The sequence below is a fragment of the Caloenas nicobarica genome, chromosome 29, assembly GCF_036013445.1.
Source record: "Caloenas nicobarica isolate bCalNic1 chromosome 29, bCalNic1.hap1, whole genome shotgun sequence".
Lineage (NCBI taxonomy): Eukaryota > Metazoa > Chordata > Aves > Columbiformes > Columbidae > Caloenas > Caloenas nicobarica.
The window spans coordinates 2,862,397-2,932,729 of NC_088273.1; the positions used below are offsets into that span (position 1 = coordinate 2,862,397).

General features: G+C 52.8%; 3 protein-coding genes across 3 annotated transcripts; all 3 read right to left on the reverse strand.

Moving 5' to 3' along the window:
- Positions 1-49: 49 nt before the first annotated feature.
- Positions 50-1,012, reverse strand: LOC135999593 (olfactory receptor 14A16-like). Its single transcript, XM_065653156.1, has one exon. The coding sequence runs from the start codon at positions 1,010-1,012 to the stop codon at positions 50-52; it is 963 nt and encodes a 320-aa protein (XP_065509228.1).
- Positions 1,013-15,882: 14,870 nt separating this feature from the next.
- LOC135999718 (olfactory receptor 14J1-like) lies at positions 15,883-21,004 on the reverse strand. Its single transcript, XM_065653275.1, has 2 exons — positions 20,933-21,004; positions 15,883-16,428 (listed from the first exon to the last, which is right to left on the reverse strand). The coding sequence occupies exons 1-2, from the start codon at positions 21,002-21,004 to the stop codon at positions 15,883-15,885; spliced, it is 618 nt and encodes a 205-aa protein (XP_065509347.1).
- A 16,174-nt stretch (positions 21,005-37,178) lies between these two features.
- LOC135999576 (scavenger receptor cysteine-rich type 1 protein M130-like) lies at positions 37,179-50,690 on the reverse strand. The gene is made up of 14 exons (XM_065653140.1): positions 50,624-50,690; positions 44,873-45,187; positions 43,590-43,898; positions 43,057-43,371; positions 42,211-42,537; positions 41,811-42,125; positions 41,149-41,463; positions 40,705-40,755; positions 40,306-40,620; positions 39,855-39,890; positions 39,432-39,569; positions 38,488-38,583; positions 37,662-37,814; positions 37,179-37,432 (listed from the first exon to the last, which is right to left on the reverse strand). Exons 1-14 carry the CDS (start codon positions 50,688-50,690, stop codon positions 37,179-37,181), a joined length of 3,006 nt encoding a protein of 1,001 aa, XP_065509212.1.
- Positions 50,691-70,333: the final 19,643 nt, after the last annotated feature.

Below are 70,333 nucleotides of genomic sequence, written 5' to 3' on the forward strand. Positions count from 1 at the left end.
CACAAATACAAAATACATGAAAGACAGGCTAGACCTGTCATGAGATATGTCATGAGTGATGCGCAGAAGATGGGAAATTTAATGCCTTTGACAAGAATCCAGCCATGAGTTTCCTCAGGGCATCCTTGAGCTCCTGGTTCCTCATGCTGTAGAACAGCGGGTTCATTGCTGGAGGCACCACTGAGTACAGAACAGACACCAGCAGGTCTATGGATGGGGAAGAGATGGAGCGGGGTTTCAGGTAGGCAAACATGGCAGTGCTGACAAACAGGGAGACCACGGCCAGGTGAGGGAGGCATGTGGAAAAGGCTTTGTGCTGTCCCTGCTCAGAGGGGATCCTCAGCACAGCCCTGAAGATCTGCACATAGGAGAAAAGAATGAAAATAAAACACCCAAATGATAAGCAGGCACTGACCACAAGAAGCCCAGCTTCCCTGAGGTAGGAGTTTGAGCAGGAGAGCTTGAGGATCTGGGGGATTTCACAGAAGAACTGACCCACAGCATTGCCCTCGCACAGTGGTAGTGAAAACGTATTGGCCGTGTGCAGCAGAGCATAGAGAAACCCAGTGGCCCAGGCAGCTGCTGCCATGTGGACACAAGCTCTGCTGCCCAGGAGGGTCCCGTAGTGCAGGGGTTTGCAGATGGCAACGTAGCGGTCGTAGGACATGATGGTGAGGAGATAATACTCTGCTGAAATGAAAAAGAGAAACACGAAGACTTGTGCAGCACATCCCAAAAAGGAGATGGCCCTGGTGTCCCACAGGGAGTTGGCCATGGATTTGGGGAGAGTGGTGGAGATGGTGCCCAGGTCGAGGAGGGAGAGGTTGAGCAGGAAGAAGTACATGGGGGTGTGGAGGTGCTGGTCACAGGCTATGGTGGTGATGATGAGGCCGTTGCCCAGGAGGGCAGCCAGGTAGATGCCCAGGAAGAGCCAGAAGTGCAAGAGCTGCAGCTCCCGTGTGTCTGTGAATGGCAGGAGGAGGAACTGGGTGATGGAGCTGCTGTTGGACATTTGCTGTTTCTCAGCCTGGGGCTCTGTTCAAAGAAAGGAAACAAGAACTTCACATGAGATATAGACTCCTGTGAGTAAAGCCACTCCATTTTTCACAGAAGTCACCATACTGAAATGCATTTCATTTCTCTGTTGTGTGCTGGCTGAGTGTGCTGTGAGGAGCAGAACCTCTGCCCATGTGCTACCAAATAACCAGCTTTGCTCTGCTGCAGTGGGAAAATGGGACCTCCTTCATGACAGCTCCAATGTTCACAAGGAATGTCAGATGTAATCCAGCTTATTGGAAATGTTCGATATCTGCACTCATGATTCTGTAAAGAGTGGGCTGCAGAGGAGAGACATAGCATGACTTTATAAATGTTTTCTCTGTGTCCTTTATTTGTCACCACCATATCTGTTGAGGGGGAAAAATCCTCATTTTCATGAGGGAAAATGTGAAGAGTCTTGAGAGAGGACAGGCGAAAAGCCTCAGTTTTCTGTGGCTCAATGCAGAGTCAGGAGAGCAGCAGTGTCCATCAGTCTTTTACTCATCTGCCCTGTGCTTTTTCTTGTTCAACCCAAAAAATGAGTACAGACTCATACTGGAGCAGGGGAGCTCGGTCTGAAAGGGCAGATCTGCAAACTGTTCCCTGCCCCAGCCCAGAGGGGGAGATGTGATGGAGAGAGCAGGACACGACCCCTCACCCAGAGAAGCAAAGGACTCTGGCAGGAGAGTGCGGACCCCAAGGAAAGGCTCAGCACTCCTGGCATCCTACAGCAGAGCTGGGCCTTTCTGGGGGCAGCTGGTGAGCCCAGCAGGACAGGCAGAGCAGAGTCAGGGCTCCTGGAGATGGGATGTGCTAAAGGGACAGTCCGATCATTGCCCAGCAGACAACCCCCAGCAGCCACCTGCAGAGCAGGAGCAAAAGAGCTCCTGACCAGCCCCTGCTCTGCTGCCTGGAGCTGTCCCTGCCTGCAGCTGTGTCTCTGTGCCCAGGTCTCCTCCTGTCAGTGTCACAGACCCCATCCCGGCCACTGTGTGCTCAGCTCTGCCCTGCAGACCCCTCCCAGCAGCCGGGCACTGCCCAGGGGCAGCTCTGTGTGGGCCGGCTCTGATGGGAACATCAGACCAACAACAATGAGCCTGGAAAAGTCATCCTGATGCTGTCTGCAAGTGATTGTGTGTTGATTTCTGATACTCCCAGGTTTATTCACTTCTAAGCAAAATGAATCTAGAATTTCAGTGCCTTCTCCTGAACTGAGACATTAATTTCTGTTTCCCATTGGCCACACAGACACAGTATGAGACTGTTAGAATAAGATACTTCTCTTTCACAGAGCCCCTGTCTTGCTGTGCTTCTTTAAAAGCCTCCTGGGAATGTCCTTTAGTGAACTGGAGCTGTGAACAGCCCTGACCCATGCAGCACCCACTCCATAGCAGGGCCCTGCCCAGCCAGAGGTTGCTCCTTCCCCCCACAGCTTCTCCCCACAGCACCGTGGGGATCTCCCCGGACAGGCTGAGCGCTGACCCTGGCAGGCGGCAGAGTCCCTGCCCCGAAACAGCCCTGGGGTGCAGGGACCCTGCTCTGCAGGACAGCCCTGGGCACCCCTGGGTGCTCCCCAAGCTTCACGGCTGTCCAACATTACATGACAAGAGCCCCCTCCAGACAGATCCCACAAGCTGTGGCTGTTCTAGTTTTAGGAGATGCCTCCAGGAGCTACAGCTGCATTGCAGCACCCAGAGACTTACCATGTCAAGGGCTGCAAACAGTTCTCCTCCAGTGAGCTCTCAGTCATCCTCCCCATCCTGACCACCTTTAATCTGTCTCTGCCTTGCTCATCTCCCTGAGATCCCCAGGCAGAGCCCTCAGCCCTGCTGCGCTTTGCAGAGGAGCTGCTCCTGGGCAGAGCTGTCTCTCTGCAGCGCTGCCGCTTGCCATGAGCTCCCTCTGTCCCAGGAGCCCAGCCCAGCTCAGCAGCACAGGAGCAGCCCCAGGCACTTTAATGACCCCTCTGGTGGCTTTGGTGCTGAGTCCATGAGCCTCACAGCCTGAGAGGAATTGAAGAAACTTCTCAAGAAGTCCAAGTCAGATTCAAACTCCAAGGTTTCTTGTAATGTTAATGGGTCCCACTGAGGGACACTACTGAGAAACCATCCCCAAGGTCTGTGTAGAGCAGAAAACTGGAGGCAGAAATGAGAGTTCACTTAAAGCAAAGTACAGGTGGCTCTAATTCTGAGTACGCCTGGATGTGTTTCATTAACCAAAGGCCCATCCCTGACCCCCAGACCCTGGGAAATCAGATCCTGTCCCTCCCACGTTGCCCAGGGCTCTTCCTGGGACAGTGTGATGTGGGGCTGTGCAAGGCCAAGGGCAGGACTATGGTCCCACACCTCCCAGGTTCCTGGCTGGGGACAAGGAGGCCATGAGGCCCCTGTGCTGTAAGGACAAAGTGTCTCCTCACAGGCCTCAGAGGTGGAGACAACAGCCATCGCTAAGGGGAGAAGGAGCTCATGTCTGATGGCGGCTTTCAGCCTTTTTACATCCCTTGACCATCTCCACGACAGCCTGTCCTATGCTGTGGCATCACCTGCACCTCTTTCCCTGCAGGCTGGAGACATCCCCCCTGCTACCCCACCTTGCTCTTGTCTGAGCATCTTCCTTCCTTTGCTGATCTCTCTCCATCCTCCCCAGCTGTTCCTTGAAGCACAAAGCCTTGGGCTGATGCAGACTCCTCTGGGTGACCTGCTCCACCACAGCACTGCCCTTCCACTCACATTCCTTGCTGCTTATGTCCGGCCTGGACCTCCCCAGCTGCACTGTGTGCCATTATTTCTTTCTCGTGCTGTTTCCCACTATGAAGAAAACCTCCACCATCTCTGAAACCACCCTTCAAGCACTCTCAGGCTTCTCTCCCATTACTGCAGCCTCCCCAGCACTGCTCACTTCTCCTTGTTCAATTTCAGAACTTTCTGATGGGCGAATGCCAGATTTTCTCAAGGTCTGGACTCTCCCTGGACTGAAGGTCCATTTGCTCAGCTGTTAATGTTTGCATGCGGATGGCTTATCCTGATGAGGGTGTCTCTCCTAAGACAAGAGCATGAAGAGTTACAGGACACAGAGAGTGGAATTTTGCCTTCATGTGGGAGAGCATTTGGAATGCATGGAGACAATGTCAGCTGAATGTTGAGGCCTCAGCATGAGAGGGCAGAACAAAATGGGCTATGTTGTGGTGACCGGACATCAGCTACAGGCTCCCTGATCAGGAAGAGGAATTAGATGAGGCCTCCTTCAGATAAATGAAAGAAGCGTCATGTTTCCAGGCCTCAGGTTTCCTTGTTGTAGACCTAAGATATCTCAATATCTGCAAGGTACCAGGCATCCAGGAGGGTTTTGGAGCTCATTGACAACATCTTCCTGACACGGGTGACTGAGGGGTCAGTGAGGTGAGGTGCCCTGTGGGACTTGACACCTACAAACCAGAAAGATTTGGTCAGGGATGTAACAGTCAGGGATGAGAAAGTGGAGCTGAGGCCCCTGGAAGATGATAACTGGACGATGGTGGGTGAGATGGTGACATCGAAATAGGTGTGAAGGGTGAAGGACCTCAGGAAATCTGATCTGCCTTATAGGACAGCCTGCTCCAAGCACAAGAATGATCTCTCCAAGTACCCATGAAAAGAAGCATTTATCTCGTGAGGCTGCTTCTCTGAACTGATGGAGCTCCAGGGCAAAAAGGCAGCACACAGGAGGTGGAAGCAGGGGAAGCTGCAAAGGGGGAATTTAGAAACCTTGTCTATAGATGTAGGGAGTGATGCCAAAGCTGACCTGGATTTCATACCTGCAGGGGAGGCTGAGGGCAGCAAGATGAGCTGACACAGCTTCCTTACAGTAAAAGAAGAGACAGGGTGATCATGGGCCTGCTGCTGAACTTCCTAAGAGTAGAATCAGACAGGACTGAGGTACTTCATGGCTTCTTTGTCTTCATCTTCACCAGCAAGGCCTCCCAGGACTTTGTTCCCGAACGCAGGAGTCTGGAGAACACCCAGGAGTGGATGGGGCTCAAGTCAGGGGTGACTTGAGTAAACTCAAACACGATTACAGAAAAGGAGATGGGTCATTTGACCAGCTCCCTGAACACAGGTATAGCTGTGCTGTGGCATCTGACATTCCCAGGAACACCCACCTTTTGGTCCAGAGGATGTGACTCCTCTTGAGGTGGCCTGGACTATCTCCTCACTCACGTGGTGATTTAGGCACCCACTTTTCTGACATATTCAGTCTTTATCAGGAGATGCTCCACATCCATATGAACTGGAGGCTGCTGATACCACCTGTTCTGGAAAGGGAGGGAAGGGCGAGCATGGAGGGAAGTAGAAGAAATGTGGCTTTATTGCTATTTATTATGGAAATGCTCTCTGTTTGGCTATTCCTGAAATCTCCCTAATCATCCACACCAGACTTGAAGCCTTCAGGAAAATGCTGCCCAGAGCCTTGGCTTGTAAGAGCATTTTGGATGTTAATGAGCCCTCTGCTGCCATGATCCTGAACTGCAGATGCTGAAAGAATGAACAAACCTCTAATGAAGTGAAAGGCAGAAACAAACTGAAGTGTGTGAGGGTGTTTGGGACCCCACGAAGGGCCATCACTGACCCAGCGCTGAAGGAAACAAGCAGTCGAGGTCCCTGTCCCTGGAGGCTGGTGAAGCAAAAGCCTTGAGACACTGGCTACAGGTGGTAAAGGTGATGTGCAGGTCGCTCTGATGCCAGGTGAGCCCTTCATGGCTGTTCATCATCAGAATGGTGTGGGGGACTACAGTGGGTCCGTGGATTCCCTGACGGAGGGCATGGGGACAAAGATCAGCCTTGAAGATATTAAGGCCTACCCATGAGAAAGATGGGAGTAAAGGAGTATCCGGACATATTAATGTGTACCCGTGAGAGAGAAGGGAGTAGAAGAGTAACATTTATGATAGCAAAATCAGCCAATGAGATCTTACTTCTGTAACTTGTAACCAGTAGTGAAGAGACACATAAATTGGTAAAACTGTATAAAAATGCACTTGTGGCAATAAATGGCACCTACTACTTTCATCCTGGAAGAACTTGGTCTATGATGTTTGTCTGTCTCAACCAGGACAGAATGGCTGAGCCCTGACCCCAGGACCAGCCAAAGGAGATCATTTCTCTCTGATATTTCTCAGGCTCTGCCTGTGGTCATTGTGAAGGTATTTGTGTTTTGGGTGTGGGTTTGGTGCCAGGTGCTGTTCCTTTAACCACAAGGCTTTGGTTTTCTGAGGATTTGGCAATGCCTGTGAGGTCCTCAAAACCCATTCAGCTTCTTTCATATCTGGCGATGGTTCTCAAGCACCTAAGCTGTCCCAGTCCCAATCTCACTTGAATCCTCAGTTTGGATCCATGCCCCAGCACTGAAATGCACATGTTCCTTCTTCTGCTGCCCTAAAATTAAAACCGAATTCAGTCTATTCCACAGTAGCATGACCAGCCCATGCTCTTCAGGTCTTCTTCTTGCCTCTTGCTACGCATAGACCACTCTCATCCTGCACTCCCATGTGTCTCACAAACCTTTCGCTCTTGTCATCCAGCAACAGGCCAACACTCCAGGAGGTTGGTGCTTCCTCCAGGCTCATGGATGATTCCTGAGGACCATCCAAGTGTGGGCAGTGCAAGAGAGGAGCAGAGCGAGGTCAGCTCATGGGCCATGACTGAGCACAGCCACCCCAGCAGCAGCCATTCCCATCTCCCAGGCACAGCCATGCCCACAGCATGCAAATGTCACTGCCTTATATGATTAGTCCAAGAGAAGCCTGCCTTCTTTCCATAACCCCCTAAAAACCTTCCTCCTATTCCCCCACCACCCACAATCATCAACCGCGTTCCACTTGCAGGCTCAGACATGGTTGTAAGGATCTACTAACATCGTCAGCCATCACCCTTTTCTACCTCACATCCCCTGACCCTCTCCCACACCACACATGGGCGGTCACTGCTGCTCAGGGCCTCTCGCTCTTCAGAAGATGACTTGAACTTCTTGGTTCCTCCTGGTGCTTGTTATAATCTTTCTTGCTCCCTGCAGACCTCATGGTGAGTTTCCTTGTTCATGTCAGGGCCTTCATAACCAGCTCTTATGGAATGCTTGTCTTTATGTGATCATCTGTGCAGGTGTTATCCCAGAAAAGTACCAAATATATCAAATCTGATGCTGAGTGAAATGCAATAAAACCTTGTTGAGCCACCTCCATAGCTGTGCATTTCCAGCAAGGAGTTTCTCCTGAGAAAGTGATCCAGCCTCTGCCACTCTCTGGAGAGGAACATGAGCAGTGTCCGTGCACCTGGGGACGCAAAGGGTGACTTTTGCAAGACCACCCTTTATCTGAAGCACAGAGATATGTACGTATGGATGGGGTATCAAGCCTCTTAGTGCAGCAGAGATTGGAGTTCTGATCTCCCTTCATCTGCCCTGTGTGACAGCGTTTAAAATCAACTACCCCGGTCAAAAAGTTGCTTTTGATTCTCTTCACAGTCTGAAGCACCACATGGGTCAGGAGATGAGCCGAGATACTCAGCGAGGACTCACGCTTCTGTGTTCTTAAACTTTAGGTGTTCCCGGGAATCTCAGGAGACAAGGCGTGTTGATTCCTGGGTTCAAGGAGCTGGTCGAGTTCCTCGTCTCCATTTCTGTAATGGTGCCTTTATGCCTGGCTGATGTGCAGAATCTGTACGTGGACGTTGACAGCTGTTGAACAACCTGTTCTGAAAGGATTAACAAGGTGGCCTGTTCTTTCTGGAAGGGTATTAGCACAGAAAAAAAGAAGCAGCTGGGTTGGGGCAAATGAAAAGGGATGCAAAAGTTGTGGTCAGGACTGTTTCTGGTTACTTGTAAAGCAGCCCTGTGCCTCATGTGAATGATTTCTGGGACCAGAGAGAAACTGAGAGTGTTCTCTTACTAGAAAACCTGAAGGGAAAGGAAGGACAGCGTCATCCCGACTGGATAGGTCCTCAGAAGGTGTCTTGTCCAACCTCCTGCTCAAAGCAGGATCAGACCAGATTACTCAGAGCTTTATCCAAACACATTTTGGTCACTTTCTGGGACAGAGTGAGTGTTAGTTCCAGTGACCCCTGACTTGACCCCCATCCACTGCTGGTTGTTCTGCTCCAGATTCCTGCCTCGAGTCACAGAGGCTTGGGAGACAGCAATTCCTCAGAAGAAAGACTCTTCCTTTGAGAATGCTGGTAGGAAATGTATTTTGCTGAGTAAGTGGCAACACTTATATATTTTACTATATATTTACCAACACATAAATATATATTTTTCCTTATGATCACATAGAAAGACAGATAACACAGGTCTGTTGAGATCACTGCCAACATGGCCATCTTAAAAAAGAACAGTTCAATTAACCTTTTTCTCCTTCTTTCCTGCATCAGGCAAGAGTGGCCAAGAGCTTTGAGCACGACTCACTCTGTGCCAAGGGTAAAAAGGGGCATTGACAGTCCAGGGCAGTGGAGTTTTTGGTGCCTTTCACTCTGTGCAAGATACAAGGATTATCTCTCTTAATGCTGTAGGCTTTGGTAGGATAGAAATCTAGAGAACATTTTTTAAAAATGGAGGGAAAAAGAAACCAAATGAAAGACTTAGAGTGAAGGAAATGTCTTCTTGCAACTTTTAAGCATCAAACATTGTTAGTGTTATAATTATTTTTCTTTGTTTTGAATACTTTAAATGTCACTGTTTTCCCATGACATCAAAATGAGACTTTTCGGGATGTGCATTAATAGCTAGAGGAGAATTTCTGATCTTCCACAAGATTTCCCTTCTCAGCACTCTCTGTCTTAGGCTGTGCATTTGATCTCCCTCATCTTTTATGTATTTTTTCCTGCCCTAACTAAACTGACCATGTCTGAAGTCCCATTTCCAGCAGCTGATCTGCACACAAGCACTTGCGATTGCTCTCTGGATTTCCCTTCCTCTTACTCTTTGGTCACTCGGACTCTTGTCAACAATCCAATTTCTGCTTTTAGCTTCAAGGAGTTAAAAGATTCCTTGTCTTTCGGTAGTCTGTCTAATTCTGTCTTTAGCCAACTCTTTTATTGTGTTTATTTTGTAATTCATTTCTGTCTAAAACATTTCTTGCATGGTTATGCCTTGGAGAAGGTGAACCTCATTGGTGGCAGTTTGTCCTTGGCATACAGTTGAGGAGTGGGTTTTCTTTTAATTATGAATCTTATCAGTTTTATTTTGTTTGCTCAGAAGTAAAGAAAAGTCCCTCTTTGCCCGTGTGCAGCCAGGTCTCCAAGGAGAGTAGATGGGAGCTGCTGCAAAGGAGCTGGAATATCCAGCTGCAGACTGCAGTGGAGAAGTCTGGGGTAAGGAAAAGGGATGCAAGTCCCAGGTGGCCAATGAGAGAAATGATGGGGTTGGGGAGGTGAGGAGCAAGGTTGTCCACACAGTGTCAGACTTCAAGGGACAGCTTCTCCAACCAGTCCAGACCTCCTTAGCAGAGACCCTGGATCAATATCAGATAATGCTGCAATCACCTCTTCTCCACACTAAAAAAAAAATTAAACTATACCCTGAAACCAAAAAAAAAAAGTCATTTTTATTAGAAGATTTTTGAAATCACTCTCCATAGCTACAGTAGGGACCTCTCCAATTTACTGTAAAAGACTGGAAGGAGAGACATGGTTTCTTAGACCTTGCTTCTCTGTAATGAGCCCCATGGTGCATTTGGTGCTGAGTCCTTGAAGCTCAGGTGCTGAGAGGAGATTGCAGAAACCTTTCCAGAAGTCAAAGTCAGAAGAAAAAAGTACTAAGTACCTTGAAGTATTAATCAGTTCCACTGAGGGCAAGTACCAGCAAAGCCTCCCCAGGGACTCGTTAGAGCAGAGAATTGGAGGCCATGATGGCAGATAAACAAAGGGTCCTGTGCAGGCAGCTGAGGTGCTGAGAAAAGCCTGGTTTTGTTGGATGAAGCAGAGAGGCCAAGGCCTGACCCCCAGCCCCTGGGAAGGCAGATCCTGTCCCTCACCCATTGCTCAGGGCTCTTCCTCGGGCAGGGGGATGTGGGCTGTGTGATGCTGAGTGAAGGACAATGGTGTGACAGTTCCCAGCCTTCCTGGGGGTGTGCAAGGATGCCATGAGGTGCCCCCAGTGCCTGAGGACAACATGTCTCCTCATAGGCCTTGGTGGCAGAGATGACTGCCATAGCCAAGGGGACAAAGACTTGGGTTCTCTTGGTGACTTCCAGCCTTGCCAGTGCCCTTTGCCATCTCCACCACAGGTTGTCCTACACTGTCCCACAGCTGCTTCTCTTTCCCTGCAGGCTGTAGACACCCATCTCGTTTCCTCCCCTTGCTCTCACCCTGGAGTTTCCATACATTGACTGATGTGTCTCCAATCTCATGCTCTGTTCCTTGAAACACAAGGAGGTGGACTGATCTCATGCTCCTTCTGGATGATTTCTTGTACCACAGCACTACCCTTTGAGTGATATTTCTTCCTCCTCATGTTCCAAACTGCACTGTGTGGCAGTGTTTCTCTCCTCTGCTGTAGAAAGGAGGACCCTGAAAACTACTGACCTGTCAGCCCCTTACCTGTGCCTGGGAAGATCATGGAACAGATCCTCCTAGAAGCTCTGCTAAGGCACAAGGAGGACAGGAAGGTGATTTGAGACAGCCAGCATGGCTTCACCAAGGGCAGGTCCTGCCTGACTAACTTGGTGGCCTTCTACGATGGAGTAACGACATCAGTGGACAAAGGAAGGGCTATGGATGTCATCTACCTGGACTTTGACATGGTCCCTCACCACATCCTTCTCTCTGAATTGGAGAGGATTTGATGGCTGGACTGTTTGGTGAGTGAGGAACTGGCTCAATGTTTACTCCCAGAGAGTGGTGGTCAATGGCACAATGTCTGGATGGACACTGGTGATAAGTGGTGTCCCTCAGGGGTCCATACTGGGATCACTACTGTTTAGTATCTTCATCAGTGACATAGTGGGATCAAGTGCACCCTCAGCAAGTTTACAGATGACACCAAACCGAGTGGAGTTCCTGATACATGTTAGGGACAGAAGGCCATCCAGAGGGACCTGGATAAGCTCGAGAAGTGGGTTCATGTGAGTGTCCTGAGGTTCAAGAAGGCCAAACACAAGGTCCTGCACCTGGGTTGGGGCAACCCCCCACTATCAATACAGGCTGGGGGATGAAGGGATGGAGAGCAGCCCTGACGAGAAGGACTTGGGGATACTGGTAGGTAAAAGACCGGACAGGAGCTGGCAAAGTGCGCTTGCAGCCCAGATGGCCAAACATATCTTGGGCTGCATCCAAAGGAGCATGAGCAGCACATCAAGGGAGGGGATTCTGCCCCACCGTGGTGAGAACCCACCTGTAGTCCTGCATCCAGCTCTGGGGTCCTTAGTACAGGAAAGACATGGACCTGTTGGAGAGGGGCCACAGCAAGGTCACCAAGATGATCAGAGGGATGAAACAGCTCTGCTGTGAGGACAGGCTGAGAGAGTTGGTGTAGTTCAGCCTGGAGAACAAAAGGCTCCAGGGAGACCTTATTGTCAGCTTTCTATACCTTAATGAGGCCGAGAAGAATGATAGGGACAGACTTTTTAGCAGGGCATGTTGTGATAGGACAAGGGGTGATGGTTTTGAACTAGAAGAGGAGAGATTCAGGTCAGACATGAGGAAGAAATTTTTTACAATGAGGGTGATGAAACAACTGCACTGATTGCCCAGAGAGGTGGTGGATGGAGACATCCGTGGAGACATTCAAGGCCAGGCTGGATGGCACTCTGAGCAACCTGATCTGGGTGAAGATGTCCCTGCTCATGACAGGGGGGTTGGACTAGACGACCTGTGAAGCTCCCTTCCAACACTCTCTATGATTCTATGATTCCTGCCTCAAAGGATAGCTCCACCGTATGGGAACCTCCGTTCAGGTAGTTCTAGACAGCAATAAGGTCTCCCCCCAGCCTCCTTGTCTCCCTTGAAGAGTAGAATCGTAGGATCATAGAATCATTTCTGTTGGAAGAGACCATTAATGTCATCGAGTCCAACCACAACCTAACTCTAGCACTAAACCATTTCCCAGAGAACCTCATCTATACATCTTTTAGACACCTTCAGGAATGGTGACTCAGCCATTTCCCTGGGAAGCCTGTTCCACTGCTTCACAAACTTTTCCATGAAGAAATGTTTCCTAATATCAATTCTGAACCTTCTCTGGCACAAGCTGAGGCCATTTCCTCTCATGCTATCACTTGCTACTCATGAGAACACCAACACCCTTCATTCTACAGCCTCTTTTCAGATACATGTTGAGAGCAAAAAGGTCTCCCCACAGCCTCCTTTTCTCCAGGCTAAACACTCCCGGGTCCCTCAGCTGCTCCTCAGAAGACTTGTGCTCCAGACCCTCAACAGCCTTGTACCCTTCTCTGCACTCACTCCAGCACCTCAAGGTCTTTCCTATAATGAGAGGCCCAAAACTGAACTGAGGATTCGAGTTGTGGCCTCACCAGCGCCAAGTACAAGGGGATGATCACTGCCCCGGTTCTGCCCACTACACTATTCTTGATGCACACCAGGAGGCCATTGGCCTTTTTGGCCACCTGGGCACATGCTGGCTCATGTTCAGCTGCTGTTGATCAACACTCCCAGGTCTTTTCTGACAAGCAGCCTTCCAGCCGCTCTTTCCTGAGCCTGTAGTGTTGCGTGGGGTTGTTATGACCCAAGTGCAGGCCATGGCACTTGGCCTTGTTAAAGTTCAGACAATTGGACTCAGCCTAATGAACCAGCAGCTCCACATCCCCCTGTTGACCCTTCCTGTCGTCTTGTCCAGCAGGTCAGCACTCCCACCCAACTTCGTGTCATCTGCAAACTTACTAACGGTGCACTCGATCCCCTCATCCAGATCATTGATAGAGAGATTGAACAGAACTGGCCCCAGTACTGAGCCCTGGGGAACACCACTCGTGATTGGCCACCAACTGGATTTGGCCCATTCACCACAACTCTTTGGACCCTCCTTGTGGTCCAGTGTCTGAGCAGATAAAACTAAGCTGGTTTCATCAAATTTATCTAATAGATTTCCATTCAAGGGTTTGAGTGAAGAAATGTTCCTCAGAGGAGCTGCTGTATTTACACTGGTGCATTTTATACCTCTGCTTATGACTTTTTTTTTTTTTTCTTCCTCTGTGTATTCTTCCTTGAAAGAGCTCCCCAAGGAAAAGATTCATGGAATCCTACAATAACGCGGGTTGGAAGAGACGCCTGAACACCATCTCTGTCCCACTGACCTTTATTGCACCTCAAGGAATAGCTGATAGCATTTGTGCTCACTTGGGTTCATCTCACCACATGCACACAATGGACATGCACATGATGTCTATGTTTACAACGCATCTGTACAACGAAAACATGGACTTTTGATCTAGTATTTCATAGAATCCTAGAATGTCCTGAGCTGGGAGGGACCCACAAGCATCATTGAGTCCAACTCCTGTCCTTGCACAGGACAACTCCACATTTCATACCCTGTGTCTGAAGGCATTGTCCAGTCTCTTCTTGAACACTGTCAGGCTTGGGGCCATACCCATCCATAACCTCCTCTTGGCCCAGGACCTGACCAGTTATAAATATCCTTGTTTTATGAATTTGATGACATCTATTTGCTACTAATGGAGAATGAGAGAAGGGAGAAACATTCTTCACAGGAAGTGCCATATTGATGTTCACACGTTTTAGATCTCCTCCTCTGCCTGTTTATTTTTTTTTCTTCTTCCTACATATGTTCAGTTTTCAAAAACCTCTCCAAGGTAAAGATACATCGAATCCTAGAATAACTCAGATTTGAAGAGAGCCCTGAACATCATCTTGTCTGACTCTCCTGCTCAAGGCAGGGTCAACCAGGTGAGGTTACTCAAGGCTTCTGCCCAGCTTTGCATGATCCTTAAAAGAGATGCAAGTGCACTCGTCCCATCATACAGGGGGAGAAAAAGACATTCAACAGTGTTTGCCCAATGCTGGTCACTGAGAGATGTCACCAGTAACTGGTTGCACAGAAATATTTGTACCTTTTACAACATCTGTGCTCGATCATTCAAGCCAAGTTCCCACCCAGTGTCCACTTCTTCAGCCCAGACAGCACCCATCTGGCTATAAGGACACCACGGGAGACCAAGTCTGAGGCCTTGCAAAACTCCATGTACACGACATACCTTCCTTTTCCCTGCACATTTTGCTTCAGCAATCCCTGTCTTGTCCTTCAAGTGCTGGGAAATGGCTGCAGGAGGACGTGTCCAATCCCCTTCCCAGGGACAGAGGCAGGCTGACCAACCTGCAGTTCTCCCAATTCTTGTTCCTGCCATTCTTGAAGATGGCTTTGATGTCTGTCTTTCCCAAGGACACCAGAATCTCTCTGGTGCTTTTGAGAGCATAATCCAGAATCACGGGCAAGTGTGACATAGCAGAAAGGAGCACTTGCAATGAGCCTGTCCAAGGCGGCTGAGATCAGTCTCACTGATACAGTGGAGTGTGTGCCTGGAGTCACACACAGAAATCTCAAGGTTCTGTCAGGTGTCCACATCTGAGCTGGCCTCATGGACTGCTTATGCACCCAGGCATGCTCAGAGACAGAGGTAGGAGTCACAGTGTCTCTCTGACTCCCGGTTGCCACTCCCAAAGGACGGGAGACACCTCAGCCCTGCGGTGTGTCACACTGTTCTGCACTCATCTGAGATGTCCCATGACATGAGGAATGGACAGTTCAAGCAATCACATCCCGGTGCAGCACTCAGGTGATTTCCCATGGGGTGTTCCTCTCAACATGAAGTGACATCAAGACCTCCTCTGTGCCACAGGCCTTCATGGAACCCCAAAGAATAGTTGCTGGTGTTTGTGCTTACTCGCATTCATGTCACCTCACGTATATGACGTGCGTGCTGACATCTCATCTGTACAATGCAAACATGGACGGCTGAACTACCCATTCAGTGTCCATCCATGGAGGGAAGAACAACCTCTGTGGGTGAGAGGCCAGTGCAGAAAATGGTGGTTGTGAGGGGCCAGTGCATGATGATTGACCTGAGGCTCCTTCCCAAGGGGTGTCCAGTGCACAGGGGCACAGCCCAGCCCCTGCTCTGCTGGTCCTGCAGGTCTCTGGCAGGAGGCCTGGCTGTGAGAGGACACTGCTGTGTGCCCAGCCCTGCACACACACACTGTGCAGCTGCACAATGGTGTTTCATCTGTGGGCCACTTTTGTAGGCATATGCTTGAGAGAAACTTTGCAAGAAGATATAAACCATCATGCACTGCCCTGAGGAGATGACCGTTCTTTCTGGAAAGGCTGTTCTGAGGCCAGCTCTGTCACAGCAGTGCCCATTGCCTGTCCCTGCCTGCGCTCACAGGACTGACACACAGCAGGACGGTGACCCAGCTGCCAGAGCACTCAGGCCTTGCACCAACACAAGGGATGAGAAGGAGAGTGTGGGATGGAACGAGAACAGCTCTGGAAGACCAAGGGCTGCTGCTCCCTGGCAGCGCTGCCAGGCTGGGACTCCGCTCCCCTCCACTACTGCAGACAGAAACTGTCCCTGCAGCTCCAAAAAGGCCTTAAAAGGAGATCTCAGGGGAAAAATAAAACAAAATGAAATACTGCAGGGCCTTTTATTCTTTTTTTAAAAAAATAGAGAAAAGGGCTCCTCATTTCCATAGACACTTGGTCAGAAAAAAAGGCAGACAGTGAATTAGGAAAGGAATGACAACATTTTCAAAAAACGCAACCACAACAAACAAAAGAAACCCTGAGAATGTAATGAGTTACACTATAACTGCTATGCAGAGGGTGAGAGTTTGTTGCTGTTCCTTATTGTAAAAGTGCAGTTATCAATTTCCACACTGAATCCTGGAGCTCCTGGTTCCTCATGCTGTAGATGAGGGGGTTCACTGCTGGAGGCACCACTGAGTAGAGAACAGACACCACCAGGTCCAGCCATGGGGAAAAGATGGAGGGGGGTTTCAGGTAGGCAAACATGGCAGTGCTGATGAAAAGAGAGACCACGGCCAGGTGAGGGAGGCAGGTGGAAAAGGCTTTGTGCCGTCCCTGCTCAGAGGGGATCCTCAGCACAGCCCTGATGATCTGCACATAGGAGAAAAGAATGAAAATAAAACAGATAAAAGCTAAAAAGACACCAACCACAAGTAGCCCAGCTTCCCTGAGGTAGGAGTTTGAGCAGGAAAGCTTGAGGATCTGGGGGATTTCACAGAAGAACTGGTCCACAGCATTGCCCTTGCACAGTGGTAGTGAAAACGTATTGGCCGTGTGCAGCAGAGCATAGAGAAACCCAGTGGCCCAGGCAGCTGCTGCCATGTGGACACAAGTTCTGCTGCCCAGGAGGGTCCCGTAGTGCAGGGGTTTGCAGATGGCAACGTAGCGGTCATAGGACATGATGGTGAGGAGATAATACTCTGCTGAAATGAAAAAGAGAAACACGAAGACTTGTGCAGCACATCCCAAAAAGGAGATGGCCTTGGTGTTCCAGAGGGAGTTGGCCATGGATTTGGAGAGAGTGGTGGAGATGTAGCCCAGGTCGAGGAGGGAGAGGTTGAGGAGGAAGAAGTACATGGGGGTGTGGAGGTGCTGGTCACAGGCTATGGTGGTGATGATGAGGCCGTTGCCCAGGAGGGCAGCCAGGTAGATGCCCAGGAAGAGCCCGAAGTGCAAGAGCTGCAGCTCCCGTGTGTCTGCAAATGGCAGGAGGAGGAACTGGGTGATGGAACTGCTGTTGGACATTTGCTGTTTCTCAGCCTGGGGCTCTGTTCAAAGAAAGGAAACAATAACTTAACATGAGATATAGACTCCTGTGAGTAAAGCCACTCCATTTTTCAGAGAAATCATCATACTGAAATGCATTTCCTTTCTCTGTTGTGTGCTGGCTGAGTGTGCTGTGAGGAGCAGAACCTCTGCCCATGTGCTACCAAATAACCAGCTTTGTTCTGCTGCAGTGGGAAAATGGGACCTCCTTCATGACAGCTCCAATGTTCACAAGGAATGTCAGATGTAATTCAGCTTATTGGAAATGTTCGATATCTGCACTCATGATTCTGTAAAGAGTGGGCTGCAGAGGAGAGACATAGCATGACTTTATAAATATTTTATCTGTGTCCTTTATTTGTCACCACCATATCTGGTGAGGGAGAAAAATCCTCATTTTCATGAGGGAAAATGTGAAGAGTCTTGAGAGAGGACAGGCGAAAAGCCTCAGTTTTCTGTGGCTCAATGCAGAGTCAGGAGAGCAGTAGTGTCCATCAGTCTTTTACTCATGTGCCCTGTGCTTTTTCTTGTGCAACCCAAAAAATGAGTACAGACTCACACTGGAGCAGGGGAGCTCAGTCTGAAAGGGCAGATCTGCAAACTGTTCTCTGCCCCAGCCCAGAGGTGGAGATGTGCTGGAGAGAGCAGGACACGACCCCTCACCCAGAGAAGCAAAGGACCCTGGCAGGAGAGTGCGGACCCCAAGGAAAGGCTCAGCACTCCTGGCATCCTACAGCAGAGCTGGGCCTTTCTGGGGGCCGCTGGTGAGCCCAGCAGGACAGGCAGAGCAGAGTCAGGGCTCCTGGAGATGGGATGTGCTAAAGGGACAGTCCGATCATTGCCCAGCAGACAACCCCCAGCAGCCACCTGCAGAGCAGGAGCAAAAGAGCTCCTGACCAGCCCCTGCTCTGCTGCCTGGAGCTGTCCCTGCCTGCAGCTGTGTCTCTGTTTCCAGGTCTCCTCCTGTCAGTGTCACAGACCCCATCCCAGCCGCTGTGTGCTCAGCTCTGCCCTGCAGACCCCTCCCAGCAGCCGGGCACTGCCCAGGGGCAGCTCTGTGTGGGCCGGCTCTGATGGGAACATCAGACCAACAACAATGAGCATGGAAAAGTCATCCTGATGCTGTCTGCAAGTGATTGTGTGTTGATTTCTGATACTCCCAGGTTTATTCACTTCTAAACAAAATGAATCTGGAATTTCAGTGCCTCCTCCTGAACTGAGACATTAATTTCTGTGTCCCCTTGGCCACATAGACAACCCAGAGTATGAGACTGTTAGAATAAGATACTTCTCTTTCACAAATCCCCTCTCTTGCTGTGCTTCTTTAAATCCTCCTGGGAATGTCCTTTAGTGAACTGGAGCTGTGAACAGCCCAGACCCATGCAGCAGCCACTCCATAGCAGGACCATGTCCAGCCCGAATTTGCTGCTTCCCCCCAAAGCTTCTCCCCACAGCACCGTGGGGATCTCCCCGGGCAGGCTGAGCGCTGACCCTGGCAGGCGGCAGAGTCCCTGCCCCGGCACAGCCCTGGGGTGCAGGGATCCTGCTCTGCAGGACAGCCCTGGGCACCCCTGGGTGCTCAGCCACCTTCACAACTGTTCAACATTGCTTGAACAAGAGCCCCCTCCATAAAAATCCCACAAGTTGTGCCTGTGCTAACTTTAGGAGACACCTCCAGGAGCTACAGCTGCATTGCCCTGCGCCCAGAGACTTACCATGTCAAGGGCTGCAAAGATTTCTCCTCCAGTGAGCTCTCAGTCATCCTCCCCATCCTGACCACCTTTAATCACTCTCTGCCTTGCTCGTCTCCCTGAGATCCCCAGGCAGAGCCCTCAGCCCTGCTGCGCTTTGCAGAGGAGCTGCTCCTGGGCAGAGCTGTCTCTCTGCAGCGCTGCCGCTTGCCATGAGCTCCCTCTGTCCCAGGAGCCCAGCCCAGCTCAGCAGCACAGGAGCAGCCCCAGGCACTTTAATGACCCCTCTGGTGGCTTTGGTGCTGAGTCCATGAATCTCAGACACTGAGAGGCAGTTGAAGAAACCTGTCAGGAAGCCGAAGTCAGATTCAAACTCCAAAGTTTCTTGTAATGTTAATGGGTCCCACTGAGAAACACTACTGAGGAACCATCCCCAGGGTCAGTTAAGACAGAAAACTGGAAGCACTGGTGACAAGTCAGGAAAAGCAAAGTAAAGGCGGCTCTGATTCTGAGTACACCTGGATGTGTTTCATTAACCAAAGGGCCAAGCCCTGACCCCCAGACCCTGGGAAATCAGATCCTGTCCCTCCCACGTTGCCCAGGGCTCTTCCTGGGACACTGTGCTGTGGGGCTGTGCAAGGCCAAGGGCAGGACTATGGTCCGACACCTCCCAGGTTCCTGGCTGGGGACAAGGAGGCCATGAGGCCCCTGTGCTGTAAGGACAGGGTGTCTCCTCACAGTCATCAGAGGTGGACACAACAGCCATTGCTAAGGGGAGAAGGAGCTCATGTCTCTTGGGGGTTTTCGGCCTTTTTATATCCCTTGACCATCTCCACAACAGCCAGTCCTATGCTGTGGCATCACCTGCACCTCTTTCCCTGCAGGCTGGAGACATCCCCCCTGCTGCCCCACCTTGCTTTTGTCTGAGCATCTTCCTTCCTTTGCTGGTATCTCTCCATCCTCCCCAGCTGTTCCTTGAAGCACAAAGCCTTGGGCTGATGCAGACTCCTCTGGGTGACCTGCTCCACCACAGCACTGCCCTTCCACTCACATTCCTTTCTCTGCATGTCCAGCCTGGACCTCCCTGGCTGCACTTTGTGCCTTGATTTCTTTCTCATGCTGCTTCCCACTATGAAGAAAACCTCCACCATCTCTGAAACCACCCTTCAAGCACTCTCAGGCTTCTCTCCTATTACTGCAGCCTCCCCAGCACTGCTCACTTCTCCTTGTTCAGTTTCAGAACTTTCTGATGGGCGAATGCCAGATTTTCTCAAGGTCTGGACTCTCCCTTGACTGAAGGTCCATTTGCTCAGCTGTTAATGTTTGCATGCGGATGGCTTATCCTGACGAGGGTGTCTCTCCTAAGACGACAGCATGAGGAGTTACAGGACACAGAGAGTGGAATTTTGCCTTCATGTGGGAGAGCATTTGGAATGCATGGAGACAGTGTCAGCTGAACGTTGAGGAGTCAGCGTGAGAGGGCAGAACAACATGGGCAATGTTGTGGTGACTGGACATCAGCTACAGGCTCCCTGATCGGGAAGAGGAATTAGATGAGGCCTCCTTCAGATAAATGGAAGAAGCGTCATGTTTCCAGGCCTCAGGTTTCCTTGTTGCAGACCTAAGATATCCCAATATCTGCAAGGTACCAGGCGTCCAGGAGGGTTTTGGAGCTCATTGACAACATCTTCCTGACACGGGTGACTGAGGGGTCAGTGAGGTGAGGTGCCCTGTGGGACTTCACACCTACAAACCAGAAAGAGTTGGTCAGGGATGTAACAGTCAGGGATGAGAAAGTGGAGTTGAGGCTCCTGGAAGATGATAACAAGGCAAAGAGCAGGATTTCAGGAGAGCAGGCTTTGGCCTGCTGAGGGACCTACTTGGGTCCTATGGGATACGACCTTGGTGTCTGCAGATTTTTCCTCTCACATTTCCTCCCTTCTCTCTCCCACCTGCGGTTGTGTAGCATTTTTTACCCTTTCTCAAATACAATATCACAGAGGTTCTATCAACATCCCTGAGTGGCTCAGATTCGGCAAGGAGTGGGTCCATCTTGGAACCAGCTGAAATCGGCTCTGTCTGACGTCGGTCAAACTCCTGTTGTCTTCTCAGATTGGTGACAACTGTAGCACACCCACCCTCACCCCCAGTTCCAAGACTTTGCCATGTAAACCAAATACGGGGTGACAATGTCTTAGGTGTTACAAACTACTTGATCATGGAGAAGAGATGGAAAAGGTCTTCTGTCAGCAACCTGAGGAAGTCTCCAGTCAATGAGCAGGTTCCTAGGGGGAGCTGTAATTGCCCTCACAGTCACTGGCCGGGCAAATCTGCAGGTGCCAGCAGTCCAGAGGATCTTGGGACAACCGCTTAACACGGCTGCCTGATGGGCCAACAAGGGTCATGCTCACCTGGATCTGGAACTGGGAAACAAAGAAGAGCTGGTGAGAGATGAGAGCATCAGTGTCCACCTTGGCTGTCATGGCCAGGAAACAGTGGGGTCCCAGGCACCAGAGGGGAGGGAGGAAGGCCAGCAGCAGAGCACAGGCTGGTGGGCTCCAGAGAAGACTTTGACATACTGGAGGATGGCGGGCGAGGTGGTGACATGGAAGTAGGTCTGAAGGGTGAAGGAGCTCAGGAAATCTGAGAAGCCTTACAGGACAGCCTGCTCCAAGCACAAGAATGATCTCTCCAAGTACGCATGAAAAGAAACATTTATCTCGTGAGGCTGCTTCTCTGAACTGATGGAGCTCCAGGGCTAAAAAGCAGCATGCAGGAGGTGGAAGCAGGCGAAGCTGCAAAGGAAGAATATAGAAGCCTTGTCCATGGATGTACAGATGATGCCAAAGCTGCCCTGGATTTCCTACCTGCAGGGGAGGCTGAGGGCAGCAAGATGAGCTGACACAGCTTCGTTACAGTAAAAGAAGACACAGGGCGATCATGGGCCTGCTGCTGAACTTCCTAAGAGTAGAATCAGACAGGACCGAGGTACTTCATGGCTTCTTTGTCTCCATCTTCACCAGCAAGGTCTCCCGGGACTTTGTTCCCGAACGCAGGAGTCTGGAGAACACCCAGGAGTGGATGGGGCACAAGTCAGGGGTGACTTGAGGAAACTCAGACACCATTACAGAAAAGGAGATGGGTCATTTGACCAGCTCCCCGAACACAAGTGTGGCTGTGCTGTGGCACCTGACATTCCCAGGAACACCCACCTTTTGGTCCAGAGGAGTGCAACTCCTCTTGAGTTGTCCTGGACTATCTCCTCACTCACGTGGTGATTTAGGCACCACTTTTCTGACATATTCAGTCTTTATCAGGAGACGCTCCACATCCATGTGAACTGGAGGCTGCTGATACCACCTGTTCTGGAAAGGGAGGGAAGGGTGAGCAGGGAAGGAAATAGAAGAAATTTGGCTTTATTCCTATTTATTATGGAAATGCTCTCTGTTTGGCTGTTCCTGAAATCTCCCTAATCATCCACACCAGGCTTGAAGTCTTTAAGAAAATGCTGCACAAAGCCTTCGCTTGAAAGAGCATTTTAAATGTTAATGAGCCCTCTGCTGCCATGATCCTGAACTGCAGCTACTGAAAGAATGAACAAACCTCTGATGAAGTGAAAGGCCAAAGCAAAACCCAAGTTTGTGAGGGTGTTTGCGACCCCACGAAGGTCCATCACTGACACGGCTGTGAAGGAAACAACCAGTTGAGGTCCGTGTTCCTGGAGGTTGGTGAAGGAAAGACTTAGAGACACCAGTTACAGGTGGTGAAGGTGATGCGGAGGTGGCTCTGGTGCCATGTCAGCCCTCGATGTTTGTTTTTTTATCATCAGAATGGCTGAGCCCTGACCCCTGGGGCTTGGTAAATTTTTCTCAAATGTTTTTCAAGGCTTTTCCTTTGGACAGTGTGAGTGCTTTGTGTTTTGGGGGTGGGTTTTGTGTCAAGTGCTGTTGCTTTAACTGCAAGGCTCTGGTTTGCTGTGGAGTTGGAAATGCCTGGGAGTTCCTCACGTCTCGTCCAGCTTCTTTCATACACCTGGCAATGATCACCAATCACCTCAATGTCCCAGTGTCAAACTTGCTTGGATCCTCTATTTGGATCCATACCCTATTACTCCAGGAGGTTCATGCATCCACCAGGTTCATGGATGTTTCCTGAGGTCCGTGCAAGTGTGTGCAGTGTAAGAGAGGAGCAGAGCAGGGTCAGCTCATGGGCCATGACTGAGCACAGCCACCCCAGCAGCAGCCATTCCCATCTCCCAGGCACAGCCATGCCCTCAAGATGGCAATGTCACTACCATATATGATTAGCCCAAGAGAGGCCTTTCTTCCTTCCATATTCCCGGGAAAATCTTCCTGCTATTCCTCCTCCACCTGCACACATCAACTGCTTTCCGTTTCTGGGCTCAGACATGGCTGTAAGGGTTCACTAAACCATCAGCCATCTCATTGCTTCTCCCTGACATGCCCTGACCCTCTCCCACACGTACACGTGGCCAATCTCTGCTGCTCAGGGGCTCCCACTCTCCAGAAGAGACCTTGAGCTTCTTGGTTCTTCCTGCTGCTTATTAGAAACTTCCTCGCTCTCTCCAGAGCTCATGGTGAGCTTTCTTGTCCTAACAGCCCCTTTATGACCATGGCTTAGTAAACGGTTGTCTTTTTATGATCATTGGTACGGAAAGGGTAGTCACAGGAAAGCACCCAATATGTCAAAACTGATGCTGAGTGAAATGCCGTAAAGACCTGATGAGTTACCCCCATTGCTGTGTCTCTCCTAGAAGGAGTCTGTCCCGAGAAGGGGATCCAGCTTCTGCCCCTCTCTGCAGAGGCACATGAGCAGTGTCCGTGCACCTGGGGACACAAAGGGTGACTTTTGCCAGACCAGCCTTCATCTGAACCACTTAGATGTGTACTTGTTGATGAGGTATGAAGCCTTATAGTGCAAATACCTATTGAATTGCCATTACCAGAGGGGCTAACACAGACGCAGAGTACTTTTTAACAGATATTTAAATATAAGGATGTTAAACTTTTTTTTTTCTTTAAAAACTGACATGCCTAGACAAATTACACAAACACTTGAAGGATTATTCACGCCTTTTAACATGATTATCCACAGAAGGCCCAACAGATTTGCATCTCAAGAAACTGGATGCCAGAGTCGAAGGGAAGGATGGCTTAGGCTCTGTCCTGGGATCTGGGAAACTGAAACGTGCTCCCATCTGCCCAACACCCTGCCCTCCTCACTGAGGGGTTCTGAAACATTCTGCCAACAAGGTCTGAACTCACAGGCATGACAAGTATCTTATGTCTAACTGCACTTAATGGTGTCCTGCCAGCTCAGGATTTTATCTTCCATCCCTGGAAGTATTTAAAAGATATGGAGATGTGTTGCTTAGGGATATGACTTAGTGGTGGCCTTGGCAGTGTTTGATTTACGGTTGCACTCCATGTTCTTAAGGGCCTTTTCCAGCCTAAATGATTCTATGATCCTATGATTCTATGATTCTATGATTTGGGTTGAAACCATTTCCATTCCCATCACCTCCAGCTTCCCTCAGAGGCTGCTGCTGTGTGGCACAACTGTCCTGGCTCTCCAGGCAGGTTGGGCACTGGTTTGGTGCCTGCATTGGAAGTTTTCCCCTTCCTGGGGTAAAAGACTCTTGATGGTGACTTTGATGTCTGGCTGATGTGCAGACTCCGTACATGGATGCTGACACCTCTTGAGCAACCTGCTCTAAAAGGATGAACGAGTTGGGCATGAGGAGAGCAAAAAAAAGGAGACCCTGGGTTGGGGCAAATGAAAAGGGATGCAAAAGTTGTGGTCCGGCATGCTTCGGGTACTTGTAAAGCAGCCCTGCACCTCATGTGAATTAGTTCTGTGGTCAGGGAGAACTTGAGAGCTCTCCCTAAATGGAAAATACAAAGGGGAAGGAAGGACAGCATCAGCCAGGCTCAAAGGGAGCTTGGGAGGTGTCTTGACCAACCTCCTGCGCAAAGGAGGGTCAGACCAGATTACTCAGGGCTTTATCCAAACACATCTTGGACACTTTCTGGGACAGAGTGAGTGCACATGCCTGGGAAACAGCTTCCAGTGCTTGACTGTCCTCATGACTGCAAAGCTTCTCCCTTCCTATAGCACCTTTCCAAGTCCAACCATCCAGATTGCTTTTTACTCATCGACTTACACACTGACACAGACCATAATATCCTAACTTGGACACTCTAATATTGCAGGGGATGATGATGAATGTCTTCCTGACTTCCAGGTAACAGACCATCAGTGTTCTCCCCGCAACCAACAATCCTGTCCTTTCCTCACAGAAAGCAAAGAGGGCGGACAGGCACAATGGACCCTGGGTAAACCCCATCACCTTCTCTTTCAGACACCCAGAAATGGGGTCCCAGTGGACATGCTCTGGGGCACAGTTTTGAGTTCCCCTGCTCATCTGTTGGCCATTTTTGAAAAGTGCACACACTGCGTGAGAGCTGCCAGTGGTCAGGGAGTCCCCCCAGTCTCCATGAGCTTTCAGAGATGGTGGAGAGTGGCCTCCCTGTGACATGGTCCTGCTGTCTCAGCTCCTGGGATGCTGCCCCTCCTGTCCCATGGACTGGTCAGGATTGTGTTAGTTCCAGTGACCCCTGACTTGATCCCCATCCACTGCTGGTTGTTTTCCTCCAGATTCCTGTCTCATGTCACAGTGGCCTGAGAGAACATGCTGTGGCTCTTGAATATCCTTACAGGTCTAGACTGAGTTTTCATCTGGACTGTTGCTATGCTTGGAGGCTGCTGTCCTTGAAGACCAGATGAACTGACTTCTGCCACCCTGCCTTGGCAGTTTATTCCATCCGTGTCACAGCTCTGTCTGCAACACTGACAGCTCCAGCTCCCCCAGTCAGGTCCCTGGCTGAGGACATTGCCTCACATCTGGGCTGAACCACCCCAGCTGTGGCACCAGGAAACCTCTGACCTGCCACAAGGAAACCTGGTACCAAGTGTGCACGACTCCATGTGTGCAAAGGCTTTGCTTCAGAACAGAGACATGACATGGCCAGAAGATTGCTGAATGTCTTTCTAACCCAAGGACTACAAACACAGAATAAAATACTGAAACTCATTCAACTGGAGATATTCTTCTCTCTAGCTTGGAGAGTTTAGATCTTTACTGTAACCTTCCTGGTGTCCTGTCTAATGATGGGACAAGAGGAGATGATTCTCATGCCCAAATTCTAATATGAAAAATACTACTGCGGGAAGGAATTGTCTCTGTAGAGGTGAGAGAAGAAACAGCACTGATTACTTCACACTGTTTCATGGGACGTTCCCCTGGAGCCCCAGGAATACCAGAAGGGAGCCCAGAGGGGACAGAGAAAGTGCCACCTTGGGCTGCTCCTGTGCTGCTGAGCTGGGCTGGGCTCCTGGGACAGAGGGAGCTCATGGCAAGCGGCAGCGCTGCAGAGAGACAGCTCTGCCCAGGAGCAGCTCCTCTGCAAAGCGCAGCAGGGCTGAGGGCTCGGCCTGCAGCACCGAGGGGATGGAGCCAGGCAGAGAAAGTTTATAGACAGTCTGGGGTGGGAGGACAAAGCTCTCGCTCACTTGGAGAAAAATCTTCACAGCCCTTAGCATGGTAAGTCTCTGGCTCCAGGGCAATGCAGCTGCAGTTCCTGGAAAGATCTCCTAAGCTGGTACCTCTAACAGTTTATGAGACTTTTCAGGAGGAGTCTCTCAGTGTCTCTAATATTGAGGAGGACGTGCTTCAGAGCTTCCCTGCTGCACCATCAGGGGGACAGGACATGACGGCTGCCTTCTCCCAGGGATGGTTGTAGAGATGGTGAGCACCCAGGGGTGCCCAGGGCTGTCCTGCAGAGCAGGGTCCCTGCACCCCAGGGCTGTGCCGGGGCAGGGACTCTGCCACCTGCCAGGGTCAGCACTCAGCCTGCCCAGGGAGATCCCCACAGTGCTGTAGGGAGAAGCTGTTGGGGGAATGAGCAATATCTGATAGGGCAGGGTCCTGCTGTGGAGAGGGTGCTGTGTGGGTCAGGGCTGCTCACAGCTCTAGATCACCCCCAGCATTTTGGCAAGCAGATGCCTCAAGGACAAGATCAATGCAAGGATTACCAGAAAGATGAGGAGCTTTCCTGCACCTGTCTTTTTAGTTTCCTATCCTAAGGGGTGGGGGGGTGCAGGAAAGGATAAAATGAAAATGAGCCCTCATGCTTAAAAAAGTCACTGAGATTCCTGAACTGCAGTTTCGAGTGATCAGTACATCTGCCAGAAGCCTCATAACATCCCTTCACCACCCCTCTGCCTCTGGACAGCATCTGCATCACCTTTGCTGGACCCATGCTTAATCTGACCTGTCCTGTTTTCCAACCTGCAAACAGGAAGATGCCCGCAGGCAATGCCCTGCAAACAGGCAGGTTTCTGTAGGGCCAGGGTGAGTGCACAGAGGGTGGAATGGGGTCTGTGAGTGCTGACAGGGCGAAGACATCAATAGGAAAACACCTCCCAGTGGGAGAATCTCCAAGCAGCAGGGAAATGATCAGAAATGTGAGGAAACAAAACCCAGACTTGTTATGGGAGGGAGAACACAGAAAAATCTGTATGATCCCCTGCAGTGCAGATCCCTCCTGTGAGCAGCCCCCTTGCCTCCTCTCCCACCCAGCAAAGCCTCTGCCCTCAGGGCCGGGGGCTCCAAGGCATGAAGCAGCTCCTGTGCAGCCAGAGCTCCAGTTCCCTCTGCAGAGCACAGGGGCTGAGAGCAGCTGCCCGGCAATGCTGGTGTGTGGGAGGTGGCTGCACAGCTGGGGAAGGGTGACGCTGTCTGAGTGCCCGGCTGCCTCTGCCCTGGCCTCTCTCACACTCACCCTCACCGCATTTTCCTTCTTGCTCCACTGCTCTGGGTCACTGTTGTTGTGATCTGGTTCTTGCTGTCAGGCTCTCTGGGGATGGGAGTTTCAGCTGCAGAGTCACAGCCTGATCTTGTGGGTCCTTTCCTGCAGCTGTGTCCATGGGAACACCTGTCCCAGCTTTCCTCTGACCTGTGGGGTGTGGACAATGCAGTCTGTGGGTCTGGGAAATGAGCTGAGTCTCCCTTAATCAAATGCCATCATTAGGACACTTCACTACATCCTTGAGGTTTCCATCCAAGCTGTGAGCTCCCCACCAGGGTGCAAACCTGTGCTATAGCACCTTAGTGTTATCTTAATCCCGATGGAGAAGCACAGAGATGCTACAACAGAGAAACTGCTGTTGGATTTGTGAAATGAGCCATGTGTGTCCTGGGCTAAACGTGGGGTGCTGAGACCTTAGGAAAGGATGAGACATGTCATGGTCTGAGGTGGGTTCATCTGCTCTCAGCAGGGCCTGGTGGCTTTTCAGGGTAACATGGCAGTGTGATCAGCCTCCATCTCAGGAAGGTGCCAGCCCAGGGCAGCTGGAGCAAGACAGAGGGACAGACCAGGTCCCCTTAATCTGCACTGACCCACAGACATGGAGCAGAAATGCTGAGGGTTTCTGAGACAGAAGAACATTCTCCAGGGCAATTGCAGGAAGCTGTAAAAACCCCAAAATCTCAAACTGCCTTGTGTAATTCTGGTTCCTTATCACTGGGAGAGCACACCCTGGCAGGCCCTTCTGCAGCAGGAACGGGTCCATCTGACACAGCTGAACCCCAGGTCTGGCCCCTGCCCCCGTTCCCATGACCCCCTGCTGCAGAGCAGGGCTGACTCCTGGGCAGCCAGCGGGCACAAGTCCTGCTCCTCACGGCACCTCCAGCCAGCACCACCCAGGGCTCAGCCACGGAGCTGAAGGAAGGTCTGGAAAAGGACAAGGGGGTGTGGAGCAGGAGGAGGGTGCATAAGCAATGGCTTTGATTTTGCTCAGAGAAGTCTCCCCTAACTTGTCATTGTCTTTTACTCCTGCGACAGTACTCCATACCCATCAGAAGGAAATGTCCAACAGCAGCTCCATCACCCAGTTCCTCCTCCTGCCATTCGCAGACACACGGGAGCTGCAGCTCTTACACTTCTGGCTCTTCCTGGGCATCTACCTGGCTGCCCTCCTGGGCAACGGCCTCATCATCACCACCATAGCCTGTGACCAGCACCTCCACACCCCCATGTACTTCTTCCTGCTCAACCTCTCCCTCCTCGACCTGGGCTACATCTCCACCACTCTCCCCAAATCCATGGCCAACTCCCTCTGGAACACCAGGGCCATCTCCTTTTTGGGATGTGCTGCACAGCTCTTTATGTTTCTCTTTTTCATTTCAGCAGAGTATTATCTCCTCACCATCATGTCCTATGACCGCTACGTTGCCATCTGCAAACCCCTGCACTACGGGACCCTCCTGGGCAGCAGAGCTTGTGTCCACATGGCAGCAGCTGCCTGGGCAACTGGGTTTCTCAATGCTCTGCTGCACACGGCCAATACATTTTCACTGCCACTGTGCAACGGCAATGCTGTGGACCAGTTCTTCTGTGAAATCCCCCAGATCCTCAAGCTTTCCTACTCAAACTCCTACCTCAGGGAAGCTGGGCTTCTTGTGGTCAGTGCCTGCTTAGCATTTGGCTGTTTTGTTTTCATTTTTTTCTCCTATGTGCAGATCTTGAGGGCTGTGCTGAGGATCCCCTCTGAGCAGGGACAGCAGAAAGCCTTTTCCACGTGTCTCCCTCACCTGGCTGTGGTCTGTCTGTTTATCAGCACTGCCATGTTTGCCTACCTGAAACCCCCCTCCATGTCCTACTCATCCCTGGACCTGGTGGTGTCTGTTCTGTACTCGGTGGTTCCTCCAGCAGTGAACCCCCTCATCTACAGCATGAGGAACCAGGAGCTCCAGGATTCAGTGTGGAAATTGGTAACTGGACTTTTTCAATAAGAAACAGCAACAAACTCTTACCCTCTGCATAGCAGTTATAGTGTACCTCATTATAGAGTCAATGTTTCTTGTTGTTGTGGTTGTGTTTCGTGATAATGTTGTCATTCGTTTCCTAATTCACTGTCTGCCTTTTTTTCTGAAGAAGTGTCTCTGGAAATGAGGAGCCATTTTCTCTCTTTTTAAAAAGAATAAAGGGCCCTGCAGTGTTTCGTTTTGTTTTATTTTTCCCCTGAGATCTTCTTTTAAGGCCTTTTTGGAGCTGCAGGGACAGTTTCTGTCTGCATTAGTGGAGGAGAACAGAGTTCCAGCCTGGCAGCGCTGCCAGGGAGCAGCAGCCCTTGGTCTTCCAGAGCTGTTCTCGTTCCACTCCCACACTCTCCTTCTCATCCCTTGTGTTGGTGTACCTGGCCTCTCACCCCAGCTCACAGAGATTGTTCTTCCTTCCATGGATGGTCACTGAATGAGTAGTTCACCAGGCCATGTTTGCTTTGTACAGATGAGATATGAGCACGCACATCATGTATGTGAGGTGACATGAACCCGAGTCAGTACAAACACCATCAGCTATTCGTAGGGGTTCCATGAAGGCCTGTGAGACAGACAGTTTATTGAGGTCACATTATGTTAGGAGTAATATCCCATAGGAAACCACCAGAATGCAGCACTGGGATGTGCTTCCTTGAACCAACGTCCATTCCCAATGATGAGGGACATGAAAGAAGAATGCAGAACATGATCACACGCCATGGGGCTGAGGTGTCTCCCATCCTTTGGGAATAGGAACAGGAGGCCAGAGAGACACTGTGACTCCTGCCTCTGTGTAAAAGGGAAAGTGTCTGACCCTGAATATCTCAATGTGTTTTAAGAGTGCACGAGGCCAGCTCAGATGTGGACACGTGACAGAACCCTGCTATTTCTGTATGTGACCCCAGTGGGCTGGTGAGATTCATCTCAGCTGCCTTGGACAGGCTCATCACAGGTGTCCCTATTTGCTACATCACCTTTGCCATCTCCATCACATGCTGTTCTACACAGTCCTACACCTGCCCCTCTTTCCCTGTGGCAAATTCTGGATTGTGATCTCAAGATTGTCAGAGTAATCAGAGAGGTTCAGAGGTTCCTCAGAAAGGCTGACGTCAAACCCATCTTCAAGAATGGCAGGAAGGAGAACTGGGAGAATTACCAGCTGGTCAGCCTACGTCTGTCCCTGGGAAGGGGATGGGCCACATCCTCCTGCAGCCATTTCCAGGCAGGTCTAGGACAAGGAAGGGATTGCTGAACCTAAATGGCCAGGGGAAAGAAAGGCATGTTGTGTACATGGAGTTTTGCAAGGCCCCAGACATGGTCTCCTGTGGTGGCCTTAGAGCAGATTGGTGAGGTCTGGGATGAAGATGTGGATGTTTTGATGGGTGGGAAGTTGGCTGGATGACCAAGCCCAAATATCATCAGTGGTACAAAGTCCTCTGTTTAGCCAGTTTCTAGTGGCATCCCTCAGTGATGAGTACTTGGGGCAACACTGGTGAATGTGTTTATTCTCCCCCTGCATCGTGTCACGGAGCACATTTTCAGCTCCTATGTGGATGATGGAAAGCTGGGCAGAGGCCTAGAACAACCTCACCTGGTGGACCCTGCCCTGAGCAGGAGAGTGAGACAAGATGATGTTCAGGGCCTTCATCAAACCTGAGGTATTATATGATTCAATGAATTTTTACCTTGGAGAAGTGTTTGAAGACAGAATATGTAGTCCCTACCAGTTACAAGAATGAATCCTGCCTGCAATTGCTAACCTAAAATATGTAAATCCTCTCAGTTTTGGTCACTCTGCTCCTCTAACAAAGATTAAAGTGACTTTTAAAACACCTGATCAGAACGTGCAAAGAATACTGTCCTTGCAGTGCAGACACTCTGGAGCCCGCACAAGTAGTTGAGTCTTGTTTTAACATCTATCTCAAGACTGTTACATAAAGTGTCCTTTAGCAGAACTTTTCTCCTTATACGCTCATTATAATACTAAAATATGCATCCCTAGGATGGGAGACCCAGGCTCAGCCCGGGACCCTTCCTCAACAAGCATGCATGGTGATAAAATAACTATTTCTCACCATCAGAGCTGAAGAAAAGACTAAAAGGAGTTGTCCTGTGCAGGGACAGGAGTTGGATGCGATGATCCTTATGGGTCCCTTCCAACTCTGGACATTCTAGGATTCTATGAAACACTAGGTCAAAAGTCCATGTTTTCATTGTACAGATGAGTTGTAACCATACACATCACGAGCATGTCCATTGTGTGCATGTGGTGAAATGAACCCAAGTGAGCACAAATGCTATCAGCTATTCCTTGGGGTGCCATAAATATCAGTGGAACAGAGATGGTGTTCAGGGGTCTCTTGCAAGATGTGTTTTTGTAGGATTCCATGAATCTTTTCCTTGGAGAGCTCTTTCAAGAGAGAATTGACAGAGGAAGAAGAAAAAGAAAACAACAACAAAAAAAGACAGAAGCAGAGATATAAAATACACCAGTGTAAATACAGCAGCTCCTCTGGGGAACGTTTCTCCACTCAAACCCTTGATCTGAAATCTATTAGATAAATTTGATGAAAGCAGCTTAGTTTTATCTGCTCACACACTGCACCACAAGGAGGGTGATGGCCGGGTACGATGCCATGTGCTCAGCTGTGTCTCAGGAACTCATAGTCCAGTAGGAAGCCAATGGCTGTGGAGGGGACTGTGAGGTCACTTGTGCCTCTGCAGGGGATAGATCAATAGCAGGAACATGGCTGGGAAAGGGACTGGGAGGTCACACATACGAGACAAGCAATCGGGCCCAATCAGCATGATTTATGAAAGGCAAGTCCCACTTGACCAACCTGATCTCCTTCTATGTCAAGGTGACCGGCTTAGCAGATGAGGGAAAGTCTGTCGTGGGGGAGTGAATCCGCCACACAGGCTGTGGATGTTGTGTACTTAGACTTCAGTAGAGCCCTTGACACCGAATCCCACAGCATTCTCCTGGAGAAGCTGCAGCTCATGGCCTGGATGGGTGTATCTGCGATGGATAAAGAACTGGCTGGAGGACCGGGCCAAAGAGTTGTGGTGAACGGAGCCAATCCAGTTGGTGGCCGGTCACGAGTGGTGTTCCCCAGGGCTCAGTATTGGGGCCAGTTCTGTTTAATCTCTTTATCAATGATCTAGATGAGGGGATCAAGTGCACCCTCAGTAAGTTTGGAGATGACACCAAATTGGGAGGGAGTGTTGACCTGCTGGAGGGTAGGAAGGCTCTACAGCGGGATCTGGAGCAGATAAAATGATGGGCTGAGTGTAGTTGTTTGAGGTTTAACAAGCCCAAGTGCCAGGTCCTGCACTTGGGTCTCAAGAACCCCAGGCAGCGCTACAGGCTGAAGGGAAGCGTGGCTGGAAAGCTGCCTGTCAGAGAGGGATCTGGGGGTGTTGATTCATAGCAGCTGAATATGAGCCAGCATGTGCCTGGGTGGACAAAATGCCACCAGCATCCTGGCATGCACCAAGAGTAGCGCAGCCAGCAGGACCAGGGTAGTTATCATCCACTTGTAGCTGGCGCTTGTGAGGCCCCCACCTTGAATCCTGAGGTCAGATTTGGGTCCTTCACTATAGGAAAGACCTTGAGGTGCTGGAGCAAGTTCAGAGAAGGGCAATGGAGCTGGTGAAGGGGCTGGAGGAAAAGTCTGATGAGGAGCAGCTGAGGGAACTGGGACTGTTTAGTCTGAAGAAAAGAAAGCAGAGGGGAGGCCTTCTCACTCTCTACAACTGCCTGGAAGGAGATTGGAGTATGGAGAGTGTTGGTCTCTCCATGTCTGTCCTGTACTGAGGACCCCAGAGCTGGATGCAGGACTCCAAGTGGGGCCTCACCGGAGTGGGGCAGAATCCCCTCCCTTAACTTGCTCGTCATGCTCCTTTGGATGCAGCCCAAGATATGTTTGGCCATCTGGGCTGCAAGCGCACATTCCCAGCTCCTGTCCAGTCTTTCACCCACCAGGATCCCCAAGTCCTTCTCATCAGGGCTGCTCTCCATCCCTTCATCCTCCAGCCTGTAATCATAGCAAGGGGGTTGCCCCAACTCAGGTGCAGGACCTTGTGTACGGCCTTGTTGAACCTCAGGAGATTCAAATGGGTCCACTTCTCGAGCTTATCCAGGTCCCTCTGGGTGGCCTTCTGTCCCAGAGGCGTATCAGCAGCACCACTCAGTTTGGTGTCATCCGCAAACTTGCTGAGGGTGCACTTGATCCCACTATGTCATTGATGAAGATATTAAACAGTACTGATCCCGATATGGACCCCTGAGGGACGTCACTTGTCACCAGTGTCCATCGTGCCATTGATCACTGCTTTTTGGGTGTGAACATTGAGACAGTACCTCACCCACGGAACAGTCCAGCCATCAAATCCATATCTCTCCAATTCAGAGAGAAGGATGTTGTGAGGGACCATGTCAAAGTCCAGGTAGATGACATCCATAGCCCTTCCTTTGTCCGCTGATGTAGTTACTCCATCGTAGAAGTCCACTAGGTTAGTCAGGCAGGACTTGCCCTTGGTGAAGCCATTCTGGCTGTCTCAAATCACCTCCCTGTCCTCCTTGTGCCTTAGCACAGCTTCTGGGAGGATCTGTTCCATGATCTTCCCAGGCAAAGGTAACAGATTGACAGGTCAGTACTTTTCAGGGTCCTCCTTTCTACAGCAGAGGAGACAAACACTGCCACACAGCGCAACTTGGAATGTGGAAACTGGACATGAGAAGGAAGAAATGTCACTCAAAGGGTAGTGCTGTGGTAGAATAAATCATTCAGAAGGAGCATGAGTTCAGTCAACGACCTTGTGTTCCAAGGAACAGAGCATGGGAGTGGAGACACATCGGTCAATGTATGGAAATACCAGGGTGAGAGCAAGGGGAGGAAGCGAGATGGGTGTCTGCAGCCTGCAGGGAAAGAGAAGCAGCTGTGGGACAGTGTAGGACAACCTGTGGTGGAGATGGCAAAGGGCACTGGCAAGGCTGGATGTAACCAAGAGAACCCAAGTCTTTGTCCCCTTGGCTATGGCAATCATCATGTTGTCCTCAGGCACTGGGGCACCTCATGGCCTCCTTGCACACCCCCAGGAAGGCTGGGAACTGTCACACCATTGTCCTTCACTCAGCATCACACAGCCCACATCCCCCTGCCCCAGGAAGAGCCCTGAGCAAGGGGTGAGGGACAGGATCTGCCTTCCCAGGGGCTGGGGGTCAGGCCTTGGCCCCTCTGCTTCATCCAACAAAACCAGGCTTTTCTCAGCACCTCAACTGCCTGCACATGACCCTTTGTTTATCTGCCATCATGGCCTCCAATTCTCTGCTCTAACGAGTCCCTGGGGAGGCTTTACTGGTACTTGTCCTCGGTGGAACTCATTAATACTTCAAGGTACTTAGTACTTATTTCTTCTGACTTTGACTTCTGGAAAGGTTTCTGCAATCTTTTCTCAGCACCTGAGGTTCAAGGACTCAGCACCAAATGCACCATGGGGTTCATTACATTGAAGAAAGCTCTAGGAAACCATGTCTTTTATTGTAATTGTCTTCTAGTATTGTACAGTTAATTGGAGGGGTTGCCTATTGTAGTTTTGGAGAGTGATTTCAAAAACCTTCTAATAAAAATTACTATTTTTTTTTTGTCAAAGGGTATAGTTTATTTTTTTTCAGTGTGGAGAAGAGGTGATTGCAGCATTATCTGATATTGATCCAGGGTCTCTCCTAAGGAGGTCTGGACTGGTTGGAGAAGCTGTCCCTTGAGGTCTGACACTGTGTGGACAACCTTGCTCCTCACCTCCCCAACGCCATCATTTCTCTCATTGGCCACCTGGGACTTGCATCCCTTTTCCTTACACCAGACTTCTCCACTGCAGTCTGCAGCTGGATGTTCGGGGCAGAGCTGAAGTAGCTCAGCTGGGAGAGCATCAGACTGAAGATCTAAAGGCCCCTGGTTCATCCCTGGGCTTTGCAATGATTTTCTCCCTCTGACATTTGCGGAGCCCATCTGCCTTCTTCCATCCTGCCCTGGCCCTCCTTGCTCCTCCAGCTCTTGCCACAGCACTGCCCATGCCCTGTAGCTGCAGATCTGTGGGTCAGAAGGAGCCTTCTTCTTGCACCACGAGTTCCCGCCTCTCCCTGGGCAGGAATCTCTATTCAGTTCTTTTTTGGGGTGGTGTCAGCTGTCCCTCCTTCTAATCAGCAATCAGGATCTCTCTTCTGTGAGGCCTCTGCAAAGACCCTGTCTCTCTCCTCTTTGTCATTCTCAATGGTGCACAGACTGCTTCCCTCATACACCTCCTTCCCTGGACCTCAGTTCCCAAACCGGAGCATCCTGACCACCGTCCCACCCAGTCCCAGGGCCGGGCACTCTCCTGAGCTGAGGTGTGAGTGGCAGCATCCTCTGTCTGGAGGTTTGTCACAGCTGGGCCTCTGATGTGCCAAGGACAGCTGGCAAAGCCGTGCTGAGCTTCGTCCCCTGGGGAGCGTGGGCACCGGTGTTGTTCAGTCGCACGCTGTCCTGAGCAGAGTTTTGTGCCTCCCCGCTTTGCCCTCCTGCTGCAATGTTTGATGAATCACAGACACGCTCCTCTCTGGGCATCAGCAGAGAGATACAAGCACAGGGGAATCTGTCTGAGGCCCCACATGAACATCCCTCTGCATCAGTTCCTCCCTGCTGCCAGGGCACAGGTCAGGACAGAAATACCAGCAGTGGCTCCCCTGGGGTCTAGCTTGGAAGTCACCAGCCATCACACTGGGACTCCCAAACAGCCCCAGCTCTACCACTGAATGTCATTTTTACTTTTACTTGCATTTCCTGAGCATTGCACAAGCTGCTGTGCTCTCCATCCTCTCAGCCCAGAGCCAGGGCTCACAGCACAAGTGTCTCAACTGTCCCCCGTTTCCATACCCAAATATTCCAGGGAAGTTGGGTTTTGTTGTGACTGAGAACAACTGAGAGGAGAGGGACAGACTTTATGTCCAAGCAAAGTTACTGTCTTTTCAGCTTTGAGAATGAGCTTGAAAATGTTTGGCTGCAGGGGTAGTGCCTGCATGACTGTTACTGCTCCAAAAGAGTCCTTCTAGGTTGTTGCTGAGCAAGAACAGGAGAGTCATTGATGAAGACGGGCTTCGGGGACCCATGTGCCTCCTGACCATTGCGGGAGGAGATCTGTGGGCCATCATCACCTTTGCAGCCATCTGGAGTTTATAGGGCACCTTGACCACCTTAGGGTTCACTTCTGCGGGGTCACAGCCCACGACTTACCCTGATTGGCAGCTCTGTCATGGCCTCTGCGCTGTGGGACCAGCCTGGCCCAGGCAGAGCCTGGGGGAAAGAGCAGCTGGGAGATCTTGGGGTGAAGAAATGGGCACTGGGGTGCATCATGGCACCTATTAGAGAGCCATTTTGACTAGAAACTGCCTGTGACAAAGCGGGATGGGAACGTCTCTGTCAGCAGGATTATTCCACAGCGACCACGGGCTCTAGCAGCCCCACAGCCTGACCCCAAACCTGTTGTCCCTGAGACAAACCCCTTCCCCACCGCCATGTCTTTCTTCTCTGCTGCCCCTGATCAAACTCAGGAAGATTTCCTGATGCATGGGCAGACACAAACCAGATCCCGGCTAAAGTCCACTGAGACTTTTAATGAGAACAAATATGATGCACAGTGTAAAAACAGGGAAAAAATGGAGGAAACTCTGGGCTGTTTCTGCTGCCCATGGGCAAAGGGAGACAGTTCCCCGGTGCTCACGGCTCTCCCAGCTGCACAGACCTCTCCTCCCTCCCGGCTGCACCCACCTGCACAGCAGGGATGGGCTCTCCTGGCCGGGGGCTCAGGGATTGCTGTGCACCCAGCTCTGTCACCGCCTTTGTGTCCTCACAAGGATGTGCCAGAGAGATCTCTTTAGCATCATCATAGCCCATGCTCCCCAGGGACAGGGATGAGGTGTCTCCTTCAGCTCCAGGGACCCCGGCACTTCTCTGGGAGCACAGGCTGCCCCCTGCAAGCAGCAATGCAGGACATTGCAGTTCACCCCATGGGGTCTGTGCACCACCTTCCTCCCTGCTCCTCACCACATTCAGCTCCTTCTTCCACCCTCCAGTCCCTCCATGGGAAACTCCTGGGGCAGGATTCCCCTTCCCAAGAGGTTTAGGTCTCAGTACAGCAGCAACTAGGGTGTGAGCAGGGATGGCATCCCAGGAACCAGCAGCGCTGAATTTCCCTCTTACCTCTGGGTGCATCCCTGGGTCCTGCTCCCTCCTCTGGCACCCTGGGCATTTCCCAAGCTCCCTGTCCAGGGCCATCGTCCTCCTCAGGGTGAGAAACCTCCCTGGCATCATCATAGCCCTCTGCTGGGTCATCCCCATGCAGAACAAGAACATCTGAAAAGAGAGGGGAGCTGGTGACAGTGAGAAGATACATCCTGCAGAGCAGAGGATGGGAGGCACTGGTGTTGGCAGCAGCACAGGAGACCCTCATGTCCTCCCCATCTGACAGTGACACTCAGTGACACCTCTGTCCATCACTTGTCTGCAGGCAGATCAGCCCCTTCCTGCTTCATTACCTGGTGCTGATCCCAGACCATCCTCCTCCTCACGGTACCCAGGGTAGGGCTGCAGCTGGGTCAGGGACTGCTCTGAAGAGGAGCCTGGAGAGATGTGCAGCGGGTGTTATGGAGCGAGCCCACTGATGTGGCTCATGGCCAGTGCTGCTGGGGAAGGGGGACCCACAGAGCTGGGGCTGCATGGGGAGGAGGGCTGGGAATTCACCCTGTTCCCCTGGGACAAGCTCTGTCTCAGGAGTGCTCCCAGAGCTGCCCCAGGACAGCTCATCCCTCACTGGTCAAGTGGGGTGCAGGGGCAGGAAGAGAGGGGCTGCCCAGCTGCGATCAGCAAAGCTGGTTGGGAGGCAGCTCCTCTCCTGGGCCCAGGACCTGGGTGCTCTCCCCACAGACCACACAGCCCCAGCACTGCAGGGACCACGGGCTGGGGGCTTCAGAGGGTCAGCCCTGGGGTGGGCCAGGGGAAAGGGTCCTGCAGATGTGCCCACACCCACCTGAGCGACCAAACCTCGCCTGCTTCTCCTGCACTGGGCTGTAACCGATCTCCTCATACACAGCCTCGGGGAAGAGCTCCTGGGCTGTCCTGGAGCCTGGAGACAGAGGCAGGGCTGGCACAGGGATAGGCAGAGAGGCGATGGGACCCCACTGTGCCCCCCCAGACCTGTTCCTTGGCCCAGCCCAGGACTGCTCCAACAGCACAGCCCCACTGTGCTGTCCAGGAACAGCTGCCACATCCCCAGTGAGGGCCACATCACTGTGGAGATGATCTGGGGCAGCATCACACCCTTGGAGACAGCGCCCAAGCCCCTCTGGCCCCTGGGTCATCCCCCCTTGTCTGACCCCAGAGCAGCTCACATGTTTCCTCTCCACCTGGAGCTGACCCCTGTCTGCCCCATGAGTCCATAGTAGGGCCCCAGCCTTACCAAGGGCAGGCAGGGCTGGGCAGAGGGTCAGCCTGGGGCCTGACACCGTGGAGATGGGCCCTGCTGCTCTGTGTTCCTCCTGTCTTCTTGTTTGCCCCAGGGCACCCTCCAGCACTACCCAGAGCACTGCCAGCCTTGGCCACCTCCACCAGGATAACATCTCCTCCAGGATAACATCTCCCCAGGACAACATCTCCCACAGGATAACATCTCCTCCACGATAACATCTCCCACAGGATAACATCTCCCAAAGGATAGCATTTCCCCCAGGATAACATGTTCCCTGGTCCTGCTCTGCCATTTCTCTCCTTGCCCCATCTCTTGCTCCCACCACCTCTCGGCTCTCTCCACCCTTTGCTGCTGGTGCCCTATGGCCAGACAGTCAATGAGGTGCGTGGAACAGGTGGCAGCACACAGTCTCATCCCCTCAGCTCTGTTTGTGCCCCTTACTGACCCCCCGCAGCACCCACAGCCCTTCCAGGAGGCATCACTGGGACCTCTGTGGAAGGACCCACCTCTGCGCCCAGCCCTGGCTCTGAGCACTTGCCCGGCCAGCAGGGCCAGGAGCAGGCAGAGAAGGGCCCCCAGGATGATGCAGATGATGACGGGCACTGAGATCCTCCCACTGAGAGTCGGACGGCCCCGGGTGGGATCTGCATGGGCAAGAACATGGAAGAACAGCACCAGCCTTGGGAGAGGTGGAGGCAGCACCAGTCCTGACCCCCATCACACAAGGCAGCAGGCAGTGGAGGGCCCAGGGGGAGAGTGATGGAGAAGCTTCCACCCTGCTGAGTGCATTACAGCCCTCCTCAACCCCCACACAAACACCCCAGTGCCTCCTCCTGGGAGTTTCACACTCCAGCAAGGAGCCCCTTCCACCCAGCTGTGGGTCAGAGTCTGGCCCTGGGATACCCAGCCCTGGGGGGAGGACAAGTTACCTGCTTGGGGTGGGGATGCTGCTGTCCTGGGTGCAGCTGCAGAGGAGGAAAAGGAGAGCTGGGCTGAGAGGGTGGGAGTGCACGTACCAGGGAGCCTCCCCTCCACACACCCATGTGTGTCTGTAGGTGTTCCTGACACATCCTGCCCAAAATGCCCCTCCTGTAGTGCTAGAAAGGGACCCAGGACAGGGCCCGTGGCCTCTGCTCTGGGTGGCAGGCAGGGTGGCACAGGCAGCCCAGGGGATGGCCCTGGAGCTGCAGGGCCCCATGGGCAGTGGCCCAAGGACATCCAGTTCCACCGAGGCTGCTCCCTGCGTGGCACCAGCCTGCTGCACCCCACAGGAACATTCCTGCTCTCGGGAGCTCAGGGGCTGTGCCAGGACCAAGTGGGTGAAAGGCCTTCCCCAGTTCCCTGCCAATACCCGAGCAAGGGGTCCCAGCCCCAGCTCACCCGAGCAGCGCACGGCAGCATCTTCCTTATGCCGGCAAGCACGTCCGTCCCCAGGCCGGGCCCAGCAGTCCTGCAGAGACGACTCCGTCCCCCGGCACTCCACCCGCTCCAGCCAGATGGGGCCTTGCCCCACCCCAAAAGCAGCCTCACGCAGGGCAGACACCGCGGGGCCACAGCCCAGCTGCCTGCACGCCACCTGGGCATCCCGCATGTCCCAGGAGTCATCGCACACTGTCCCCCAGGAGCCGTGATGCCAGAGCTCCACTCTGCCCGAGCACCCGTCCTCGCCTCCCACGGCACGGATCTTCTCCCTGTCTGGAGAAGGCAAAGAGCTGCCATGGCACTCAGACAGCAGAGCCCTGCCAGGCAAGAGGAGCACACAGAGGAGCAGCTCCCTACCTGTGCAGCTGGTGGAGTTGGGGCACGGGGCCAAAGGCTCTGGGGGCATTTCTGGGCGTCTCCCTGAGGAAGGAAACACTGTGGTGAAGGGGCTGGCTCGGGGATTGTGCAGAAGATAGCGGGGCTTAGCTCTGGTCATGCCTGTGTGTGCCATCTTGGTCACAGAGCAGCAGGGGGTGTCCATGGAGGGGAGGCTCCTCTGAACCCCATCTGGTCTCTGCTGAGACCTCACTTGGAGATGTCACTGCCTCCTCCAGGCACTGCTGGGTGGCAACTGCTGCTGGACGTGGGGGGCTCTGAGAGCTGTGGTCACTTTTGTGCCACCAGCAGCAGAAGAGTCTGACATGGAAATGAAAACCCCTCCAAGCTCTTTCTCTGCATTTGGCTGTGCCCAGAGGGGAGCAGAAGCTGGGGTGACACCGGACCCGAGTGGCTCAGAATTACCATTGCAGGTGATGTAGGTCTCATCTCGCAGGTCATCGCATGACTGTGGGTCCCAGGGAGCAGAGGGACACTGCCAAAAAGAGTTGTTTTTCTCCCCACACTGCACGTAATCCAGCCAGGCAGGGCCAAACACCCTGCCATAGGACAGGTCTGTTTCCAGGGATCCTCCATCCCCACAGCCCAGCTCCTTGCATGCCAGCGACACCGTGTCAGGAGTCATCGCGTTGGAGCAAACACTCCCCCACGTCCCGTTGTAGAAGACCTGCAGGCGCCCGGAGCAGCCGTCACTGTTCTCCAGCCTCAGGGCCATGAACTCTGGGAGGAAAGGCAGCAAGAGGAACAGGCTGGTCTGGGGCTGTGGGAGCCAGGACGCCTCTGCACTCCCCAGGCCGCCAGGCAGGCAGGGCAGGGTCAGCAAGTCCCCCTTGCAGCCAGGGCAGAGAGAAGTCCCTGATGGACACACAGCCCTGCTCTCCCCACTCACCCTGGGGGACAGCTGAGCTCCCCGGGGACCCCAGTGGGACTGAGGGCACCCGTGCATGGGTGTCCATAGGCTGGGCTCAGGCAGGGGCTCAGCCAGGGACAGCCTTGGCCATGCCCGGCTTTCCCTGCATCCCAGCCTCTCCAAGAGCCAGGATCCCAGCACATCTCCCAGCACAGACCTGAGCAGATGACGCCCGCGTCCTCTTTGTGCCCGCAGTCGTGCTGCCCCCAGGGCCCGGCAGCGCAGTCCCAGAGAGCAGCTTCGGACCCAGAGCAGTTCACACCGTCCAGCCAGATGTGCCCGGAGCCTTCTCCGAACCGAGCAGAGTCGGCCACCTCCACCGGCCCTCCACAGCCCAGCTGGTGGCAAACGACGGTGGCATCAGACAAGTCCCAGCCATCGTCACAGACGGTCCCCCAGCTGCCCTGGTAGTAGATCTCCACTCTCCCTGCGCAGCGCCCGGACCCGTTCACCAGCCGGACCCGCCGGCTCCCTGCAGTGGGGAGAAACCCCAGGTGCTGTCAGGGGGTGGCTGCCCCCCCACTCCATCATCTGGGGGCTCGTGCAGCTCCGCTCACCCCAGCAAATGACTCCCACGTCCTCCACAACCCCTCCCAACAGGGCTCTCCCGGGCAGGGAGGTGTTGCAGAGGGTCAGGCTGGCCTCGTGCCCTGCGCATCGGACCCCTCGCAGCCCCACGGGGCCCGTCCCTCGCTCAGGCTTTGGGGGGTTGTAGGCTTTTTCTGCCTCTCCACACCGCAGCTGCCGGCACACCACGCTGGCCTCCTGCACGTCCCACTGGTCGTCCAGGACTCTGCCCCACGTCCCGCGCTGGAAGATCTCCACTCGCCCGTCGCACCGGCTCCCTCCGCCCACCAGCCGCAGGGATGCAGAGTCGGCTGGGCCTGGGGACAGCAGAGGAGCCACAGCCATCAGCGGCACCGGGCAGCACGGCAGCCTCCAGGGAGGAGGGCAAGGGGGGATTGTCCGACCAGACAGGACAAGATTGAGCCCTGTGCTGACGAGAAGCCAGGGCAAAGCCCAGGCCCTGTCTGCAGCTCACACCCAGGTCTGCTGCTGCTGGGTGGTGGGATGGGGCTCTGCAGGGCTCTCTGTGGGGATGGGATGTGGCTGTCTGCAGCCACAGGGATGGAGCAGAGCCCCACCGACCTGTCCTGGGCTCATCCTATGGAACACAGGCCTGGCCGTGGTGCTGGGGCCTGAGGCGCTGCCCTGGGGACAGGTGTCTGCCTCTGTTCAGACCTCAGCTCTCCCAGAGCAGAGCGGTCAGTCTGACCAGGGAAAGCCCCCCAGGGATCCTCCAGGGAGAAATTCAGCCTGGCGCTGTCATGGGACCCAGCTTTGGGTGGCCATGTCTCCCACAAAGGGAAGCGGAGCTAATGCACCATTTTCCCAGCACTCACCTGAGCAAATGACAGCAGCGTTGTTCCCGTGGGAGCATGGGGAGGCCCCCAGGGTGGTCACTGGGCACTGTCCCAGGTGGGCTTCAGTCCCGTCACAGTGGAACAAGTCTCTCCAGACAGGGCCGGTTTCTCTCCCAAAATACTCTCCTCCAGGAATGGACTCAGCAAACCCACAGTGGAGTTGATGACACAGAACGTGGGCATCTGAGAGATCCCAGCGGGAGGCACAGAGGGTCCCCCAGGTCCCCAGCACCTGGACCTCCACCCTCCCTGCACACGCTGTGCTGCCATTCACCAGCCTGAATGCTGTGTACTCTGGGGACAGAGGAGGAGAGAGGGTGGGTTGGTGCTTTTGTAGCCTCGGCAGCCAGTGGAGAGTCCAAAGGGACAGATGCCTTTCTCCTTGTGCATGGTTTTCATGCTGTAGACAGTACAATGATCCCTCCTGTCCTACACCCACCCAGCCTGGTTCTTCCTCTGTTCGCAAGCCCTGGCACAGCCCCAGTGTTCAACACCCCACCCTTTGTCCTTACGTGTGCAGCTGACAGCAGCGCTGTTCATCTGGGTGCAGGCCTGGTCCCAAGAGGGCCCCGTGGGGCAGGAGGACAGGAGGGACTCATTCCCCACACACTGCAGCTCTCCATCCCACATGGGACCAACCCCTTCTCCAAAGTGACCTCCTCCAGACACAGGCAGGGCCACGCCACACTGCAGCTCCCTGCAGACCACCTCGGCAGCTTTGGGGCCAAAGTGGGAATCACAAACAGTTTTCCACTGGTCCCCATCACGGATGTCCACACGTCCTGAGCAGCGGCTCTTCCCTTCCACCAGGTGGAAAAATCCTGGAAAAATACACCAAACAACCTGGGAGTTCCCAGAGCCCTCTGTCAGTTACATGCCCATGTCCCACATCACCTCCGAACAAGCTGTGGCCAAAGTGCCCATTGCACATCCCAGAGGAAGCTGTTGGGGAAGGGCTGGTGCCAGAAACACATCCAAGACTCCTCCCTCCCTTGTCTACACCACCAGAGCACCTGAGGTGTGTGTCTGCCACACACTCACAGCCACAGGTGCTGCTCACACAAAGGGCTCCCACACAAGCTCCTCTGTGCTGCCTGGCACGGTCCCCCCAGCACCGCAGCCATGTGAGCAGTTGGGGTCCAGGAGAACTGGCCCAGATGATGACAAAGATGCAGCTGCTCAGCCCCTGCAGAGCTTGGGCCAGGCAGGACCATCATCACCTGCGTACAAACAGAAGCTCCTTCTGATCCCAGGAGTGTTCCTGGGTGTTGGGAGGTTCCATTTTAGGTGGGAGATGTCCCAGAGCACAGAAATGGAGCAGCTGTTATCATGGCTGGTGCTTTCCAGAGCCCTCCCCTGCCTGCTCGAGGGGGATGTTCTCACCCAGGGACACCGTGCTCTGCCCAGGGGTGCACAGGTCCCAGGCCAATGGCCAGGCAGGGGGCAGGAGACCCGCATGTCCCCCTGGCCTCACGCTGCCTCAGAGGATGACAGCAGAAGAGACGAGAGTCAGTAAGTGCTGGCAAAGACCCTGTTTCATGGGTCAGGGTGGGGAGCTGTGGGCAGGCAGGAGGGGTTGGGCAGCTGGTCAGTGCTGCCTGCATGGGATCCTGTCCCCACAGGGATGTCACAGCTTTCCCCAGGGACCAGTTACACCAGCAATGACAGTCCCAGCTCAGCAGCATGACTGGCCACACTAGGCCCAGATCTACCATGTTTGTTTTTTGCTGAGAGCACCGACATGTCACTTCTTGCATCCCAGGCCCAAAGTTAGTTATTTAGGCTGACCCCTTACCTGAACACGTCACTCCAGCATCGAGATTGTGACCACAGTCATGTTCACCCCATCCTGCATGTGTGCAGTCAGACAGGGCAGATTCGGTGCCTTTACAGCCGACATCATCCATCCAAATGGGGCCAGATCCTGCCCCAAAGTGTCCATACTGAGGAGCTCCAACAGCAGACCCACAGCCCAGCTGCTTACAAACCACTGCTGCATCGTTCATGTCCCAGTAGTTACCACACACAGTCCCCCACTGTTCATGCTGTTTCACCTCCACTCTACCAGCACAGCGCCTGCCGCCATCCACCAGCCTCACCTCCGCAGCACCTTCAAACACTGACACAGGACCAGTCAGATCAGCGTCAAGCCGCAGCACTGTGGCTGTCAGAGTGGGAGTCCCCTCCCCTCCAGACTGTCCCCAATATGGTGCAGAGGTCCTTTGTATCCCCACGGGATGTGCAAGGCTGGGGTGAAGAGCTCCAGCCCTGCTGGGACATTTGTGACCCCAGAGCTTTCAGCACGTCCTTCTACCATAACAGACCCTTCAAGCTGCCCCTGGCTCAGAACCAGCTAGAGCACCCACTCCTCCCAGGCCAGCACCCTAGGAAGAGACCTGTACCCAGGGATTCCCAAGCACCCGCTGCTGTTTCTCCCAGGGTCCCCAGCTGCCGTGGACCACAGTCTGCCCCGGGCACCTCCCACATCATCATCTCAGGCCCTTGTGTAACCACTGTGGAGAAACATGTTGATCCCAGGGTGCCCTCCCAGCCCATGGCCCCTCTTTGTCCTTGGGCATCAGCCCAGCCCTGCCCTTCTCTATGATCCCCAGGAACATCACGCCTTTGTCAGCCTGTGGGAACAGATGCCCCAGTTCCCTTGTCTCCACAAGCACCAACTGTCCCCTCCTCAGGCCGGAGCTCACCCCAGTGTTCAACACCCCACCCCGAGTCCTTACGTGTGCAGCTGACAGCAGCGCTGTTCATCGGGGTGCAGGCCTGGTCCCGGGAGGACCCCGTGGGGCAGGAGGACAGGAGGGACTCATTCCCCACACACTGCAGCTCTCCATCCCACATGGGACCAACCCCTTCTCCAAAGTGACCTCCTCCAGACACAGGCAGGGCCACGCCACACTGCAGCTCCCTGCAGACCACCTCAGCAGCTTTGGGGCCAAAGTGGGAATCACAAACAGTTTTCCACTGGTCCCCATCACGGATCTCCACACGTCCTGAGCAGCGGCTCTTCCCTCCCACCAGACGGAAAAATCCTGGAAAAATACACCAAAGAAACTGGGAGTTCCCAGAGCCCTCTGGCACTTACATGCCCACGTCCCACATCACCTCCAAGCAAGCCCTGGCCAAAGTGCCCATTGCACATCCCAGAGGAAGCTGTTGGGGAAGGGCTGGTGCCAGAAACACATCCAAGACTCCTCCTCCCCTTGTCGACACCACCAGAGCACCTGAGGTGTGTGTCTGCCACACACTCACAGCCACAGGTGCTGCTCACACAAAGGGCTCCCACACAAGCTCCTCTGTGCTGCCCGGCACGGTCCCCCCAGCACCGCAGCCCTGTGAGCAGTTGGGGTCCAGGAGAACTGGCCCAGATGATGATGAAGCTGCAGCTGCTCAGCCCCTGCAGAGCTTGGGCCAGGCAGGACCATCATCACCTGGGTTCCACCAGAAATGCACTCTGCTCCCAGGAGTGTTCCTGGGGTGTTGGGAGGTTCCTTTTAGGTGGGAGATGTCCCAGAGCACACATATGGAACAACTGCTATCATGGCTGGTGCCTGTCCAGAGTCCTCCCCTGCCTGCTCGAGGGGGATGTTCTCATCCAGGGACACTGTGCTCTGCCCAGAGGTTCACAGGTCCCAGGCCAATGGCCAGGCATGGGACAGGAGACCCACATGTCCCCCTGGCCTCATGCTGCCTCAGAGGATGACAGCAGCACGGACGAGAGTCAGTAAGTGCTGGCAGAGACCCTGTTTCATGGGTCAGTGTGGGGAGCTGTGGGCAGGCAGGAGGGGTTGGGCAGCTGGTCAGTGCTGCCTGCATGGGGTCCTGTCCCCACAGGGCTGTCACAGCCCCAGTGATGTCCCAGGACCAGTCTGTGCACGCAGTGATGCAGAAGAAGCAGCCAGAGTCAAGCAGCTGCTAATCTCCTAAAGCCTCACAGAGCAGGACCACACAGCCAAGCCTGGGGTTGGGCAGCGAGGGGCCGTGTGCCGCCTGTTCCTCTGCCCAGGGCCCAGCGCTCGTGCTCTCTGAAAAGTCCCTCCAAGGCCATTGATGTACACGTGTCCCTGAGGGGGAACATCCCAGCGTGATCAGCCCTCTCATGCTCTTCTTACAAGGTGTGGGGTGCCGGCATGTTCCCTCTTGGTGTTTCCAGCTCAGGGATCCTCAGCCTTGTTGGCTGGGATCTCGCAGAATGAGTGAGGACTGACAAAGACCAGCAGACACTCCAGGGCAGGATGGAGGATTCATGTGCAGCCCAAGACACCAACTGAGGTGGGGCTGAGACACTGTGGCAGGGTTAGTTCACCCTGGGGTAGGTTCCCTCTGGGCTTTCCCAGGGACTGGGAACATGAGCAATGACAGTCCCAGCTCCGCAGTTGGACCAACATCACTGGCACGTTCTCTGGCTCATGCTTTTTGTTCCCTGAGGGCACAGCCAGGTGCCTTCCCCCATCCCAGCCCCAAAGGTGAAGAACAGGCTGACCCCTTACCTGAACACGTCACTCCAGCATCATGAATGTGCTCACAGTAATGTTCACCCCATCTGGCATGTGTGCAGTCAGACAGGGCAGATTCGGTGCCATTACAGTCGACATCACTCATCCAAATTGGGCCAGATCCTGCCCCAAAGTGTCCGTACTGAGGAGCTCCAACAGCAGACCCACAGCCCAGCTGCTTACAAACCACTGCTGCATCGTTCATGCTCCAGTAGGCACCACACACAGTCCCCCATTGTTCATGCTGTTTCACCTCCACTCTCCCAGCACAGCGCCTGCCGCCATCCACCAGCCTCACCTCTGCAGAACCTTCAAACACTGACACAGGACCAGTCAGATCAGCGTCAAGCCCCAGCACTGTGGGTGTCAGGGTGGGAGTCCCCTCCCCTCCAGACTGTCCCCAATATGTTGCCAGAGGTCCCTTGTATCCCCATGGGCTGTGCAAGGCTGGAGTGAAGAGCTCCAGCCCTGCTGGGTCATTTATGTCCCCAACGTTTTCGGCGCTTCCTTCCACCATAACAGACCCTTCAACCTGACCCTGGCCCAGACCCAACTAGTGCACCCACTCCTCCCCAGCCAGCACCGTGACAAGAGACCTATCCCTAGGGATTCCCAAGCACCCGCTGCTGTTTCTCCCAGGGTCCCCAGCTGCCATGGACCACAGTCCGCCCTGGGCACCTCCCAGATCATCATCTCAGGCCTTTGTGTATCCGCTGTGGAGCAACATGTTGATCCCAGGGAGCCCTCCCAGCCCTTGGCCCCTCTTTGTCCTTGGGCCTCGACCCAGATCTGCCGTTATCAATGATCCCCAGGAAGGTCACGTCTCTGCCAGCCTGTGGGAACAGATGCCCCAGTTCCCTTGTCTCCACAAGCACCAACTGTCCCCTCCTCAGGCTGGAACTCACCCCAGGGTTCAACACCCCACCCCGAGTCCTTACGTGTGCAGCTGACAGCAGCGCTGTTCATCTGGATGCAGAACTGGTCCCTGGAGGACCCCGTGGGGCAGGAGGACAGGAGGGACTCATTCCCCACACACTGCAGCTCTCCATCCCACATGGGACCAACCCCTTCTCCAAAGTGACCTCCTCCAGACACAGGCAGGGCCAGACCGCACTGCAGCTCCCTGCAGACCACCTCAGCAGCTTTGGGGCCAAAGTGGGAATCACAAACAGTTTTCCACTGGTCCCCATCATGGATCTCCACACGTCCTGAGCAGCGGCTCTTCCCTCCCACCAGACGGAAAAATCCTGGAAAAATACACGAAAGAAACTGGGAGTTCCCAGAGCCCTCTGTCAGTTACATGCCCACGTCCCACATCACCTCCAAGCAAGTTTTGGTCTAAGTGCCCATTGCACATCCCAGAGGAAGCTGTTGGGGAAGGGCTGGTGCCAGAAACACATCCAAGACTCCTCCCTCCCTTGTCTACACCACCAGAGCACCCAAGGTGTGTGTCTGCCACACACTCACAGCCACAGGTGCTGCTCACACAAAGGGCTCCCACACAAGCTCCTCTGTGCTGCCCGGCACGGTCCCCCCAGCACCGCTGCCCTGTGAGCAGTTGGGGCCCAGGAGAACTGGCCCAGATGATGATGAAACTGCAGCTGCTCAGCCCCTGCAGAGCCAGCACTGCCTGCATGGGGTCCTGTCCCCACAGGGCTGTCACAGCCTCAGGGATGTCCCAGGACCAGCCTGTGTATGCAGTGGTGCAGAAGCAACAGCCAGAGTCAAGCAGTTGCTAATCTCCTAAAGCCTGGCAATGCGGGACCACACAGCCGAGCCCTGGGGTTGGTCAGCGAGGGGTTGTTTGCCGCCTGCTCCTCTGCCCAGGGCCCAGCGCTCGTGCTCTCTGAAAAGTCCCTCCAAGGCCATCGATGTATACAGGCTGACTGCTTACCTGAACATGTCACTCCAGCATCGTGAATGTGCCCACAGTGATGTTCACCCCTCCCTGCATGTTTGCAGTCAGACAGGGCAAATTCGGTGCCATTACAGCCGACATCATCCATCCAAATGGGGCCAGATCCTGCCCTAAAGTGTCCGTACCGGTGAGCTCCAACAGCAGACCCACAGCCCAGCTGCTTACAAACCACTGCAGCGTCGTTCATACTCCAGTGGTAACCACACACAGTCCCCCACTGTCCCTGGTGTTTCACCTCCACTCTCCCAGCACAGCGCCTGCCGCCATCCGCCAGCCTCACCTCCGCAGCACCTTCAAACACCAACACGGGATGAGTCAGGAGAGCACCGAGCCCCAGTGCTGCAGGTCTGGGGGAACCTCCTGCCCGCACTGAATCAGAGGTACCAGGGTGGGAGCCCCCTCCCCTCCAGGCTGTCCCCAGAGCAATGTGAGGGTCCCTTCTGTCCCCACAGCTGCGCAAGGCTGGGGGTACCCACGTCCAGCACTGCTGGGTCATTCTCCATCCCACCACACAAGGCACCTCTTCCCTCCCCAACAGCCACGTGCCCCCCACCCATGCCCACCCACACACTGCCCAGCCCTGCACTGGGCAGCAGCTGTCTCCAGCCCAGCACACCCTGAACAGTCCCGTGTACCCAGGGCTGCAGCTTCCCCTGCAAACCACCTGCCCCAGCACCATCCAAACCCGGCCCAGCCCCAGGGCTTTCCCTGTTCCCACTGAGACCATCCACAGGATCACACATCCCCTCCTCTCCTGGTGTCAGCCCAGCCCCTGCACTGGGCCAGTCCCCCCAGGAAGGACGTCTCCCCACTGCAGAAGTCCCCATCGTCTTCTCTCTGCGGGGCACAAACTGCTCTCGTGGGGTGAGGGCTCCCCTGGAACAAGGGGCGCTGAGCAGCACACAAACCCTCTGGGGCACGCCAGAGGTTGGCAGTGGCCTGGGAATCTCTGGGTGCTGCCATCACCAGTGAGGCCACCACTGGCTCCAGAGGCAGAGTGCTGGGAACAAGGGGGTCCAAAATGGTACCCCAGGACAGGGTGTCTGTGAATCCAGCCATCCTCAGGCTGGCCTGTCCCACTGGCCCTGGGCGGTGGGACAAGGGAGTCAGCACTTACCCCTGCACAGCTGTACCCAGAGGAGCAGCCACAGCGTCTGAGGGGACAGGAGTCCCTCTGCGCCCATCCTGAGCCTCCTGCCCTGATGGCGCATCCCTCTGTGCCACACTCCCTGCCACAGCTCCAGAGACTCGTGGGAACAATGATGACGGGAGGGCAATATATGTCTGCAGATGCCCCCCCAGCTACAGGAGGAGCCAATCGAAGCAGCAGCACCTTTTTAGACATTATCGGGAGCTATCTCCCCTCCGACACAGCCCAGTCCTCCAATGAACTTCTCCAGCGCCATTCATGACCATATATGAGGGACGGCTCCACTGCAGGTGTCACATCACTGTGCTGGTGGAACGTCACAGGACAGGGCTGGTTGTAGTGGGGCAAACAATTTTTTACTCCTTGAGCCCTGTGGTGGGGACGAGGAGCACTGAGCATGTCCTGTGACAGACTATCCAAGAGCTCGAGGTAGAGAGCGTCCAAACACTCCTGTGCTATAAGACCCATGGGGCTGCGACTGCACCGGGGCTGTGTCAGGAAGGGAAGGAAACAGCCCCTGTGACAGACCCCACAGTGCTGGGAGCAGCAGCTGGGAAAGGGCCTTAGCCCAGGGCAGAGCCCCATCCCAGGAGCACTGGCTCACCCACCGCTCCCTGGAGAGCCCACGGAAGGTCCCTCGCAGGAGCTGGAGCTGGGACACGTCCCTGTCCTGGCAGCAGACGTGCAGCCCAGGGGCTCAGACGCGTCCCTGCCTGTCAGTGTGTCACCGAGGGGCCGTTATTCCCCACGGGTGGATCAGAGCTGCAGCCTGCAGGTGCACAAACCACAGCCCCCGCGCTCCCCCCGCGGCGCCCGGGCAGGAAGTCTGTGGTTTCCTCCGGGCGCCGTGCCCGGGCACATCCCTGCGGTGCCCCCGAGCCACCCCCACCCCGACGGCTGCAGCCAGGGCTGCAGGGGCTGCTCCTTCGGCCTCGCAGACACGGGGCCGGGCAGCTCCGGTACCTCGTGGGGACCCTGTGACAGCACATGGACGGTCTGCACCGAGCTCCATGGCCATGGGGTGTCACCGGTGACGTGAGCACTGCACCCTCCTACTGCCAGTGCTGGGTGTGCATGGGTTATACTGACAGTGACCTCACAGCTCCTGCTGCCACCGCTGTGTGCTCATTGGTTACAATGACAGTGACCTCACACCCTCGAGTGCCACAGCTGTGTGCTCATTGGTTACACTGACAGTGACCTCACAGCTCCTACTTCCACCGCTGTGTGCTCATTGGTTACACTGACAGTGACCTCACACCTCTACTGCCACCGCTGTGTGCTCATTGGTTACACTGACAGTGACCTCACACCCTTGAGTGCCACTGCTGTGTGCTCATTGGTTACACTGACAGTGACCTCACAGCTCCTCCGGCCACCGCTGTGTGCTCATTGCTTACACTGACAGTGACCTCACACCCTCGAGTGCCACCGCTGTGTGCTCATTGGTTATACTGACAGTGACCTCACACCTCTACTGCCACCGCTGTGTGCTCATTGGCTATACTGAGGGTGACCACAAAGGTACGACTGGCATCGCAGTGTGCTCATTGGTTATACTGAGAGTGACTTCACAGCTCCTACTGCCACCACTGTGTGCTCATTGGTTACACTGACAGTGACCTCACAGCTCCTACTGCCACTGCTGTGTGCTCATTGGTTATACTGACAGTGACCTCACACCTCTACCGCCACCGCTGTGTGCTCATTGGTTATACTGACAGTGACCTCACACCTCTACTGCCACCGCTGTGTGCTCATTGGTTACACTGTCACACGTGTGTGTGCACTCTATGGACTTCTGCTGACAATGGTTCCAAAAAGCTGAATTTGGGTGGGGTATAAATATGGTTTTGTGACATCAGGAGCACCCAGACGAGCCATGTGTCTGTTCCTGGCCCATCTACTACTCAGCCACTGGTGATGTCATAATATCTATGTCTGATATGGGCCTGCTCCTGGTCTATTGGCTATTCAGACACCAATGACCGCAAAACCACCTACACATGCCATGGGCCTACTCCAGGCCTGTGAGCTACTCAGGGGTGACTGACTCAGACACCTGGTGACCTCCCCAGCACCTGTAAGGACGTGCACCTGGTCCTGGCCCATCAGCCATTCAGCCAGGACTGACATCACAAGTACATCCCAAGCCACGTTTCTCCCTCTTGCCTTCAGCTCCTCAGGCACCAGTGACCTGACCACGTCACATCCACCCACTTGCTGTCTGCTCGCCTGCGAGACACAAAGGCACAAGTGACCTCACAAGCTGTGACACAAACTGTGTGCCTGCGCTGGGCCTGTCAGCTGCTCGGGTGTCAGTGACCTGCAACCACTTACACAATCGCTGAGTCAGCTCCTGGCCTGTGATCTACTGAGACACCAGGGACCTCACCCACACAACCTATTTGCTCTGTGCACATGTTGGGGGTGACCCCATCTGGCAGCGCCCACCCAATCACTTGCTCAATTTCCAACAGCGGGATGGGGGAGGGAACTGGAAGGGCAAAAGCAAGAAAGAATATCTCATGGGTCAAGATAAAGACAATTTAATAAGTGGAGAAGTAATCACTCACAGCAGGAGATATATATGCTCAGCCTGTCTCTGAGCAAAGGATGTTCTGAAGAACACACCTGCCTCCTCAGTTCTATTGCTGACCATGATGTCATATGGTGTGGAATATCCCTCTGGTCAGTTGGGGTCAGCTCTCCTGGCTTCGTCCCCTCCAGCCTCTTGCCACCTGCAGCCTCCACACTGTTAGGGCAGAGGGAGAAACAGCGAAGGCCTTGAGGCTGTGCCAGTGCTGCTCAGCAACCGCTACAACATGAGTGTTGTCAAAGCTGTTCTGGGCACCATCAGCAGAGGCTGTGAACAAGAAAATTAGCTCCATCCCAGGGAGTACAATTTCCACCCCTTATTCCACACCACATGCACCCTGCTCAGGTCCTACAGTGTTCAAGACATTTACATCCACCACCACCTCCTTCCCCACCCCTTGACATCACACACGCAGCACACTGGGTTTGGTTGGTGTGGCTCAGGTGGACCTGGGCAAGTCCCATCACACTCCTGACTTCTCCCCTCACTCAGTCAGAGCAGTTTGGAACATTCAATCATGTTATGAACCTAAGGACAAGGAAACCTACTTATCACCAGCCTGCACCCCACAGTGGCCTTACAAGCAGCTGGGAGACCCACACGACCAGGGGGGTGCCTCTTTTTGCACCTCAACATCCGATTTGTGGTTTATGTGTTTATTGGCGACTTCTTCTGCTTCACGTTGTCTATTTTGAGATCCCCTTCAGGTCTTTTCCGTATTGTCCCCATGCACATGTTCTTCTGAAATTGACATTTTGTCCTGGTTTTCCATGTTCACAGACAGTTTGCCTGTGTCTCGCAGCACCCAGAAGAGCTCAGAGTCTGTCCCAGTAATCCCGCACAGCCCATCCTGCTAGTCTGGGCTGGGATGCGGGGGCCATACAGTCCGGCCCACAGGACTGGGCTTTTCTTTGTATGTGAAAGGATCTGTGCTGAGGGCCCCTCAGTGGCCTCCTGGGGGAGGACATAGCCCTTGGGCATGATCCAGCTTGTCTGTGTCCTCCCCACCTGATTGAAGTTCCTCCCCAGACATCTGTGGGCTGCTTCTGCACCAGGTAAAGTGGGGGATGTCGACCCATCCTTATACTTTTCTTTCTACTCTCATTTCAAATCTACTTCTTCATTCCATTAGATCTTATTAAAGAAGGCATTATCCATTTTATATGTACGTTATAATGGCTATGTATATTTAATTTCTCTGGTTTTATACATACGTATATATCTATATATGATGTGTATACTCTTATACACATGTACAGAGGCATATATACATTTTAAATACCATATTTATTCATAAATAAAACAAAATAAAATAAAATAGAATTAAAAAAAATACTGGCTGCTCATGGCTTGGACAGGCATACTCCTTGCTGGGTAAAGAACTGGCTGGAGGGCTGGGCCCAAAGAGTTGTGAACAGAGTCAGATCCAGTTGGTGGCTGGTCATGAGTGGTGTTCCTCAGGGCTCAGTATTGGGGCCAGTTCTGCTTAATCTCTTTATCAATGATCTGGACAATGGGATCAAGTGCACCCTTAGTAAGTTTGCAGATGACACCAAGTTGGGTGGGAGTGTTGATCTGCTGGAGGCTGGGAAGGCTCTACAGAGGGATATGGACTGGATGAAATGATGGGCTGAGGCCAGTTGCCTGAGGTTCAACAAAGCCAAGTGCCAGGTCCTGCACTAAAGTCATAACACCACCAGGTAACACTACAGGCTCGGAGAGGAGCAGCTGGAAAGCTGCCTGGTGGAAAAGGACCTGGAGCTGTTGGTCGACAGTGGCTGAACCTGAGCCAGCAGTGTGCTCAGGTGGCCAAAAAAGGCCAATGGTATCCTGGCTGGTATCAGCACTAGTGTGACCAGCAGGACTAGAGAAGCGATTGTTCCCCTGTCCTGGCCACTGGTGAGGCTGCAGCTCGAATCCTGGGGTCAGTTTTGGGCACCTCACAGCAAGAAAGACTTTGAGGTGCTGGAGTCAGTTACGAGAGGGACAACAAAGTTGATGAAGGGTCTGGAGCACAAGTCAGATGGGGAGCGGCTGAGGGAGCTGAAGCTGTTTAGCCTGGAGAAAAGGAGGCTGAGGGGAGACCTTATTGGTCTCTGCAACTACCTGAAAGGAGGTTGTAGTGAGGTGTGGGTCAGTCTCTTTTATCCAGGTAACAAGTGATAGAACAAGAGGAAATGGCCTCAAGTTGTGCCAGGGAATGACTGGGTATTAGAAAAGATTTCTTCATGAAAAGGGTTGTTGGGCATTTGAACTGGCTGCTCAGGGAAGTAGTTGAGTCACCATCTCTGGAGGGTTTTAAAAGACATGTAGAAATGGGGCTTAGGGACATGCTTTAGTGGTGGACTTGGCAGTGTTGGGTTTATGCCTGGACTCTATCATCTTAAAGGTCTTTTCTGACCTACGTGATTCTATGATTCCATCATTCTATTATTTTATGATTCTTCTGTGCTTGTACCTACACACAAATACAGATTTTCTCATATAAAAAGACAGATGACAGATATCTGATAAGATCAGTGCAAATTTGGCCATCTCAAATGGGCACATTACACTGAAGCTTTTTACCCTGCTTTTCTCCATCAGGCAAGTGTCGCCAAAACCTCAGAGTGGGATTCACTCTGTGCCAAGAGTAAGAAGTGGCATGGACAGTTATTGGCAGGGAGCTTTTGGGGCCCTGGGCTGTGTAAGACAAAAATAAAATGTTTCGAATGCTGTTAGGTTTCCATATGATGGAAATGTTGAGAACATTTTTTTTGTTTTAAGCAATAAAAAATAGAATGAAAGATGTAGAGTGAAAGACAAGTCTTATTGCAGATTTAGGCTTCAAATATATCTGGTGTTGTTAACCTCCTTCCTTTGTTTTGCCTTGTTTTACTATACTGATCTCTGGGGGATTTTATGTTCTGCCTTTGTTTGCAAAGGCAAGTGATCATAACACTGGGATGGGATGCAGTTACAGGGACAGGGGTGGGTGGTGCCAGTGTAGGTGCCCTGGGACCCTCTGCCCAGGCTCCAGCTGCAGCTTCCGAGGGGCTCTGGTCTCCAGCGAGTCCTCTGTGACAACGACCAGTCCAGACCTGGACTGCAGAGACACTGGCTCCTCTGGAGGTGGCCCTGGATACTTGTGGTCAGGCAATGGAGCGCGCCCTGAAAATGTGAGATATTTGCACACGTCTTTAAAAGCAGGAGCAGGAAATCATCAGCTGAAAAAATTAAATACCTTAAATAAAATATCAGTGTTTTCCCTTGAGAACAAAATGAGGCTTTTCAGCATGTGCATTTAGAGCAAGAGGAGAACTTCTCATCTTCCACTAGATTTGCCTTGCCAGCACTCTCTCTGTTAGGCTGTGCATCTGATTTCCCTCATCTTTCATGTATTTCCACCCATCCTAACTAAACTGACCATGTCTGAAGTCACATTTCCAGCAACTAATCTACACACAAGCACTTGCGATTGCTCTCTGGATTTCCCTTCCCCTTGCTCTTTGATCACTCAGACATCTCTCAACAATCCAGTTGCTGCTTTCAGCTTCAAGGAGGTAAAAGCTTCCTTGTCTTTCGGTAGTCTGTCTAATTCTGTCTTTAGCCAACTCTTTTATTGTGTTTATTTTGTAATTCATTTCTGCCTAAAATATTTTCTCATGGTTATGCCTTGTGAATGGTGAATCTCATTGGTGGCAGTTTGTCCTTGGCATACAGTTGAGGAGTGTGCTTTCTTTTAATCATGAATCTTATCAGTTTTATTTTGTTTGTTCAAAAGGAAAGAAAAGTCCCTCTTTGCCTGTGTGCAGCCAGGTCTCCAAGGAGAGCAGGTGGGAGCTGGTGCAAAGGAGGTGGAACATCCAGCTGCAGCCTGCAGTGGAGAAGTCTGGTGTAAGGAAAAGGGATGCAAGTCCCAGGTGGCCAATGAGAGAAATGATGGGGTTGGGGAGGTGAGGAGCAAGGTTGTCCACACAGTGTCAGACCTCAAGTGTCAGGCCTTCTCCAACCAGTCCAGACCTCCACAGGAGAGACCCTGGATCGATATAATACTGATAGAATATTTTCTTTAAACGGAAAAATTAATGAAATACACCCTTTAAAATAGAAAGACGCTTTTATTAGAAGCTTTTTGAAATCTTTCTACATAGTTACACCAAGAAAACTCTCTAATTCACTGTACAAGAGTAGAAGACAATTACAAGAAGAGACATGGTTTCTTAGAGCTTTCTTCAGTGTAATGAGCCCCATGGTGCATTTGGTGCTGAGCCCTTGAACCTTGCCAGAAGTCAGAGTCAGAAGAAAAAAGTACTATGTACCTTGAAGTATTAATGAGTTCCACTGAGGGCAAGTAGCAGCAAAGCCTCCCCAGGGACTCGTTAGAGCAGAGAATTGGAGGCCATGATGGCAGATAAACAAAGGGTCATGTGCAGGCAGCTGAGGTGCTGAGAAAAGCCTGGTTTTGTTGGATGAAGCAGAGAGGCCAAGGCCTGACCCCCAGCCCCTGGGAAGGCAGATCCTGTCCCTCACCCATTGCTCAGGGCTCTTCCTGGGGCAGGGGGATGTGGGCTGTGTGATGCTGAGTGAAGGACAATGGTGTGACAGTTCCCAGCCTTCCTGGGGTGTGCAAGGAGGCCATGAGGTGCCCCCAGTGCCTGAGGACAACATGATGATTGCCATAGCCAAGGGGACAAAGACTTGGGTTCTCTTGGTTACATCCAGCCTTGCCAGTGCCCTTTGCCATCTCCACCACAGGTTGTCCTACACTGTCCCACAGCTGCTTCTCTTTCCCTGCAGGCTGTAGACACCCATCTCATTTCCTCCCCTTGCTCTCACCCTGGTGTTTCCGTACATTGACTGATGTGTCTGCACTCCCATGCTCTGTTCCTCGAAACACAAGTTGGTGGACTGATCTCACGCTCCTTCTGGATGATTTCTTGTACCACAGCACTACCCTTTGAGGGTGGCAGTGTTCCTCTCCTCTACTGTAGAAAGGAGGACCCTGAAAACTACTGACCTGTCAGCCTCTTACCTGTGCCTGGGAAGAACATGAAACAGATCCTCCTAGAAGCTCTGCTATGGAACAGAGAATGGTGACTCAAGCACTCCCTGGGCAGCCTGTTCCACTGCTTCACAACCTTTTCCATGAAAAAATGCTTCCTAATACCAATTCTGAACCTTCTCTGGCACAACCTGAGGCCATTTCCTCTCATCCTATCACTTGCTACTCAGAAGAACACCAACACTCTTCATGCTACAACCTCTTTTCAGATAGTTGTAGAGAGGGAAAGGTCTCCCCTCAGCCTCCTGTTCTCCAGGCTAAACACCCCCAGGTCCCTCAGCTGCTCCTCAGAAGACTTGTGCTCCAGGCTCTCAACAGCCTTGTCCCCTCCTCTGCACTCACTCCAGCACCTCAGGGTCTTTTCTAAAGTGAGGGGCCCAAAACTGAACCGAGGATTCAACTTCTGGCCTCACCAGCGCTGAGTACAAGGGGATGATCACTGCCCCGGTTGTGCCTATTACACTATTCCTGATACAAGCCAAGAGTCCATTGGCATTTTTGGCCACCTGGGCACAAGCTGGCTCGTGTTCAGTCACTGTCGATCAACACCCCCAGGTCTTTTTCTGCCAGGCAGCTTTCCAGCCACACTTCCTCAAGCCTGTAGTCTTGCATGGGGTTGTTATGACCCAAGTGCAGGCCCTGGCACTTGGCCTTGTTACACCTCAGACAATTGACCTCAGCCCAATGAACCAGCTGCTCCATATTGGTCTGAAGAGCCTTCCTACCCTCCAGCAGATCAACACTCCCACCCAACCTGGTGTCATCTGCAAACTTACTGAGGGTGCGCTCGATGCCCTCATCCAGACCATTAATAAAGAGATTAAACTGGCCCCAATACTGAGCCCTGGGGAACACCACTCATGACCGGCCGCAACTGGATTTGGCTCCGTTCACCACAACTCTGTGGGCCCGGCCCTCCAGCCAGTTCTTTATCCATCACAGATACACCATCCAGGCCATGGGCTGCAGCTTCTCCAGGAGGATGCTGTGGGATACAGTGTCAAAGGATTTACTCAAGTCTAAGTACACAACATCCACAGCCTGTGTGGCGGATTCACTCCCCCACGACAGACTTTCCCTCATCTGCTAAGCCGGTCACCTTGTCATAGAAGGAGATCAGGCTGGTCAAGCGGGACCTGCCTTTCATAAATCATGCTGATTGGGCCCGATTGCTCATCTCCTATGTGTGACCTCACAGTCCCTTTCCCAGCCATGTTCCTGCTGTTGGCCTATCCCCTGCAGAGGCACAAGTGACCTCGCAGTCCCCTCCACAGCCATTGGCTTCCTACTGGCCTATGAGTTCCTGAGACACAGCTGAGCACATGGCATCGTACCCAGCCATCACCCTCCTTGTGGTCCAGTGTGTGAGCAGATAAAACTAAGCTGCTTTCATCAAATTTATCTAATAGATTTCCTATCAAGGGTTTGAGTGGAGAAACTTTCCTCAGAGGAGCTGCTCTATTTACCCGGGTACACTTTATATCTCTGCTTCTGCCTTTTTTTTTTTTCTTCTTCCTGTGTCTGTTCCATCTTGAAGGAGCTCTCCAGGGCAAAGATTCATGGAGTTATACAATAACGCAGATTGGAATTGACCCCTGAACACTATCTCTATCCCAATGATATATATGGCACCCCAAAGAATAGCTGATAGCATTTGTGCTCTCTCGGGTTCATCTCTACCACATGCACACAATGGACATGCACATGATGTGTATGTTTACAACTCATCTGTACAATGAAAATATGGATTTTTGACCTAGTATTTCATAGAATCATAGAATGGCCTGAGTTGGAAGGGACCCACAAGGAATCATAGAATCCAACTCCTGTCCCTGCACAGGACAACCCCAAAGTTCACACCATGTATCTGAGGACGTTGTCCAGTCTCTTCTTCAACACTGTCAGGCTTGGGGCCGTGACACCTCCCTGGGGAGCCTGTTCCAGTGTCCAGCACCCTCTACGTGAAGAACCTTTTCCTCATCTCCAACCTAAACTTTCGCTGGCACATCTATCTTCCATTCCCTTGGCTTCTGTCATTGGTCACTAAAGAGAAGACATCAGTACCTTCCCTTCTCCCCTTGTGAGGAAGCTGTAGCCACCATGAGGTCTCCTTCTAGTCTTCTCTTCAGCTCTGATGCTGAGAAACCCCTTGGCTTGCTTTCTGAAGCAGAAAGGAGAAGCCATGACCTCCAGGCAATGGGAAGGGGGATCCTGTCCCTCACACACGGCTCAGGGCTCTTCCTGGGACTGTGGGATGTGGGTGTGCAAGGCCGAGGGAAGGACAGCACTGGTACAGCAACTTCCAGGTTCCTCATTGGGCCTCCAAGGAGGCAACGAGGCCCCAGTGCCATGAGGACAACATGTCTTCTCCTAGGCCTCAGTGGCAGAGACAACTGCCATGGCCAAGGGGACAGAGACCTGGGATCTGTTGGTCCCTTCCAGCCTTGCCAGCGCCCTTTGCCATCTCCATCACAGGCTGTTCTACACGGTCCTACACCTGCCCCTCTTTCCCTGCAGGCTGTAGACACCCATCTCACTTCCCCACCTGCTCTCACCCCAGCATTTCTGTCCCTTCACTGATGTGTCTGCACCCTCACTGGCTGTTCTTTGGAACACAAAGCCATGGGCTGATCCAGCTCCCTCTGGGTGACCTCTTGCACCACAGCCCTGCCCTTCCAGTCACATTTCTTCCTCCTGATATCCAGTCCTCACCTTCCAAGTTGCACTTTCTGACTCTTCCCTGCTTCTTCCCACTTCCAAGGAGAGCACGACCATCTAAGAAACTGCCCTTCATGCAGGGAACCCAACCTGTTAGGCTTCTGCGGTTTTTTACCTGACCAGAGAGAAGTAACTTCACCACGATCTTCTAAATCCCGTGACTGCTGTTGGCCTTTCAGCTTCTCTGATAGACACGACCATGTTCCTGCTGCTGTCCCGTCATGTTCTCAGGTGGGATGGATGTGACAACCCGTCTCCAAGGCCTCTTCCTGGGTAGGGCCTGTGGGTACCTTGGCAGAGATTCTTTCCCAGCCATGTCCCTGCTGCTGGCCTGTCAGCTCCAGAGACAGAACTGATCTCACTGTCCCCTTCACAGCCACACGTTTCTGAGTGGACTATGAGTTTCTGAGACACAACTGACCTCATAATACCAGCACCCATCCATCTCCCTCCTTAGCCGCCAGGACCTGACCAAGACTGAAGCATGTTCTACGCAGTCCTACACCTGCCCCTCTTTCCCTGCAGGCTGTAGACACCCACCTCGCTTCCTCGCCTTGTTCAAATTTGTCAAATATATTTCCTACTAACAATGTAAGTGAAAATCACTCCTCACTGGAACTGCTGTATTTCCGTTAACACCTTCTATATCTCCCCTTCTGCCTCTTTTTTTTCTAGTATTCTTCTAGCTATTCTCTCTCCAGAAACCTCTCCAAGGCAAAAAATCTTTCAAATCACAGAATGACTCAGGTTTGAAGACAGCCCTTGTCTCACTCATCTTATCTCACTCTCCTGCTCAGGGCAGGGTCAACCAGGTGAGGTTGCTCAAGGCCTCCACCCAGCTTTGCATCATCCTCAAAGGTGCTGAAAGTGCACTCTGGTACATCCTAGAAGGGGAGAATAAAGATGTTCAACAGTGTTGGCCCAAGTACTGGTCACTGAGAGATGACACTAGTAACTGGCTGCATGGAGGTCTTTATACCACTCATGATATTTGGGTTTGATGGTTCAGCGAACTTCCCACCCAGCATCCACTTCTTGAGCCCCATCAGCACCACTCTGCCCAGAAGGACACCATGGCTATGGCCTTGCAAACGCCCTGTACACAACATGGCTTTCTTTCCCCTGTCCATTTGCGTTCTGCGATACCTTCCTTGTCCTTCACATTCCAGAAAATGGGTGTAGGAGGACAGGTCCCATCACCTTCCCAGGGAGGGAGGTAGGGTGACCAGCCTGTAACTCTCCCAGTTCCTATTCCTGCTCTTCTTGGGTTTGAGGTGTGTGATTTCTAAGGACCCCAGAACTATTCTGGTTTCTATGGCACTTTTGAGAGCACAATCCGATCTCATGGGAAGGGTGACGTAGCAGAAAGGAGCACTTGCAATGAGCCTGTCCGAGGCAGCTGAGATGAATCTCACTGGTCAAATGGGGTTTGTTCTTGTAGTCACACACAGAAATGTCAGGGTTCTGTCAGGTGTCAACATCTGAGCTGGCCTCATGGACTCCTTATGCACCCAGGGATGCTCAGAGACAGAGTCTGTCCCTTTTACACGCAGAGCCAGGTGTCACAGAGTCCCTCTCGACCTCCTGTTGCCACTCCCAAAGGGCAGGAGACACCTGAGCCCTGTGGTGTGTCACCCTGCTCTGCACTCATCTGACTTGTGCCATGGCAGGAAGAATGGACACAAGGAGCTCGCTTGAAGGAAGCACATCCCAGTGCTGCATTCAGGCAGTTAACAATGGGATGTTACTTCCAACACCAAGTGACCTCAAGATCTTGTCTGTCCCACAGGCCTTCATGGAACCCTAAGGAATAGTTGATGGTGTTTGTGATCACTCGGGTTCATGTCACCTCAAGTACATGATGTGCGTGCTCACAATTCATCTGTACAAAGCAAACACGAACTGCTGAACTACTCATTCAGTGTCCATCCACGGAGGGAAGAACAACCTCTGTGGGTGAGAGGCCAGTGCTGGAAATGGTGGTTGTGAGGGGCCAGTGCATGATGATTGACCTGAAGCTCCTTCCGAAGGGGTGTCCAGTGCACAGGGGCACAGCCCAGCCCCTGCTCTGCTGGTCCTGCAGGTCTCTGGCAGGAGGCCTGGCTGTGAGAGGACACTGCTGTGTGCCCAGCCCTGCACACACACACTGTTCAGCTGCACAGTGGTGTTTCATCTGTGGGCCACTTTTGTAGGCATATGCTTCAGAGAAACTTTGCAAGAAGATATAAACCATCATGCGCAGCCCTGAGGAGATGACCGTTCTTTCTGGAAAGGCTGTTCTGAGGCCAGCTCTGTCACAGCAGTGCCCATTGCCTGTCCCTGCCTGCGCTCACAGGACTGACACACAGCAGGACAGTGACCAAGCTGCCAGAGCACTCAGGCCTTGCACCAACACAAGGGATGAGAAGGAGAGTGTGGGAGTGGAACGAGAACAGCTCTGGAAGACCAAGGGCTGCTGCTCCCTGGCAGCGCTGCCAGGCTGGGACTCTGCTCCCCTCCACTACTGCAGACAGAAACTGTCCCTGCAGCTCCAAAAAGGCCTTAAAAGAAGATCTCAGGTGAAAGATAAATCTAAACGAAACACTGCAGGGCCTTTTATTCTTTTTTTTATAAAAATAGAGAAAAGGGCTCCTCATTTCCATAGACACTTGGTCAGAAAAAAAGGCAGACAGTGAATTAGGAAAGGAATGACAACTTTATGACAAAACACAACAACAACAAGAAACGCTGAGAATGTAATGAGTTACACTATAACTGCTATGCAGAGGGTGAGAGTTTGTTGCTGTTTCTTATTGTAAAAGTGCAGTTATCAATTTCCACACTGAATCCTGGAGCTCCTGGTTCCTCATGCTGTAGATGAGGGGGTTCGCTGCTGGAGGCAGCACTGAGTACAGAACAGACACCACCAGGTCCAGTGAAGGGGATGAGATGGAGGGGAGTTTCAGGTAGGCAAAAATGCCAGTGATGATGAACAGAGAGACCACGGCCAGGTGAGGGAGGCAGGTGGAAAAGGCTTTGTGCCGTCCCTGCTCAGAGGGGATCCTCAGCACAGCCCTGAAGATCTGCACATAGGAGAAAAGAATGAAAATAAAACAGATAAAAGCTAAAAAGACAGCAACCACAAGAAGCCCAGCTTCCCGGAGGTAGGAGTTTGAGCAGGAAAGCTTGAGGATCTGGGGAATTCACAGAAGAACTGGTCCACAGCATTGCCCTTGCACAGTGGCAGTGAAAATGTATTGGCCGTCTGCAGCAGAGCATTGAGAAACCCAGTGGCCCAGGCAGCTGCTGCCATGTGGACACAAGCTCTGCTGCCCAGGAGGGTCCCGTAGTGCAGGGGTTTGCAAATGGCAACGTAGCGGTCGTAGGACATGATGGTGAGAAGATAAAATTCTGCTACTGCCAAGAAGGCAAATGAGAAAAGCTGTGCAGCACATCCTGTGTACGAGATGGACCTGGTATCCTGTAAAAGATTTGCCATGGATTTGGGAAAAATGGTGGAGATGCAGCCCAGGTCGAGGAGGGAGAGGTTGAGGAGGAAGAAGTACATGGGGGTGTGGAGGTGCTGGTCACAGGCTATGGTGGTGATGATGAGACCGTTGCCCAGGAGGGCAGCCAGGTAGATGCCCAGGAAGAGCCAGAAGTGCAAGAGCTGCAGCTCCCGTGTGTCTGCGAATGGCAGGAGGAGGAAGTGGGTGATGGAGCTGCTGTTGGACATTTGCTTCTGATGGGTATGGAGCACTGTCACAGGAGCAAAAGACAGTGACAAGTTAGGGGAGACTTCTCTGAGCAAAATCAAAGCCATTGCTTATGCACCCTCCCCCTGCTCCACACCCCTTGTCCTTTTCCAGACCTTCCTTCAGCTCCGTGGCTGAGCCCTGGGTGGTGCTGGCTGGAGGTGCCGTGAGGAGCAGGACCTGTGCCCGCTGGCTGCCCAGGAGTCAGCCCTGCTCTGCAGCAGGGGGTCATGGGAACGGGGGCAGGGGCCAGTCCTGGGGTTCGGCTGTGTCGGATGGACCCATTTCTGCTGCAGAAGGGCCTGTCAGCATCTGCTCTCCCAGTGATAAGGAAGCAGGATTACACAAGGCAGTTTGAGATTTTGGGGTTTTTACAGCTTCCTGCAATTGCCCTGGAGAATGTTCTTCTATCTCAGAAACCCTCAGCATTTCTACTCCATGTCTGTGGGTCAGTGCAGATTAAGGGAACCTGCTCTGTCCCTCTGTCTTGCTCCAGCTGCCCTGGGCTGGCACCTTCCTGAGATGGAGGCTGATCACACTGCCACGTTACCCTGAAAAGCCACCAGGCCCTGCTGAGAGCAGAGGGATCCACATCAGACCACGACATGTCTCACCCTTTCCTAAGGTCTCAGCACCCCACGTTTAGCCCAGGACACACATGGCTCATTTCACAAACCCAATGGCATTTTCTCTGTTGTAGCATCTCTGTGTCTCTCCATGGGGCTTAAGATAACACTAAGGTGTTATAGCACAGGTTTGCATCCTGGTGGGAAGCTCACAGCTTGGATGGAAACCTCAAGGAGATAGCAAATGTCCTAATAATGGCATTTGATTAAGGGAGACTCAGCTCATTCCCCAGCCCCACAGACTGCATTGCCCACACCCCACAGGTCAGAGGAAAGCTAGGACAGGTGTTCCCATGGACACAGCTGCAGGAAAGGACCCACAAGATCAGACTGTGACTCTGCAGCTGAAACTCCCATCCCCAGAGAGCCTGACAGCAAGAACCAGATCACACCAACAGTGACCCAGAGCAGCAGAGCAAGAAGGAAACTGCGGTGAGGGTGGGTGTGAGAGAGGCCAGGGCAGAGGCAGCCGGGCACTCAGACAGCGTCACCCTTCCCCAGCTGTGCAGCCACCTCCCACACACCAGCATTGCTGGGCAGCTGCTCTCAGCCCCTGTGCTCTGCAGAGGGAACTGGAGCTCTGGCTGCACAGGAGCTGCTTCATGCCTTGGAGCACCCAGCCCTGAGGGCAGAGGCTTTGCTGGGTGGGAGAGGAGGCGAGGGGGCTGCTCACAGGAGGGATCTGCACTGCAGGGGATCATACAGAGTTTTCTCTGTTCTCCCTCCCATAACAATTCCGGGTTTAGTTTCCCCTCATTTCTGGTCATTTCCCTGCTGTCTGGAGATTCTCCTGCTGAGAAGTGTTTCCCTATTGATGTCTTTTCCCTTTCAGTGCTCACGGACCCCATCCCACCCTCTGTGCCCTCACCCTGGCCCTACAGAAACCTGCCTGTTTGCAGGGCACTGCCTGGGGGCATCTTCCTGTTTGCAGGTTGGAAAACAGGACAAGTCAGATTAAAGCTGATGGGTCCAGCAAAGGTGTTGCAGATGCTGTCCACAGGCAGAGGGGTGGTGAAGGGATGTTATGAACATTCTGGCAGATGTACTGATCACTCGAAGCTGCAGTTCAGGAGTCTCAGTGACTTTTATAAGCATGAGGGCTCATTTTCATTTTATCCTTTCCTGCACGCCCCCCCACCCCTTGGGATAGGAAACTAAAAAGACAGGTGCAGGAAAGCTCCTCATCTTTCTGGTAATCCTTGCATTGATCTTGTCCTTGAGGCATCTGCTTGCCAAAATGCTGGGGGTGATCTAGAGCTGTGAGCAGCCCTGACCCACACAGCACCCTCTCCACAGCAGGACCCTGCCCTATCAGACATTGCTCGTTCCCCCAACAGCTTCTCCCCACAGCACCGTGGGGATCTCCCCGGGCAGGCTGAGTGCTGACCCTGGCAGGCAACAGAGTCCCTGCACCGGCACAGCCCTGGGGTGCAGGGACCCTGCTCTACAGGACAACCCTGGGCACCCCTGGGTGCTCACCCAGATGCACATCTCTACAACCAAGATGCACATCTCTACAACCATCCCTGGGAGAAGGCAGCCGTCATGTCCTGTCCCCGTGATGGTGCAGCAGGGAAGCTCTGAAGCTCGTCCTCCTCTAATATTAGAGACACTGAGAGACTCCTCCTGAAAAGTCTCATAAACTGTTAGAGGTACCAGCTTAGGAGATCTTTCCAGGAACTGCAGCTGCATTGCCCTGAAGCCAGAGACTTACCATGCTAAGGGCTGTGAAGATTTTTCTCCAAGTGAGTGAGAGCTCTGTCCTCCCACCCCAGACTGTCTATAAACTTTCTCTGCCTGGCTCCATCCCCTCGGTGCTGCAGGCCGAGCCCTCAGCCCTGCTGCGCTTTGCAGAGGAGCTGCTCCTGGGCAGAGCTGTCTCTCTGCAGCGCTGCCGCTTGCCATGAGCTCCCTCTGTCCCAGGAGCCCAGCCCAGCTCAGCAGCACAGGAGCAGCCCAAGGTGGCACTTTCTGTGTCTGCTCTGGGCTCCCTTGTGGTGTTCCTGGGGCTCCAGGGGAGCATCCCATGAAACAGTGTGAAGTAATCAGTGATGTTTCTTCTCTTACCTCTACAGAGACAGTTCCTTCCTGGAGTAGTATTCTTCATATTAGAATTTGCGCATGACAGTCATCTTTTCTTGACCCATCATTAGACAGGACACCAGCAAAGATCTAAATTCTCCAAGCTAGAGGGAAGAATATCTCCAGCTGAATGAATTTAGGCATTTTATTCTGTGTTTGTAGCCCTTGGGCTAGAAAGACATTCAGCAATCTTTTGGCCATGTCATGTCTCTGCTCTGAAGCAAATCCTTTGATCACATGGGCTCTTGGACACTTGGTACCAGGCTTCCTTGTGGCGGTCAGAGGTTTCCTGGTGCCACAGCTGGGGTGGTTCAGCCCAGATGGGAGGCAATGTCCTCAGCCAGGGACCTGACTGGGGGAGCTGGAGCTGTCAGTGTTGCAGACAGAGCTGTGACACGGATGGAATAAACTGCCAAGGCAGGGTGGCAGAAGTTAGTTCATCTGGTCTTCAAGGACAGCAGCCTCCAAGCACAGCAACAGTCCAGAACAAAAGTCAGTCTAGACCTGTAAGGATATTCAAGAGCCACATAATGAGCTGTTCCTACTTCAGGAACAGTTAAAGGAGAAACAAAGACACCGTGTGGCCACTGATGAATTTAATAAGAGAAAGAGGTGAGAGTCTCTGTGTCCTCTTGTCCTCCATCTTCACCAGCATGTTCTCCCAGGCCACTGTGACATGAGACAGGAATCTGGAGGAAAACAGTGGATGGAGATCAAGTCAGGGCTCACTGGAACTAACACAATCCTGACCAGTCTATGGGACAGGAGGGGCAGCATCCCAGGAGCTGAGACAGCAGGACCATGTCACAGGGAGGCCACTCTCCACCATCTCTGAAAGCTCATGGAGACTGGGGGGACTCCCTGACCACTGGCAGCTCTCACGCAGTGTGTGCACTTTTCAAAAATGGCCAATGGGTGAGCAGGGGAACTCAAGGCTGTGCCCCAGAGCATGTCCACTGGGACCCCATTTCTGGGTGTCTGAAAGAGAAGGTGATGGGGTTTACCCAGGGGAGGTTGTGCCTGTCCGCCCTCTTTGCTTTCTGTGAGGAAAGGACAGGATTGTTGGTTGCGGGGAGAACATTGATGGTCTGTTACCTGGAAGTCAGGAAGACATTCATCATCATCCCCTGCAATATTAGAGTGTCCAAGTTAGGATATTATGGTCTGTGTCAGTGTGTAAGTTGATGAGTAAAAAGCAATCTGGATGGTTGGACTTGGAAAGGTGCTATAGGAAGGGAGAAACTTTGCAGTCATGAGGACAGTCAAGCACTGGAAGCTGTTTCCCAGGCATGTGCACTCACTCTGTCCCAGAAAGTGTCCAAGATGTGTTTGGATAAAGCCCTGAGTCATCTGGTCTGACCCTCCTTTGCGCAGGAGGTTGGTCAAGACACCTCCCAAGCTCCCTTTGAGCCTGGATGATGCTGTCCTTCCTTCCCCTTTGTAGTTTCCATTTAGGGAGAGCTCTCAAGTTCTCCCTGACCACAGAACTAATTCACATGAGGTGCAGGGCTGCTTTACAAGTACCCGAAGCATGCCGGACCACAACTTTTGCATCCCTTTTCATTTGCCCCAACCCAGGGTCTCCTTTTCTTTGCTCTCCTCATGTCCAACTCCTTAATCCTTTTAGAGCAGGTTGCTCAAGAGGTGTCAGCATCCATGTACGGAGTCTGCACATCAGCCAGACATCAAAGTCACCATCAAGAGTCTTTTACCCCAGGAAGGGGAAAACTTCCAATGCAGGCACCGAACCAGTGTCCAACCTGCCTGGAGAGCCAGGACAGTTGTGCCACACAACAGCAGCCTCTGAGGGAGGCTGGAGGTGATGGGAATTGAAATGGTTTCAACCCAAATCATAGAATCATAGAATCATAGGATCATAGAATCATTTAGGCTGGAAAAGACCCTTAAGAACATGGAGTCCAACCCTAAATCAAACACTGCCAAGGCCACCACTAAACCATATCCCTAAGTGCCAAATCTCTACATCTTTTAAATACTTCCAGGGATGGAAGATAAATTCCTGAGCTGGCAGGACACCATTAAGTGCAGTTAGACATAAGATACTTGTCATGCCTGTGAGTTCAGACCTCATTGGCAGAATGTCTCAGAACCCCTCAGTGAGGAGGAAAGGGTGTTGGGGAGATGGGAGCACGTTTCAGTTTCCTAGATCCCAGGACAGAGCCCAAACCATCCTTCCCGTCAACTCTCCCATCCAATTTCTTGAGATGCAAATCTGGTGGGCCTTCTGTGGATAATCATGTTAAAAGGCGTGAATAATCCTTCAAGTGTTTGTGTAATTTGTCTAGGCATGTCAGTTTTTAAAGACAAAAAACTTTAACATGCTTATATTTAAATATCTGTTAAAAAGTACTCTGCGTCTGTGGTAGCCCCTCTGGCAATGACAATTCAATAGGTATTTGCACTATAAGGCTTCATACCTCATCCACAAGTACACATCTAAGTGGTTCAGATGAAGGGTGGTCTGGCAAAAGTCACCCTTTGTGTCCCCAGGTGCACGGACACTGCTCATGTGCCGCTGCAGAGAGTGGCAGAAGCTGGATCCCCTTCTTGGGACAGACTCCATCCAGGAGAGACACAGCAATGGGGGTAACTCATCAGGTCTTTACGGCATTTCACTCAGCATCAGTTTTGACATATTGGGTGCTTTCCTGTGACTACCCTTTCTGCACAAATGATCATAAAAGACAGCCGTTTACTAAGCCATGGTCATAAAGGGGCTGTTAGGACAAGAAAGTTCACCATGAACTCTGGAGAGAGCGAGGAAGTTTATAATAAGCACCAGGAAGAACCAAGAAGCTCAAGGTCTCTTCTGGAGAGCGGGAGGCCCTGAGCAGCAGAGATTGGCCATGTGTA

Coding starts and splice junctions, on each gene's coding strand:
- LOC135999576 (XM_065653140.1), bottom strand. CDS start 50,690: ATGGGCGCAGAGGGACTCCTGTCCCCTCAGACGCTGTGGCTGCTCCTC. Junction 38,584..39,431: donor AGCCAGGGCTGGGCGCAGAG/GTGGGTCCTTCC, acceptor CTCTGTCTCCAG/GCTCCAGGACAGCCCAGGAG. Junction 37,815..38,487: donor GGCGAGGTTTGGTCGCTCAG/GTGGGTGTGGGC, acceptor CTCTCTTTTCAG/ATGTTCTTGTTCTGCATGGG.
- LOC135999593 (XM_065653156.1), bottom strand. CDS start 1,012: ATGTCCAACAGCAGCTCCATCACCCAGTTCCTCCTCCTGCCATTCACA.
- LOC135999718 (XM_065653275.1), bottom strand. CDS start 21,004: ATGACAGCCAAGGTGGACACTGATGCTCTCATCTCTCACCAGCTCTTC. Junction 16,429..20,932: donor TTTCCCAGTTCCAGATCCAG/GTGAGCATGACC, acceptor ATCTGCAAACCC/CTGCACTACGGGACCCTCCT.